We start from the raw sequence: 55,194 nt of genomic DNA on the forward strand, positions 1-55,194 counted from the left end.
TGGCTATATCGGAGTAGTTTTCCAATGAAATACCCTTATAAATAGTGTCCATCTATACTTCAAAAGTATAGTCTAATTTATTGAAGCTTGTAGGGAATGGGGCATCATAAGGAATTGGGGAGCCGTTTGGGGAACATCTGTAACGGTTCCCGTTACAATTAGCACTAGTTATTATTATTATTATTCTTTTTTTTCTACTTTCTTCTCCGGTACTTTTTTGTCCGGGAGTGTTCTCATAGAACCACTCATCCGATTGACATGAAACCTTTTTAGGGTTAATAGGCATGTTGTGTAGGTGTTCGGAACGAAGGTCATTTTGCGCGCACATGCATGCACGTGCGCGCGCGTGCAATGAGTGAAATGACTGATATACTTGATGAAGCCGTAACTTTTGTATTTCTTGATGAATTGCTTTGAAACTCAAAATATAAAGATATATTAGTAGTCTAGATAAGATAACGTGGTCAAATTAGCGTGAACTCACGCGCATGCACGTGCGCTCTTCTCTGATTGGCTGATACAAAAATCTCAATAATTTCCTTGTTTTTTCACAAAATACTTTGAAATTTAGAATATAAGTATATATCAGAAGGTGCTACAACATGTTATATAGGAAATTTCTTGAAAACACGCGCATGCAGGTGTGCTGCAATCTGATTGGTTGAAACTTTAAATGTCTATAACTCCCTTGGTTTTCAACAAAACAGGATGAAATTTACGACATGGATAGGCACATAGAGCTCCTACAATATGATACTATCAAAATTGAATGCAAGGCCATGCATGCGCGTACGCTGATTTCTGATTGGCTAATACTTAAAGGGTTACATCTCTCTTATTTTTCAATGAAATTCTTTAATATTTAACACAAATGTATGTATTGTGAGACACTATAAGAAAATTAATGTGAAAAATGTAGAAAACATGTGCAAGCACATGCGCTGAAATTTGATTGGCTAATACCTATATGGCTATATCGGAGTAGTTTTCCAATGAAATACCCTTAAAAATAAAGTATCCATTTATATTACAAAAGTATTGTCTAATTCATTGAAGCTTGTAGGGAATGGGGCATCATAAGGGATTGGGGAGCCGTTTGGGGAACATCTGTAACGGTTCCCGTTACAATTAGCACTAGTTACTAATACTCTCAGTATGATTAATGTCCCAATATTGTCTGCTTGTTAGTGGCTGCAGGCTTCAGTCTTGATTTAATCGGCAAAGTGCAGAAGTTGTGGTGAAGAATTCGAAAATGTAAAAAGTGAATAAATGACTTGCGTACACGAACGACAGACAACAGCCTTAAAAGAGCCTTTGGCTCAGGTGAGCTAAAAACAAAAAAAAAGTTTCTCTCACGTTTTCATTTGCTTGATATATCAGAAAAACATATGTGTCGAATGACAATCATTTAATCATAGGCCTAGGCTCGTGCAAAAAATGATTGATTATTTACTATATTTATTCTTTTATAAACATTAAGTTTGAAAAAATCTTTCTAACATCTCAGTTTTCATGAGATTTTATCTGAAGTAAAACTCTAGCACGAAGTATACATACAGGAACGGAGGCTATAACATGTTGCGCTGTACTTTGGTAATATTTCATTTAATCTGATGTTTAACGATTTCAAATTAATTTGAAAATTTCTTTAACTAAATTTTGAATTCACTAACTAGTAACATAAACTGTACCAATCATTGTCTCTCATCTATGGTTCACATGTGAACCATTATAAATCGTGAACAAGTCAATGTCAATGTCGCGTGAATGATGGCTACCTGAGGAAAAAAGATAAAAATCTCAATGAATCCTTAAGTTGAAGGCCTGATATGACTGTTACAGGTTTTGATTTGTTTAACCTTGAGGATGGAGGCACAGTTGTGTCGGTCTGGATCTCAGTGTCCAGATTCAGCTCCGTGCTGTAGGAGTTACAGAACTGGTATATCACTTCCACCATCAGAAGGTATATATATATATATATATATATATATATATATATATATATATATATATATATATATATATATATATATATATATATATATTATTTCTACTGTGTAATTAAAGCAATATGAGCTGCAACTTCGATGTTGTAAATTTTTGCTATCACGTGCAAAGTTATATTTTACGACATTGACTTGAGTTACAGAGTGAAACAAATTCAAAGATATAAAATGAAAATGCATAATTTTTATTGAAAACTTTCTCTCCCCCCCCCCCTCCCTTGTATAGAAAGCAGATAAACTGGGTGCTTGGTTATAATGATCAAGGTTGCCTCTTCCAAAATTGTGAAATTTGTGGCCCTAAGGTTCTGCAGGAAGGGGGGGGGGGGGGCTCTATTGATTATAAACAGTTGAACTTCGGTATTTCGAATATCATGGGTATATGTGTTGAAGTGATTTGGAAGTCCAAACAACATATTCCTTTAGTGTTTTACCCTTAATATCTCGAATCCTCAGATATCTCGAATTTTTTCTCGATCCCATGGAGTTTGAGATAACTATTAAATTCTCCAAAATTCTTCTTCTCTGCTCCTGGGCATTAAGCAAACAAACCAAATGCAAAGTTATAATGAAAAAGGGTGCTTCTTCCAAAATTGTGAATTTCATATCCCCTAGGTCAGGGGTTCTGGTGTTAGGGCGGGGCTCTATTAATTTTAAAGTGAAAATGCATTATTTCTATGAAAATTTTCTTGGTATTTAACAGACAAACTAAATGTATGGTTATGATGATCAAGAGTGATTCTTTCAAAATTGTGAAATTTGTGGCCCCAGGGCTAGGCTTTATGCGGGAGGGGGCTCTATTGATTTATACCCATATACGTTTGCTTGAATATTTTTTTTTAAATCTTAATAATGTTATTTTAATTTTCTATGGAAAACTAAAGTGGACCAGATTAGAAGAAAACAAACAAATTACCCAGGATTACAATTGATGTAAATTACTACATTAAGGGTTTAAAAATCATATTGGATCAAAAGACTGTTTAATAGAAGATCAAAAGCAACTTGGATCAAAAGACTTCTTAATGGCCAGGACTCGAAATGGAGATCGTTGGTTCAAGAAGTTTTTTCATAATGAAATTTATACATACTGGCTCAAATATTATTGAATTAATGTTACAAAGAGTAACTATATAATTTTTTGGAAAGATACATAAATCGCCTTCAAAATTGTACAAGACATAATGAAAACAGATTCGTGGGACGATTTCATCTTTCAACAATTAACTTAAAATTTAGATGGAAAGGGAACTTTTCTAAAGATAGATCTTCAAGCAAAATTTAATATTAAAACCAAAGTTTTTACCTATGCCAGTTTACAGAAAGATATAAAAATAGCCATATCCTTCTATAATGCCCTTTCTTCCCCCCTTACACCCCCTCTCTCTATTTCCCCCTCTCTCTATCTCGCCTCTCTCCCGCTCTGTCTCAGTTATCACTATTACAGAATTTTTGTATTGTTTAATATATTCACAAACGATATATTTTTGTGTGACATATTATAAATACTAATATGTGTTTGTTGAAATTGATATCAATTTTAAAAAAAGAGCTACTTTAAGATTTGTTGCCAAGTACTAAATTTATTATTTTCCTGATTCCTAATCTTCCTATTCCTCTTGCTTTTGGTATGGCCTACATGGTTTCGTATATATCAGCTAAATGTGTTTATTTTATACTGCCATAGTTACATTACACTAGGGTAACCGCTTTGGGCGTCTTGTAAAATTTACATGTACTTTCTCAAAAAGCAACATAGCGAAATATTAATATTGATATCACGCATCAAGTTACTGTAAATTAAATTGTTATAACCATGTGTTTCAAGTTTGAAACTATAATAACAGGTCTTTTGTCCTAGTTTTAGGTCACTCAGGTGACCTTTTGCTATCGTCTGTCGTCGTGTCATGCGTTAACATTTTAACATTTTCAGCTTCTCCTCCGGAACTGTTGAACTAATTTCAACCAGTTTAGGCATATTGCATTTATAGGTGCAGGAGAACAAAAATTGTAATTTCATGGTCACCCGTGAGGCCTGAGGGATGGGGCAGAAACCATAAAAACAAATGCAATTTTTAAAAAATCTTCTTTACTCCTGAACATCAAGCAATCAAACTGTTGGCATGATTGCAATATGCATAGAATCCTCTATTCAAATAGTGAAATTCATGGCCCCTTGTAGCTCATTATCTATTTGAAGAGGGATTATTTCTTTTTCATAAGAATAAGTCTTGAAATTATACCTTTGTTGGCTGGTTTTTGATTGAAATCCTAGAAAAATACAATATAATTTAAAATGGTTGCATGTTTTTTATTTCATACACGCTATATGCATAGTGAAAATTCATTAATTCTTTAAAAATAGTCTTCTTTGCATCCGGATTATAAGCAAATAAACTGTGTATGGTTATGATGTTCCTGGGTATTAAGCAAACAAACTAAATACATTATAATGAGCAAGAAGGGTGTCTCCATCAAAATTGTAAAATTTCTGGTCCCTTGTTCAGGGGGTTCTGGTTTTAGGACGGGACTCTATTCATTACATAGTGAAAGTTCATTAATTCTTTGAAAATCTTCTCTGCTCAGGGTTGTATTATACTAGGATGACCGTTAAGATTTTTGGGGCTCGTTTATCGACTTAATTACAGGAATGGACTTGCCCATGGAAGCACAAATTGGGATATGTTCGTCACGTCTGGCAAGAGAAACCGAATCATGTGGTCCCTCTTGTGCATGCGCACCAGGTACAATATGCCAGCTTTATTTTCTATCAAATCAATTCTTAATTCTCTCAGAAACCAGATCATCGCCATATGAGGTCCATGTTCTTTTGAATGATGTAATGCTTTCTAGAGTGACCTCTATTTTGTAGGACTTGAATGCTACAGACTTCGAACAGGGATGTGTTGTGCGCCATTTTCTTGCTACAACGCCACCTGGGTAAAGGAAATGGAGGCATACTGGAGGAGATGTCACAGGGACCCAGCCTGCCGTTTACCAATGTAAACTTACATATTTACGGCTGGATTTGCCAAAAAAAAAAAATTCTGTTTCCAATACAGCTGTACACTTTTCATTTGTTCAGAAGTCACAATCAGAGGTTCTACAAGATATAGAGCTTTTGGCTATAATGAGAGGCTCGTGGGCTACAATGCTCGCTTGAGTTACTTCAGCATTTTTTAAACTTTCCCTCTTTAATTGCATAAAAGTTTTATCTCCCTATTGTGAACCAAAATTTAGTCATAAGGGAACTATGATTTAATCAAAGTTGAATCCACACAACAATGGAAAGCTTCAATATGATTGATATGGTCCTGCTAACTGGAGATTTTTTCCTGTAAACATGCATTGTGTAAATTTTGGATCCCTGATTTAATTCTGCCCAACCCTAACCCCAGGGATCACGATTTTAAAAATGTTTTATTCCACACAAATTAGGTATGTTTTGCTTATCAATGTGATTCAGAGTGGTTTTGCCACTCTTGGAACGATCTCTTCCTACATATACTCCCTTGTAAAACTCTGATCCCATATTGTAGCCTCAATTTATTCCTGAGGGAGAAAAAACTCGAATCTAAACTACCGGGGGGTGCTTGCATATTCAAATGTCTAATAAATGACTTTGCTGTTGATTAAAGGAAGCATTTTTCAGATTTTTCCTACATATTTCTAACTAATTTCTCCTATCATTGCCCCACTATACCTTTAGGGTCATGAATTGAACAAACTTGGATCTAAACTACATGTACTCGAGGATAATTCCAAATAAATATGTCTAGCCATGTCTTTGAGATATTTTTCCTATATATTCCTGTGTAAAACGTGTCCCCACTCTAACCCTGGGGTCATAATTTGAATTTTCACCATCCAAATGACTAGTCTTGGATTTGCTATTCTTGAGAAAAAGATTTTTCCTTAATATTCCCATGTAAAATTTTGATTCCCTTTTGTGGCCCTATCCTACCACCGCGAGGGTTATGTTTTGAACAAACATGAATAGATCTATGCTATATGTTGAAGCTTTCTTATCATCTTTCCTGGCCCAGTTGTTTTAAGTAGATGTTTATACGTTCTATTACATTTTCACTACTACTTTAGATCTCCTCTTGAAAGAGGGTATGGTCCTTCATGTTGATAAAATTGAATTCCTTTGACCCAAGGATGCTTTGTGGTAAGTTTAGTTGACATTGGCTCAGTCGCTCTGGAGAAGAAGTTGAAAATGTGGAAAGTTAACAGAAAACACGCTTCAAACATAAAAAGCTCATATGTGCATTTAGCTTAGTTGAGCTAACAAAGCGTTAAAATCTAATGCTACAAACAAACTTTTTCTTAAAACACCATGTCAATGAATATTAGATCTACCTTTGGAATCAGGATTCTCAGTACAACTCATTCGCAATCTTTGTTAAAAATATACAAGCCATTACGTAAGGGGAAAATCAAATTTCAAGGCACTGCAACGGGTTTGGAATTGGAAATTTTTGATTGAGGATTCGTTGCACATGATAATTCTTATATTCTGCTAAAATACTGCAAAAATTTGCCCCCCCCCCCATCTCCCCCATTTATTAAACAAAAGGCCCAGGGGACTTATCAACGGCCACCCGAGTATAATACAATGCTGTAAAGCATCCGCAAAATAAACTGAAACTCAAAAAGCAAGAGAAATAGGATGATCTGCGATCAATAAAATAGTCTGGGAATCAGCAACAACTCAGAAACTTCTGTGTTTGCCAGCACAGGCACTTGGACCCCCCCCCCTTTTCCATTTTTTTTCTTTTTAAATCTGGGATCGAGTCACCTTTTCCTATTTTTGTATTCTAATATGCACTATATCTTATCGATATTGTAACCCTTTTGTCTCTATAAGATGTTTTTAAATATATTGTTTTCGACTGATACATAAAAAGAGGGTTTTTTGTACTTTCAAATTTTATTTATTTTTTTTTTTTTTGTTCGGAAATCTTATGGGTTTTTTTTTTTTTGCATAAGATACCAGTAATATGATTCCCATGACTAATTACGTCTCGTATCAGTTTGCTTGGAAGGATAAGTCACAAACATCACAAAACATAACAGAATTTCAAGATTTATTTTTATTATTACAAAATCATCTTAAAGATATTTGTGACAACCAATACAGTCTCTCAATATAAATTATGTGTAGTATTAAACCATTGCCAATCACTGATAAAATACATGACACATTCAACACAGTTCACATAAAAAGGAGTAAAATTTATAAGGGTTTTCTGTCTCCTTTTTTTCAATTTTCATTTCACTAATTTTACCATCGATTTACTTTGAAATTTTTTATTTGTAAATGTTTTAAAGTGCAAAATAATCCTCATGTTTTGCTTCCATCACCATGTCAGTCTCAGATCTTAGAAATCAACATGCTCTTCTTTAAACTTCAGTTCAGTAGTCTTGAAAGCCTCTCACATTACTCAATCAATCATATTAATACAATGTTCTCAACTCCTGAACAATTACAACATATCTTGAATTCATTGAACAAATTAATTTTCTGAATATGTCGCTCATCCATATTACACAACATCAAGAATTTCCCAGCACTAGGTCTCAATTCAGTTAAAAAACCACCACGTATAAAAGTATAAATGGCATGCCATCTTTAAAAAATTATCATGAACTCTGAACTTGCCAGTTCCATTTTCCATGTCTGACAAAGTGCCTCTTTAATATCCACAATACTCTCAACAAGTATCTGAAAAACAGCTTACATGTGTTTTTTGCCTGAATGCTTTCTTTTGAATCCATTCTTGTAAAAATTCTGTTGAAATTTTGTTCCCTCATACTATGACATTGCTAAGTATATGTTTACTAATATATTTATGTACATGTATATGATTTTTTTTTATTTATTTATGTTTGATATTTTACTGTTGATAGAATGATTTAGGGTCAATTGCCTCAATAATCCCCATCCCATCACCCATTTTGGCAATACACCTAGAGAATAAGGGCCTCAATAACCCCAACCCAACCCTTAATATTGGCTCTACACCTAAGAGACCTGAGGCCTCAATAACCAGTGTTTGAAAATCACGGTAGAATTAGCTAGACATGCAGGGCTGAGTCCTAGTGAAAGTTGTCATCCCTGCCAAACCTCTACTAGCCTGAGAAAATAAGTCTTTTACAAATTTGTTCTCAGCGATAATTTGAATCGGGAAAGATCTCCATAACTTCCATCCCAAATCTATAGACTGTCGAATTCTACCCCTTTGCTTGTTACACTTAGCTACCGATACTATTAGTTGATTTGAGAGATATTTATCATATATACGAATTTTAATTTATGGCAAAGTTTAATACCTCCAGCCAGGCGTTGACAAGTGCAAATCTGTTTGTCCGTGGCAAACGTTATGCGTCTCCAGCACTCGGGTGCACAATTATTTCAAACACTGTCAATAACCCCAGCCCATCCCCCATTTTGGCTCTACACCTAAGATCTGAGGCCTCAATAACCCCCACCCATCCCCCATTTTGGCCTTACATCTAAGAGATCTGAGGCCTCAATAACCCCCACCCATCCCTATTTGGCCCTATACCTAGAGGTCAGGAGCCTCAATAACCCTCACCCCTTTCCCAATTTTTGGCCCTACACCTAGAGGTCAGGGGCCTCAATAACCCCCACCCCTTCCCCAATTTTGGCCCTACACCTAGAGATCAGGGGCCTCAATAACTCCCACCCCTTCCCCAATTTTGGCCCTACACCTAGAGGTCAGGGGCCTCAATAACCCCCACCCCTTCCCCAATTTTTGGCCCTACACCTAGAGGTCAGGGAAACTGATCTTTACCTTTTCAAAATTACTACACATGGGGAGCTGCATGCTTGACTATTTAATGCATTATTTAACCTAAATTCAAATTCTAAATGGTTATTGGGATAATGTGATTAATCATATATTTCACTTACACAGTACATCATTGCAAAAGAATTAAAGCATTTTATTATATTAATGTCGCCAACCAATGTTGGGGGCCAGAGAGCCCAACAGTAAGGTGTTCTTACTGTGACCTGGGTACATACCAGTTAGGATTCATTATCCACGGTCTGGGTACCAGACTGGGCCCTGTTCTACAGAAAACAAATCAGCCTCATTATAACACTGCCTTTACTCCTCTAATTACAAATTACTTGTTAAAGGTGGAGTAAATAATTTTTTAATGAAATAATGCTACTTTCCTTTAGAATATTTTTTTTCATATGCATTACTTACAGTCTGTCGACTCTGTAAGATTCTACTAGAAATAAAAACATATTTTATCATCACTCAATACACCATGCAGCCAGCTGAAACAAGTATGTCACCAACTTCATGTTGGGGGTGTTAAACCCAACAGCATTGACATGCTGTGACATAAAGCTAAAGTAACATGGATCAAAGTCACCAACATAATGTTGGGGGCCTGAAACCCAACAGCAACACAACTTGCTGTGACTACTCGCCTTCCAAAAACAGCAACAAAAGTCCTAAGCCACAAATTCTGCTGTCGCCAACACATGGTTGGGGGTGTGAAACCCAACAGCAAGACAACTTGCTGTGACCACTTGCCTTTACAAATTGGACACAGTGGATCTAATCCGGCTGTTCCAGAGTCACCAACATAAATGTTGGGGGTGTAAAACCCAACAGCAAAATGTCAAAGGTCATTCTGCTGTGACCACCCACCTTGAATCAGGTGTCTGGAGAATTTTATCAAGAAAAGTTCTACACCAACCTTTACAGCAGTTGTTTTCAAAACTTCCAAATTTGGTATCTTTTGAAATAATTAAAAAGGCATTTACTATATACATATTATTACAATACTGTATTAAAATGTCTAGTACTTGCCTTCTTTTCCTGAAACCATGACAGTCTCATGAGTAACACAATATAAGAAATATTTATTGTGATAAAATATAATGCAGATGACAAGAATGAATGAACATTCAATGAAGAGAATTCCACATTTCCTGTACTAGCTGACTTACCGGCTGAGTATCTTGTTGTTGATACAACACATTTGTCTGATAATTTGATTCTTACCTTGATACTTAATAATAATAAAATTTATGGACATCATTTACATCTACAAAATATAATTAGTTAACACAATAAAACTCATTAAAATAATACCCTTTGGCAGTCCAAGTACTTTACAGTACTTTACACAATATTTTTTACACATGCATACTATTTTAATGTCCACAACATTTTTAAAACCCTTGACTTAGCTGTAGTGAAACACATTTGAGAGACACATTTGATGATCTTTGGATCTATTCTTAGAGGTAATGGTCAGTACTGTCGGCTTGTCATTTGAGGCCTAAAACCACTCTGTCCTTGATAAGACATCCCACTCCCATACATATTGGATCCACCACTACCATTTGCATTGGACATACCCATATTTGATGGCACCCCTCCCATCATTGCTATAAAACAAATACATGGCACTGAAGACTGAAGGACAATATCTTAACTCTATAAATGTCTAACTACATAAGATACTTAATACTGCATCTAAATGTACTAACAGCATTAACCATTAAAAAATGCTCACAAATCGAAATCCAAAACAATCATCTTACTTGATGCTGGTGGTCGACCTGGTCCCTGATTAAGATTTCCCATGCCTCTTCTATATTTAGGCATCATAGCTCTTTTTTCCTCCTAAAATCACATATTGATCTGTTAAATTTCACAATAGCAGAGTTTTACAGCATATTTCAGCAATTATAATTTTATATCATCAAAGTTCTCAACATGGAAATTTTTTTATTTATTTCTCTATCAAGAAAATAAATATTTATAGGTCTGACAACACAGTAACTAAAGAATATGCAAAATACATTTTATCATGTAATAATGTTACCAACCCTTATAGTCGCTTCTTTTGTTGACAAAATCAAGGAACATTCATAAATACTTACCAAAGAAATATCTTCCTCGGGATGAATGAGTTTGGATGTCAAACCTGAACTAGACTCGGGTTTCTTTATCTGGGGGGCTCCTGTGATGGTAGCACTGCTGTTGACGGGGGAGTTTGAGAGTGCTGCAGCAGCAGCAGGGAATGTGGGCTTTACAGGGGCAGCCATTGGCGCAGCTTTAAAGTTAGCTGTGGGAGGAGCTGAAATAGTTGCTGGCGATGACTGAAAGTAAAAGAATGCTTTCAATTAGAAGTTGGGTTTTTTTTTCAATATTAACTATACCACTTTCTTGAAATTCTCTCGGACAATTGAAACTGAATTATGTAATGCAGGTTATTTTCAAGATCATATGATATTTAATAAATCCTTTATTTTTCTCTTAACATTACATAATACATTCTTAAATGAGGTCATTAAAGTATTGCATGTAGACTGAAGCTCAAAAGTAAGTAATGCATAATTCCCACCTGTGCAGAGGGAAACAGTGGTTTGGAGGGCCCACTCTGTGTACTCATAGGGCTGGATCCTGGCATTGTGGCTGGGGGTCCATTCGGCATAAAGTTAGGGCGTGGTGGCATTCCAGGCATAGGGGGCATACTGCAAAGATATTATAAAGGATTCTCGTTCTTTATTCTACTCTCTAACTAATTATATACAAATATATCATAAATAGGTGAGTAACCTTGGATTTTAAGTATAAAGTATTCCTTACCCCATAGGTCCCATTGGTCCTGCAAAAAGGAAAAATATAAAAGTAAATTATGGTTTTGCAAAATTATTTAAAGATACATTTACCCTGGAATATAGAAAAAATAGTATTTTGTAAATAATCTTACACAACTCTAGCTGATTTTAAATCATATTGTTACTTTGTGACTTAACAATATTTCTGATTGACAAAAGCTTTTTGGTCTTTCAACTCATTTTAAATTTTGACTCAGAGAAAATTCCAAAACACTATCCTAAGTGTTAACTTACCCATTGGAGGCATAGGGCCCATTGGTCCCATAGGACCCATTGGTCCCATCATGGGACCTGGACCCATAGGTCCAGGGGGGCCCATAGGGGGCATAGGAGGCATGCCATACGGCATATTTCCAGGAGGCATAGGCATTCTATTCATGCCGTATGGTGGGGGAACCTGGTTGTTTTGACTGCCTGAGGGACCAGGCATTCCATCATTACTATCTGTATCTTCCTTCAACTTCTTGCTGGGAGGCTCTAAACCAAATAGAAAACAAGACTTCCAATCCCAGCAAAGTTACTGTGATCTTCATATCAATTTAGAAAATCATTCCTCTAATAAAATTGAGCAATTTTGTACCACATTATGTCTACTGAAACATAAAAAGATCCAGTATCAACTATTTACTTACTTCTGTAATACTAATCCCTTCGTTGAATTTTAAGTAGCTTTTCCATGACGTATACAGAAGTCATTAAACTATGAAATACGGAAGTTTATAATACTTCTATTCAAAAAACTTTTGGGGGGATATTTTAGCTTACCTCCCTCACTCCCCTGCTTCTGTTTTTCATGTGCTTTTATGTCCTCCTCTGGAATTCCCTCCATTCCATAAATTTCTATTTCACAATTATTTCTTCCTGGCAGTGAATTTGGCACTTTATCAATTTTTTCTTTGTGAACCTATATTGAAGAAATTGTCAAGCTCAAATCTAAATTCTCTGTTTTTGATATCTATAATTATCAAGACATTGTGTAAGACATTCAACAAATATATAGTGTACTTTTTTTAGTAAATTCAAAAGGAAGAATACATGTAGGTCAGAGGCTATTTAGCTAGCCTCATGAATTACCCTAGTGTTTTATGTATTTCCATGTATTACATTATTTCAATACATAAAATCTAAGTTTTCTAGTATTAAAAACATATCTAATCAAAGATTACAGAGCTCACCTCAATGAATGTTATCTTTAAGTTAGGCAAAGTCCCACACTATACTAATAATCTAGTAGTGTGCAACCCTGCATCCCTAGATGCAACATTTATGCAAGGCAGGTAAGCCTTATAGTTTCTTGGTAACGAACCTGCTCCAATAAATTTAACCTTGTCACTTATCTGAAGCAAGTCTGGTACTGTGCATCCTTAGATGTATCATTCATGCAAGTTTAATCAACATAAAGCTTATAGTTAAATGCACTTGGAAAAAAGACCTGCTCCAAAAACTTTAAACTTGATCATTCTGTGGCTGAAAATGCGCAGCAGCATCTGAAACCTGACTGGTACAATGAAACATACCAGAAGTATCAAATATGATTCTCTGATCAATATAGGGCATAAAAGAACTTGAGAAAAAATCTGTCCAAAAACTTTAAACTGGGATGCCAAGACTGAGGGTCTTACATAAGCTCCCCAAACCTAATTGAAGTGAGCTAAAAATTAGGACACTTAGGATTGCATTAAAAATAAGTACACATACAATAGCTACATATATAAAACAGTTTTGGAATTCTTTCTATTATAATTAACTATTCCTGAACCTTATGACTACCTCAATTTAAACTCCCCTGACCATTCTGAAGTTAATGTTACCAGTAATATTCTAAGGATTACCTGCATGCAGTGAATGGACAGTCCTGGTCCTGTGTAGAGCTTTTTGTGACATATATGGCATTTAAAATGCTTGGCTTTTTGATGCTGGATAAGAATTTTTTCATCATCAAATTCTCTGTTACAATACCTAATTGAACATTAAGGAATATGTGAACGGCAAAATGATAAACCCAAAACCTAGAACAATTTTTCTCAGGAAAAACGATGACCTATGTGCAGTATGAATTATAGTTAAATTGCAGATATCAGTGTTTGACAATGTCAATATACATTCAAATCTCGGTTGTTCTAATGTTGAAATTTATTGGGAAAAGAATTTACATTTATATTTATCAATTGCAAAAGGTATAATTTTAGTAATCTTGACAACTGGTGATTTGTTGAGGGAAATGGGCATCTTCAAAATCAAGGTTCGACACTAATTACTATCGGATGAAAAAAACATAGTTTAAATGTAAATGTAGTTGATGTATAGACAGAATATATATTCAACATAGATATGTACAAATAACGTTATAAAATACTCTTCAATACTGTTCTATTTTTTTCACACAGAGTTTTCAAAAAAAGCCTAAAAGGTTAGAAAAATAGTTTTTGCTCCATGTGGGACTGACTTTCACATTGTAGCAATATGATCTCACAGAATTCGAGTGGTTTCATCCATGTGATTTCACTTAAGTGTAAAGTGTAATTGATGTTTATGTTAAGTAACAGCGGTCAGAAAGTTGTTTGATCAGTGCAGCCAGTGTTCAGATTAAAGAGCACTTTCATTAAAAATAAATGGCAGATAAATACCAAATTATTTCGGACTTTAATGGAAACCTATCCTTACAGTTAAACAATGGAGTTTTGCTGCTGTTCATAAAACTTATAGTCGATTCCTATAAATAGGTTCAAATGTATGTTTTGAATATGTTGAGACTAATCACCCAAATGGGATATAATAGCCTGTTTGGGATATAATATCCCAAATGGGATATAAATTTACAGTGCAAAAAAAATTTCATTTAACTATAACTATTATAAGTCTGCATCAAAATACTTAAAGGCAATAACATTTGGTTAATAACATGTTTTTCTGTATCCCCATTGTTTAGGAAATTGATCCCTCAGAAGATCCTGAACTTCTTGAGGATCAATTTCACACAGTAGGGCTATAGAAAAACTGTTGGCAAATAAAAACAGTAGGGCTATAGAAAAACTGTTGGCAAATAAAAAAAACTTCTGGCTCGGTTTTTATTTGCTAACAAAATCTCTTGACTATGGGGTATATTCTCCAAAAATTCCTCTGATGCAGGAATTATTTTTTTAATTATATCATTTCTATTTGTTATTTGTCAATAAAATATAAGTAATCAAAACCAGAGATACGAATAACATCTTAACTCATCAAAAATATTCCCCACTGCATCATGTGTAGTGTACACATATACCCAGACATTGTTAGCAATTTGTCAAAGTTAACAAACCAATCAATTAATGTCATAATTTGTTTTTCTGTATCCCCATTGTTTAGGAAATTGATCCCTCAGAAGATCCTGAACTTCTTGAGGATCAATTTCACACAGTAGGGCTATAGAAAAACTGTTGGCAAATAAAAACAGTAGGGCTATAGAAAAACTGTTGGCAAATAAAAAAAAAACTTCTGGCTCGGTTTTTATTTGCTAACAAAATCTCTTGACTATGGGGTATATTCTCCAAAAATTCCTCTGATGCAGGAATTATTTTTTTAATTATATCATTTCTATTTGTTATTTGTCAATAAAATATAAGTAATCAAAACCAGAGATACGAATAACATCTTAACTCATCAAAAATATTCCCCACTGCATCATGTGTAGTGTACACATATACCCAGACATTGTTAGCAATTTGTCAAAGTTAACAAACCAATCAATTAATGTCATAATTTGTTTTTCTGTATCCCCATTGTTTAGGAAATTGATCCCTCAGAAGATCCTGAACTTCTTGAGGATCAATTTCACACAGTAGGGCTATAGAAAAACTGTTGGCAAATAAAAACAGTAGGGCTATAGAAAAACTGTTGGCAAATAAAAAAAAAACTTCTGGCTCGGTTTTTATTTGCTAACAAAATCTCTTGACTATGGGGTATATTCTCCAAAAATTCCTCTGATGCAGGAATTATTTTTTTAATTATATCATTTCTATTTGTTATTTGTCAATAAAATATAAGTAATCAAAACCAGAGATACGAATAACATCTTAACTCATCAAAAATATTCCCCACTGCATCATGTGTAGTGTACACATATACCCAGACATTGTTAGCAATTTGTCAAAGTTAACAAACCAATCAATTAATGTCATAATTTGACACCCAATGAGTACTGTTGTAAGAGGAGTTCACCACAGGTATAATTTGAGTGAAGCCACTTTGGGCTAAACCACTCGGAGCGAGCGTAATCAGGGCGAACCTTCTAATCTCACAAAACTTTTGACAGGGCCAAACATGGTTCCTTTCAACTGAGTTTTTTAAATTGTAAGAAATTTTATGAAAAGGATACCAGCACCAAGGCTTCAATTGCTTCTTCTTCTTTCTTCCCATTTTATTTTTCTTCCAATATGTTCTGAACTGAAATTCCCCAATATGGCGTAGGTTAATTCGAGTCCGGAAGTTGACGAGTACTAATGAAACCCATCTTGATTTCTAAATCCGGATTAATCTTGATTGAAACAATATTCATGCGTAAAAAAAAAAAAAAAAAAAAAAAAAAAAAAAAAAAAACAACAATACTACACATACACTATTCTAATAAACAGCGATATTTGTCTTTGTTGATTTTTACTTTCTGTCAGACATAAATGACAAATCTCTGATGCTTTTGAATTAGCAGCAGGCCCGTAGGAAGCAATTTCACTTCGAGGGGACACAACTAAACATTTTCAGTTGGGGGAGGGGGGGGGGCATCAACTACCAAAATTCCTTGACAAGCAAAGAAAAAAAGGGTCATCAGACGTTATTAATGTAGGGGCACAAGCATATAGTAGCTATATTTTCTATAGTATTCTATATATCGGCAGAATCCCACCTTCCGGGTTCCTACTGCAATGAGCAGGTTCATAGGAGTAAAATGGGAGTTAGAAGAATATCTCAGATTAGAGCGCCCCAAATACCTATTCCGAGCACCCATGTAAAGACAAGTTTAATCAATAATGGAAATGCATAGTTATTTGTAAATAAACTGATGTATTTTTTTTTAATTTGTTGCTCCAGTCAGAGACGTATATATACTTAGATCTTAGTGTTAATATACATTAACTATGATACAATAATTGATCAAAATGGACAAAGTTCCGGAGTACTCAGGATCTCCGGAATAGATAAATTATACTGTACGGAAAGAACATATACATACCCCATTATTGAAGTGGAAGAGAAAACTTAATTAGTATATTGATTTCAACACAAAATTTTATACATCGTATTCTCATATAATTTATTTAAAATGTTTTTTGCTAAAGGTCGTTAAACATCCAGTTATATTAAGTGTTTAATCAGTTATTAAGTATTTCATAAAGAAAACCGATGAATATATTAGATAAAGCACTCAGTTTTCTTGTGTGTCGACATTAATTGATATTAAAGCTAGTCTGAGTTACATTTGCTATTTTCAAGAAAGCCTTGCTAGCTTACGTACATTTTAAAAGTGACTTCGGCCACGTTCTCTTGGAAGCTCCACAGGAAACTTCATTTTGTTCTCACAAGTCGTTATACAGCCCTCTGGCGCCCTCAGCAGTTGGTTTATATAGGAGTCCCCTTTTCCCCCATCTGTCGCTGATGGAACAGTTTCACGATCAGCCTCGCTATATAGAGGATTGGCCTGATTAAGACAAATATATCAGTGGTTGAGTCTTCTATATGCCACCTCTATTCTAGATCTCGTATGTAAAATTTCTGTAGACATTTCAGGAAGGGATTGGGAACACACGGCGTTTCTGTTAATATAAGAGAGGTGTGAAATAAGGCGTTCGTCGTTACCAATGTGGTCTCTATTAACTTACTGAAATCCGTCCCGGCTACACATTGGACACTGCAAAGACAGCTAGAATACTCCTATAACAGCATTGTGCATAAAATGTGGAAATAACGAACAGTAATCAAGCTCAAAAATCCATTTAAACATTACAAATCAGGAGCAGAGCAAACAGATTTTAAAGTTCGTACCAAAGTGCTTTAGAGACCCACGTATCCCTTATCTTCCTGTAGCTGAAAAATGAAATATGGCTGATATTCTTCATTTATTTTTAGATTGCATGTAATGCAAAATCACATTTAGAATTCCAAAAATTTAGTTATGAAAAGGAAAATACCAATATCTTTTTCTTCAATTTAATCCATTGAATCTGTGTCCTTCAGCTGGTAGTTATCCAAACTGCTTCAGTCAACTAAAATGGAACTCGTAGATTTACATACCTTGTCATTGGTCACCTGCAAAATTATTTTGTTTAAAACGGGGCAAGCTATTGACAAAAAAAGTTGATGAAACAAGGATAGTCTCGTTTTTAAAAGTCATCGTTTCGCAAGTTCTATATGGTTGATACAATGACTTTGTTAGCAAATACAACGAGTTGACTCAGGACCCCTGACCGACGTATATACGTCCCTGTCCTGACGTTTTGAGGATATTGCCTGCTACAAGTATATATTGGGCATTGATTTCACTTTCTGAACACACAAAATGAGGATGGGGGCCGGGCATATCCTTCAATTCTTACTGCAAATGTAAAAGGGGGGGGGGCATTGGTCCCACTGACCCTCTTGATAAATATTGCCTGGTCCCTTTGAAAATAATGACAACTCCCTGTTGCACTTAACAGCGATGACCGAAATTTACTGGCAATGTAATTTTCCTTACAGACTTTGAAAAATCCTGTCATATGTATTTTTTCCAAGTTGTATTCATGTATCCAGTCTGGCTCAGTGCATTTGGAAATAATTATAGGCCTATTATCCTGGCATCATTATTTGCTCGAATAATAAATTATTTTAAAATCATTAAAATCAATCTTTTATATATGTCTGCTCATTAATCTGACAGAGGAAGGGAAAACATAAAGGCAATGTTATGTGATTCTCGCAAAATTATAGTGCCATAGTAAAGTGTAAGGGCGATAACTGGTTGTAATATTCTATGCCACCGGAAGTTTACTGTTATGCATGTTTTTGTTTGATATTTGTCTTTAACTGCAATTGATATATATTGTTGGGCATTTCCAGACGAGGTATGCATTTATTTACAATCAAAGTTTTGCAGGTGAAAGAAAGAGAGTAAATATATTATCATATATTTGTAAAATTAGAAGTCCGGTTTACAGTAAAAGGCGCGGTAAAAATGTGTAAGCATGGTACGTAAAAAACGCAATTTAAACATTGTTGCTTCTGAATTTGTTGAGTTTTTGTGTTATGTTTTGCTAGGTTTAGTTTGCTTTACTAGAAAAACTTATTTTTCTTTTCCTAACGGCATCAATTTTTGTGCAATTTAACCGCGAGTTACCCACAATCCAACACGCCATTCAATATGGCTGCGTCCTGAACAGTATAGCGTGGGTATTTAACAAGTAACCTACAGGTGCATTTAAATAGTGTCATTTTTCAAAGTGTATTATCTTTTTACCAGTTAACTGTAAAGTAGGGTTTAAACTGCTGGAAAAAAGTCAATATTCTGTTTAAGATCAAGACTAATTCATCAAAAATCTACCTTGAGCATACAGTCAGGGGTGAGACTGAAATCCGTCTGTCTGTATGTGTATGAATACTGGAAATAAGCTCACAGTTGAGCAGAGTTATCCAGAATGAGTGAGTGTTTACAAATAAACAGTAACTTTTGGGCAAAATGCAACCTTGAACTGTAGTTGAACTGTAGTTTTACAATTAACATGGTTAATTATCCTAGAGTACCCATAAATCGTCCCCTTACGACATTCAACGTCATACTAACGGCGAGCGCGTGCAAATTGAAACACAAACTTCAGTGTGAGCTATAGAACGGAAATGCTGATTAAATGTTAAAATTCATTTTTTTAATATCACTCTTGACAAGATTTTTAGAGCTCTTCTACAAAATCAAACTTTTACACTTAAAATTGTCACCCATACCCTATTTTCGTCCTTCAGATATAAAAACGGACGCAAGCGATTGGTCCATTTGTTTTTCGTGATTTGTGATAAAAAAAAAAGGTGGAAAATCATTAAAATAAAAATTGTAAATAAAGTTCTTCTGTGCAAAAGGTATTTTTTTTAAAAATATTCTTATCAATTTAAGAACATTCAATTGCTTTAGCTATTACCGACTCCGTTTTTTTTTTTTTAAGAAATAAGAATGTGCTTTCAGATTTACATTGTCAACGATGTCATTACAATACATGCTCATCAAATTACCTGATATGCGAATTATACAATGTTACATGTATATTTCAGATTTTCCCAAATTCATTTGCCTTACTGGCAAAAACCGATAGATAAGAAAATCAATATATTCGAACAGTGCAAGTCTGACCGACACAATCTGGAAAAATCAGAAAATTTTAATTTAATGGTTGGGGTTACGACGTAGACTTGAAATTGATCACCTAATTATAATATGTAAAATATTCACGTTACAAGAAAAAAAAACTTTTTAACTACTGTGTAGTAGATGAGAAATTAATTAAAGATTGGCAGTAAAGATCTTGTTTTACTAGATTATCAATATGTCGTGAATTTCATACCCCAGTAAAGACGATCTCTGGATTAGTTATGCATCAATGCACATAGCACCTGTGAAACTGGTAAAAATTGTGACAAAAATACACCTTCTTTGGTCGACAAAATAAAACTACTGTTTAATAAAATAAATTTTTGGTATATAAAAATGAAATATTCTCTTCTTAATCACTTGACTACTTTTAGACTTTTTTGTGAAGGGGGGGGGGGGGGTATTGAACAGGACTGGCGACTGAGCAAGTGAGCTAGGTCAAAAGTAGATCTATTTAAACATTGTGATCATCATTGCTTGGGTATGTTGAAAGATTGATTTTTTTAAGGGTGGAGGTGGGGGGTTATATTAAATTCTTACGTACGATAAATATTGATTTTATTTATTTGTCATTTTAATAACATATTCCTGGAGGAAAAAAATCTCGATTATATACAACTCAGTTATAAAAAACAAAAACAAACAAACAAACAAAACACACACACACACACAAAACACACTCACACACACACACACACACACAAATGAAAGAAAAAAGAAAAACACCAGCATGATATAAAATGTTTAATTTTTGTAAGACCAACAGAAATTCTATTGTTGGAAGCATTCACAGTTATTAGTAAAAGTTTCTCATAAAATCTTTGATTTTTGGAGACTCTATAATTTGCAGTGATGACTTAGATTTTTTTCTGAAATAATTTGTAATACCGCATAGTACGTCAACCAAACACGGGTAACGTCAATTTCTAGGTGGAAAGTGTATAAGATCCTTATGATTGGGGAGCATTAAATTTTTGTTTTCAAATTCTTAAATTAAAAGCCCATGCACGTAATTCAATACATTGAGAGGTATAAAATAATAAAATGAAGGTAAATTTGATCTGGAAGTGATTTTGGGAACGTAACTGCCGTGTACACTTTCAATAAAAAATGGACCTAAGGAAAAACAGATAGTTTAAGGATTTTTATTTTTCTTTAATTTTACCACGAGTTTAAACTGCATATTCTAAAAAATAATTGCTAACACATTTGCATCATTGTGTTTACCAGTCATAACAATTAAAAGTGACGTCATCGATACATAGTTCGAAACGTGCGGGCTGCGTCAAGTTTGAGGACGATTTTAGGGTACGGACGAATTTAGGGTATACGACGATATATAGAATGGTAGATTATTCCAGCCTATTATAGTAGCTGGCACATTCTGAAAATCATCTTCGCAAGCCAGGGGTCCTGAGTCAACATGTTGCCGTTGGACCCCTGGCATATTTCATTCAATATTCGTGGGCTTGCTTCTCTCATTGAGAAGCACCAATCAAATTAAAGCTTTTATAATTAGTTAGATAAGGATTCAGTTGACACCTCAAATGCACGTGTTACAAGTTGTTTATCATAGAATGGCTTAATGTGATTGGTTGAGAGATAAGAAAAACAATCAAGATTTGTAATTTTCTGAAAGACGCCGCTACAGTCATCCCACAAATATTGAATGAAATATGCCAGGGGTCCAACGGCAACATGTTGACTCAGAACCCATGGCTTGCGAGGATGTCTGAAAATTGTAAATTTAAGTTTGTTCAACTCATGTCCCCTGGGATAAGGCCTGAGCTACAATGGGGGACTAAAGTTTTACATAGGAATATATATAGGAAGAAATCTTTTAAAATCTTTTTTTTTCAAGAACAGCAAAACCATGATTAGTCATGATTATTTATGTTAATATGGAAGCATCCTCAGCCTGGTAATGTACATTCAAGTTTGTTCAAATCATGACCCTCGGGAATAGGGTATGGCCACAATGGGGCATCAAAGTTTTACATAGGAGTAGGTTGGGGCCACATCATTAAAAATCTTCTCAAGAACAGCAAAGCCATGATTAGTCATATGAATATGGAACGTCCTCAGATGTGTAGATTCTAGGGCTGTGTGAATATATCGAATATTCAATACGTATCGATATTCAGGAATGTATCGTATCGAAAAAATAACTTCCAATACATATCGGACAGGCAGTTTTCCTTATAATTCTGTAAAAAAGTTGGGAATTTCAGTTACCAAAGATTATTTTTAACTGTTTTGAATTAAAACTGGTCAATAATGAAATAAACATCAAGGAGATAGCACATCTTAAATAACTATTACAAAATACATAGACAACTATATTTTAACATGTTATGTTAGACTCACCCAGTTTTTATCAAATTTTAGCTGCAATAATGTAGCCCTCTCCAATTTTTTTTAATCTGATATTTTCAGGAGAGGGCTACAATTCCACTGCATCTCCGTAATGGTGCAAATATATTTTTTAGATACGGGCGACTGCAGGCAAAATAAATTGTTTTTACATACAACTTACTTCCAATAAGACGGAATTTTTATTCACTATCAACATCATAGCCCTTTATACGCGAAAACCAAGTAAAATAAATCTGCGTCTTTACCAGCCGTTCTCTTCCGCAGCCATGACAGTTCTCGCGTGACGTACTGAGACTTGCGCTTGAATTTTAGAATCACTTGATAACGTAAATGTCGGTGTTGATAAATGATTGTGTTATAAGGTATCACTAAACTTCGATAAATAAAAGCATTCCATGTGGAATTTTTTTCATAAACAGTAATATTTATGCTTAAAATAAGGGAATTCCTAAAAGATCCGCTCCCCTTGATCCCGAATTCTCATTGGTTGTCCCAAAATAAAATCGATCAAGGTCAGTAAACATGGCGGATAAATTCAAGTTGTGATGTTGACATACATGAAAAATAACCGATATACGGATTATTTTGTATATTTTTGGATCAATTCATGTCTTGCATAACTACATTTTATGAGTTCAGGTAAGATATGTTAATAAAATACCCACTTACTGATAATTTGGGCCGAAATCTGTGCGGTAGTGAATCACTCCCGCACTTGCACCATTACGGAGATCCTAAGGAGTTGTAGCCCTCTCCCCCCCCCCCCAAAAAAAAAAAAATTGGAGAGGGCTACATTATTGCAGCTAATCAAATTTATGCAATCCATTAAATGTCATTTACAAGACATTTTTGAAAGACTTAATAAATAATCCAATATATCGCATATCCCTTTATAAAATATCATATCGTATCGTATTGAAATATAGGGATGCGCGATTTTATCGGTATACCGGTATATCGCGATTTTTTATTGCGTGATACGTATCGTGATACGGAGACTAAAATACCGGTATTTGGTACATAACTATAAATTCCGGAAATTATTCATTTATTTGTTCAAACTATTGAATGACAATTACAGGAAGTGTAAAAAATGTTGAAAACAGTTAAACAATGGTATAAAAACATGCTTTATATTAAATAAATGAAAATTTAAAAAGTAAAGTTATGTTTTTATAGCCATATTTTCAAGAAATATTACAGAAATTCATTTGAAATTGTAGTAAAAACTGCGTGTAAAAATATCACGATTTATCGTGATATTTTGGGGAAAAAAATCGTGATATATCACGATACGAAATTTTTGCCGATACCCATCCCTATTGAAATATTTTGCTCAATACACAGCCCTAGTAGATTCAAGTTTGTTCAATTCTTGACACTTGGGGGGGGGGGGGGGGAGGAGGGAGCATTGTGGCCTATGGACCTCTTATGGTTTAAGCTATTGTCGAGATATTTCTTTACACATATATATATCCTATAAAATAAAAGCTTTCACCTTCCATGTTGATCTTCTAATGCACATAGTCCTAAGTGACCTGGATGAAATAAAACTTGCATAAACACTCTTCTTTCAGCTCTAATTTCAAAACTCACTTATATCTGACAGGGGTAGAAGAATTCAGTTAAAAAATAAAAATATGATGATGGTAAGTCATATTGACAAAAATGATGAAAATACATAGTAAATGTGATGATTCAGAATGGTGGATTTCAGTCTCACCCCTGACAGGTAGAGATCACATGGGCTAGGCTCTTGCTGTTCTCTTTAGAGAAGTGGAGAAGCTTTTGCCTACATCAACATGATCAACTTCTCTTTGCAAGCCTTTATGTTTTGATTCTGGAAAATATGAATGTGGAACCGGTGACAATCTACACTTTAACAGACATTTTGATTCAAATATTATTTGAATCAAAATGTCTGTTAAAGTGTAGATATTATATGCCTTAATTTATGCATCAGACATTACTACTAAAACTTTCACATACTAGTAAATTATACATATTTGTCACAAGAAAATCAACACCCAATAGTTGTTAATCCATTTTCACAAGTTCTTCGTCTCAGCTTTGAAGTAATGTTTATTGCCTACTGCAGCTTAATATTTAGAAAAAAAAATGAAAATTCTAGGTCAGGTAATTTCGGGACATTCTACTTTTGATTAAACATTAAACATATATTTCTAAGTTCATATTTTTAATAAAATTTATTATTATACCCATGGCATGAAAAGCAGGGGATGTATAGTGATGGGGATGTCTGTCCGTTACACTTGAAGGTACCCATCTCTTATCCCAGACTCCTCCTATACCACTGAATAAAATTTTATGAGACTTTCACAGAATCTTTATTACACAGTGCTGTTGTGTACTTCCTATGAGATCAGACAGATATTTAAGGTTTTCACTATGCCATTCTTTCTATGATATTGAGAGCACCCATCTCTTATCTGCAACTATTCCTATGTCACTGAATAAAATTTAATGAGACTTTGACAGAATCTTTTTTACATAGTGCAATTGTGCACCTATTTTACATTTTGATAAGACAGATTTTGGGGTTTCCCAAAAGCAAAACATAGACTTCGCCATTATACTCGATAAAGGGAAACCCATTTTGTTAATGCAATTTCTCCTAAACCCCAGATTAAATTTCAATGGAAATTTTACAGAATCTTATTTACATAATGTCAAAAATGCACTTTTCAAGAAATGCAGTTTTTGGGATGGGGGGGGGGGGGGGTATCATTTTGTGAGCTCAGTGCTCACAGTACCTCTAGTTTAAATCTAGGATGGAGGACTTATAAAATTGATTAAAATGAGTAAGTGTTGATTTTCATGTGACTGTTGTATGCATTTATAAATGATAAAGTTCTTCCAGAATCAAAACATGAAAGCTTGCAAAGAGAAGTGGATGTAGGTGAAAGCCTGTCCACTTCTTTAAAGAGAATAGGGGCTTGCTCCTGATGTGTTATAAAATTTTTAAAAAATTGTATACTAAATACTGAAAACAATTCAAGGGAGGATGCCATCTTGGACTCCTTCTTGCTTTAAACTCTGCTTTCACCTTTTTCCCCATATACAGTACCCTAATGTACTATTCTACTGGTGACCGGTAAGGCCCTTGGGCCTCTTGTTCTTTCAGTCCTCGACATTGGTCCTAAAGAGACTTAAATATTCCAAACATATTGAATAATATGCAAAAAGATTTTAATTGAATTTCTATATTCATTATTGTAAATATATATATATATACTTTATATTAAGCAGATTTAATTAAATAAATGCTTTTTTGATTAAACAGATTTCTGTATATCCTATTTTCATTTCTGTATACAGGTATATTTCCGCCCCTGTTTTTTTTTCACCCCTTTCACCCTACTCACAAGTGGGCGAGTTTAAAACAGGGCAAATTCAAAGAACACAGTTTAATTTCTTAAACAGAACTATGACGGGGCAAAATTGTAAATGTGAAAGGGCGAATATAACATGGGTCGAAAATAACCTTTTATACAGTACTTCATTTCATCTATAGTAAATAATTGGTAGAAGAACAAAAAATCGACTGCAAATAGTGATAAAGAGAAAACTTATTGAATAAAACTCTCTTGATTGTAGATTGTTTATTAGTGTGAAACCATGGCATCTGGTTATGAAGATCATGCTTCCAAACGTATGCGGATGGACAAATCGAGTGAGGACCCGATCAAACCGTCACCTTCACCAGTTGTCCATGTGAGAGGTCTCTATGACAACATTATGGAGAGGGATTTGACCAGAGCTGTGCAGCAGTTTGGAACAGTCAACTATGTTGTGCTCATGCCAAAGAAACATCAAGCTTTGATTGAATTTGAAGAAATTAAAGGTGCCACAGACTGCGTGAATTTCTCAAATGAAAGCCAGATATTTGTTGCTGGGCAGCCGGCTTATTTTAACTATTCTACCAGCCAGCGCATCCAAAGACCAGGTCCTAAAGATGATAACAAACCAACAAATCACATTTTGTTGGTTACGGTCTTAAATCCACAGTACCCAGTCACCGTGGACATCATGCACACCATATGCAGTCCCTATGGCCAAGTAGTGCGTATTGTCATCTTTAGGAAGAGTGGTTTGCAGTGCATGGTAGAATTTGATAATGTAGATTCAGCTAAACGAGCTAAGCAAGCTTTAAATGGTGCCGATATCTACTCTGACTGTAATACCCTTAAGATAGAGTATGCCAAAACAGATAAACTAAATGTTTTTAAAAATGATCAGAACAGCTGGGATTACACTAACCCAAACTTGAACAGTGAGGCAGCACCAGCCAGAAACATGCCCCTTCTACCAGAGCCTGGAGGTGGAAATGCTCCCTACAATAGGAGACCAGGGCCTGGGGGTCAGGGCGGATTCGGTGGGTATGGAAGAGACGGAGCTCCAAATCAAGGTTACCAGGGCTACCAAGGAGGGGGCTTTGGCGGGGGGATGTATGACCAAGGTGATGGTTTCAATCAGGGATATGGAGGAATGCCACAGAGGCAGGGAGGATATGGACAGGAAGGATTTGGGAGGAAACCTGGACCACCCCCACCAATGCATGATGAGAGTGGTTATGGAAGACCAATGCCCCCACATGGATATCAAGACCAGGGTGGACCACCTCCCGGGGCCATGATACAGGGAGCAGTACTCATGGTGTATGGTTTGAATCCAGAGTATGTTAACTGTGACAGATTATTTAATATTTTCTGTCTGTATGGAAATGTTGCAAGAGTGAAGTTTCTTAAGAGCAAGGAAGGGTCTGCTATGGTGCAGATGGGAGACTCCCTTGCTGTGGAACGAAGCATACAGAATCTCAGTCACATCACATTGTTTGGAAATAAGTTGTCACTTGCAGTTTCTAAACAGGCATTTTTACAAGATGTTCCAAATCCTTACGAGTTACCTGATGGTACTCCATCTTTTAAAGACTTTATGGGCAGCAGAAACAATCGATACGCAAATCCTGAACAAGCTAGCAAAAACAGAATCATGGCACCAACAAAAGTTCTACATTACTTTAATGTTCCTCCAGAATTATCAGAGAAAGTTTTGGAGGAAGTATTCACTAATATGGGAGCAGAGTGTCCAGAGAAAATTAAACAATTTCCCAACACTAGTGCCCGAAGTTCATCAGGATTAGTCCAATTCAAAGATGTAGAAGAAGCAGTAAATGCTCTAGCATTAGCAAATCATGCATCGATACCAAACCCATCGGGTAAAAGTCCTTATGTAATGAAGCTCTGTTTTTCAGGCAGCCCTATTGGTGGTCGATAAACCAAAGTAGGAAAACACTCGTCATAATACAAGATAGGCTACATTTGTAGTTGTATAAATGTGTACGACTTTGGAAATGGACATTAGACTAGTCTGCATAATCAAAACACATTTTGGGCATGTATTCTTGAGAATAACTGAAATAATGAAATTTAAGTTTAAAAAGGTTGAGATCTATTGAATACTTGACTGGGCATACATGATCATTTTTTAAGATTGTATAGAAAAAGGAGGGTAATTTATATGCATCGCTATGTTTTATAAATGTTTTTTCGGAACAGTATGTGAAAGTCAAAAAGATTTTATAAAAATACAATATGTATAAAATTTGAAATTATGAAGGACTTTGACATTTAATGTTGCTTTTCTCCCCTCCAAAAATTTGATTTTTTAATTAAGTTTTACATGTTATTTTATATGAAAGAAATTGGAATAAAATTTGTAATTGTGTGATGTTTTTTTTTTTTTTTTTTTTTTCTTCAGAAATCTTTTATAAACTTTAAGCCCTGCCAGTACCAAGTTTGTATGATGATGCATATTACAAGACTTGCTTCCGCACTGACTTACCATGCATTTTTAGCTCCATTGAATCACTCAGGTGACCCACCGGTATCTGACAGTTGTTTTTTGTTTGTAGACTTGTGTACATTGGAATGGCTGAACTGATTTTAACTGATTTTGGTACATGTATACTGTTACAGCATCTGGGTAAAGGGGAACAAAAACTGTGAATTTCATAGCATCTGCCCTGGCGAGGTCAGAGGATTGTGGGTTTTATATCGATATTTTAGTCTTTGACCATAACGCTACAGATTTGGTAATGCAAATATTGTGCAATTTACTGTGCAAGATTTTCTGGGCACTGTTGGGGAGAATTTCTCCCTTTTTCCAGCATTGGTCAATCAAGTACCTTTCACTCCCTAATTCTAGAGATATTTTTTAACCAACCTGTATATTTTAACCACCTAACCCTTTATAGTTATCTCTACAGACCAATAAACTCGCTTGTTTTGAATTTTCTGCCATCCGACAAAAAGTCAAAACAAGCGAGTTAAGTGGTCTGTAGAGACAACTATGAAGGGTTAGGAGGTTGATAAAATATACAGGTTAGTTTAAAAATATGTCTAGAATTAGAGAGTGAAAAGTAGTTGATTGACCAATGCTGGAAAGTGGAGAAATTCTCCCCAAACATGCACAGAAAATCTCGCGCCGTAAATTGCACTATATCTGCATTACGGGATCTGTAGCGTTATAGTCAAAGACTAAAATAGAAAACCATAACACTACAGTTCTGCAGCTAATAAGCACTGAGCCCTCTACCAAAAAACTGAAATTGTAAAATTCCAGCAATTGAAAGTAAAGCATTCAGGCCTTAGGGATGGGGCTAAGTTGGTCATACATATTGAGAGTATATAACATTATTGACAATCTCGAGAACATCTAGTAGAATTTTTTTACATGATTATAATAAACACTTAGCCATCTACCAAAAATATCATGGACCTCTGGTCCATTGTGCAGGTCTCAGGTTGTGGTTAAGTTGGTCCTATATTGAATTTATCACACAATGTGCCTAATCATCTTTACTCCTAAACTTTAAGGAGACAAGTGCATGACTATATGTATGATAATGATTTTTAGAGTCCTCACCCAACTAAAATTTTGCTCGCATGAGTCAAGACTCCTAGTTCCATGTGGGTCCAAAGAGAGAAACTCATGATGCTCAGGTAATCGGTGAGGCTCATGCATGCATTGCATGGACCTCTTCTCATTTGAGCAACCAATTTAAAGTTTTTAGAGCAGATCCATTCACGGGCAACTATGAGTGCCACCTGCTCATGTTGGTTTGCACGGTCATTGGTAGACCAAGTGTTGTCTGATCAAAATCTTCAGAACCTTTTATCCGATTGACATCATTGTACACTGCTTCCCCCTTAGGAATAGATGACCCCTATTGATTTTGAGGTCATAAGATTGAAGGTCAAAATACTCGAGACATAGGAAGAGATCATCCACTCTATATCTTCAGAATCTTTTGCTTAATTGACATCAAACTTGACACTTCGTTTTACTTTAAGGAGTAGATGACACCCATTGATTAAGAGGTCATTAGGTCAAAGATCAGTTTCAAACTGGGCATGGGAAGATTTTGACTACTCAATATCTTGAGAACCCTTTGCCTGACAGACATTAATCTTGGTACACTGGTTTCCCCCTAAGTAGTAGTCTGTGGATCCTTTGAATTTTGAGGTCACAAGGTCAAAGTTCAAGGGTCAACCTGGACATAGGAAGATATTGAACAGTCAGTACCTTACCCTTTGCTTGACCAGTGTTTGAGACTCACTGAAAATTGGCTAGACATGCTGACTGGTAGTAAGTCAGCTCTGCCAAAGATTTACCATGAAAATGATGTTTTTCTTAAAATCTAAAGTTATTTTTAATGATTATGTGACTAGGAACCAGTAACCATAACTTTGATGTTACACATCGCTACTAGTAGTGTGACTAGTCATTTGAGATAGATTTATCAACCTAAATTGGCAGAAATTTTAACAAATCCAATGGATGTCCATACAAGCATACAACAGCCTGACACACTTCAAAATTGATACACTGGTTCCCCTAAGGAGTAGATGACACCAACTGATTTTGAGGTCACACTTATCAAGAAATAGGAAGATATTTTCCACTCGGTATATTAAGAACCCTTTTGTTGTCTGAATCAAACTATGCACAGTGGTTCCCCTTAATGTAGATGACCCTAATGAATTTGAGGTCACAGGTCAATTTCTTAAGAAGTAGATACCCTTAATCATGACCCCTTATGATATTGTGGCCTGATGGAGCAAACTTCAAATTATCTTTACCTTTGATTCATAGATAACCCTTTTTTCAGTATCATTACAGACATTCTAAAGTTGATCCTTTTTAATACAAGTATAGTCACATGGGAGGCATTTTTTGAACATTTTTTTCTTTTTCATCAAAATACAGTTGACCTTGGGTATCTTAAACACTAACTTTATACATTTTATAATGAATCTGGTGGTTTTTCACTCATCTAGGTTCATTAATGAATCAGTTCAACTACACTTACACCCATTTGAGGCTATGTATAACCATTTTATATTGACATAACCTTCAGCTGACCTACTATACTGACCAACAAATCATTTACTCATCATGGAGGGTGTGTATATTCATTTATTGACATAATCTGCATCTGACCTAAAAATCACATACACATTACAGAGTGTTTGTATTGTACTATTTATTGAGATACATGTTCCAGGGGATAAAGAAACACTTAAAAATACATGAACATCATCATATACCTGTAGTTTAACAAATGAACACATATTCAGTAGACCATTAAAAAATTGTCTCTATGACATGATGGATGAAATAATCACAATGTACATTTCCCAGAAGTCCACATCTGACACTGGAGTTACCTCCCCCTAAATCCCCCTCGACCCCTTCCTCCTCCCCCACGACCTCTGAACCCTCCCCCTCCACCGCGACCCCGGAAACCACCACCACCTCCTCGCCCACCTGTAAAAATAGATATAAAAACAAGTTAATTTTCATTTCAATATATTACAGGATGGAATTCCAAAAGTATGCACACAAACAATTATCGATATATAAATGTATAATTTGCATATCAAGCTTGTGACACTCCTCTGGTCACAGGCTACCTTAGTATGAGCTATTGAAGTTTCTCTGTTTCAAAGTTATCTGACAAAAATTAGTAAGTTAACCAAACTACATGTGCTTGACAGTTCAGGAGTCATTAAAGATTTTTAAAATAGTCCTCACCTCCTCGTCCTCTGCCCCCACCACGCCCCCCTCCTCCTCTTCCTCCCCCTCTACCTCGCCCTCCTCCTGACCCCGGGGGCTTAGGAAGGAATCTCTGTAGTGGTAACAACTTGTAGGGATCTATAAATAACTGTCAATGAATATATAAATTAGAATTAAACGCTTATAATCTAAATCTACAGAAAAAGCTACTTTACAATGGTTAGAGTTATCTTTTTTTTTTTAATAAAACGTCACTACTACTTAAAATCTGCATACTGTAAACCCCCCCCCTCCCCAAATCATTTAAGCTTAATGATAAAAACTCCTCAGAAGTTATTATTCAGTCTTTTTATACTGATTCAGACAATACTGGAACTTTCTGGCTGTGCAAAAATGTCAATTATTTACCTATACATGTAATAGGAGTACTTTACCTACATGTAATACATGTAGTACTTTACCTACAAATAATAGGAGTACTTTACCTACAAATAATAGGAGTACTTTACCTACATATAATAGGAGTACTTTACCTACATGTAATAGTACTTTACCTACATATAATAGGAGTACTTTACCTACATATAATAGGAGTACTTTACCTACATGTGTTAGGAGTACTTACCTTTGTGCTCTTGGAAAAAGATTTTGCTTTCATATTTTCTGATAATTTTACAGAGAAGTACTGCAAAAAGGTTAAGGGAAAAGTCACGGAAAGAAAAATATAACAGAATTATTATCTATTGCCAGAAACATACATCACTATAAATCCAAAACAATAAACTTTAATTCATACTTGAAACAGAAATCTCAAAAAAGGATACAAAATTTCTGATAGAACCAAAGATCTCATCCACTTTACCAATTTGTTGTTTGTTTTCTAGAAAAATAGGAGCATTGAAATGTGGAACATCCTCTATAGTGCTGATACAGACCAGATCATCTTCACAAGGGTGGACATACTCCCCAAGCTCTGAAAATCAGTGTTCATACATCATGTGTATCATGTAAGATTACTGGAGATGATATCTGAATATCTACTTTCTCTTTTTTTAAGATATCATAAAGTCAAATTTAATCATTTTCTAGGCTGTGTATATGAATAGGTATTCATATTTTAACAGCTAGGTTCTGAGCAAATTATGAGATCCATTTTTGAATAATATTGACTAAAATTAGCTGAAGTTTAAAGTTATAGGAAACTTATAGGTAGACATGTAGACTGTAAAAGGAATTCTACTCTCTGTTTTTACCATGTTAATTACCTTTAACTGTTTCTGGAGGGCCTTGGTCATATTTGTTTCCAAATCCTCCTCTCCCCCCACCTCTTCCTCCTACAAGTATTGTTATTGTATTATTCACAAGGCCAAAGATGGTGATCATGTTTTTATATTCATAATACAGAGGTTAAGCATTTGACTGTGTGCGTATACATGTATGTGTTAACCTAGAAGTGTTTTTACAAGTACGCATAACTAACATCGTGTTCTGTTTAAAAAACTGTATGTGTACTGTTACGTGTAAAACGTCATTTCGATCAGTCACTTTACAATCCATTTTTATCAAATAATCTATGACTTTGATTGAAAAAAGATACATAGATGTATGTAATAAACTCTCAACATAACAACGAACACCACCTGAAAAATATATATTCTATGATTTGAGTTTAAGAAGCTACACGTTCTTACCTCTGTGTACTTATAAATCTACAGGTTGTGTAAAACTTGTAGAATTACAAGGTATGCAAAACTGATGAAGTAAATCGCAGTAAATAAGGGGATTTCCCTAGCTACACGTACGCGTACACATACACGGTCATCTGCTTAACCTCTCTATTATTCTAAGATAACATACATATTCTGAAAAGTTCCAGATCTAAAACTCTTAGTATTAAAACAAGATAAACTGCTAACTACCTGTAACTATAACTATGCTACTAGCTGATATGAAATTTATATGTCAAAAAGGCTACTAACCTCCACCGCCCCGGAATCCTCCTCCTCTTCCTCCTCCCCTAAAACCCCCGCCTCCTCTTCCACCCCCTCCATAATTACTCTTGAATCCTCCTCTGGACATTCTTCACACTAAAAGGTAAATTATACTGAATACATTAGTATTTCAACATGCCATTATTATGAAGAAGCAGTAATCACACAAAAACAACAACAACAACAAAATAATTGTCCATGTGCAAGTATAAATCAATTCAGAAATCAGAGGACATTCTAAGATTTCCTGCCAAAACATATACGATAATATTAAATGGCACAAACAATTAACCCAACCCCCCCTCCTCTAAATCTAGTAAAAAATCCATACAGACCTGTAATGAAATATTTTTTTTGACATACCAATTGTAACATTTGCACATTTAAATTAGTGTGTTTGTATACAACGATAACAAAGGCAGAACTTCTGGAATATTATACCTGTGAGTTTTTCAGTTCACATTCAGTGTTTACCACATGGTACTTCCGGTTCTGATTTGTAAATAAAATCAGATCCCTTGTGCGTTTTACTCCATGAAAATTCATGCAGGGTTTAAAAGCTGTATTTTACATGTACTAACGTACTTACCCTGTCGGAGAAGATGCCAAGAGAAGGAAGGTTTGTGAATACGTTGATATTCTTTCCTTAAGCATTTTTTGAAAGAATTATAGATTTCAAACGATGCAACTAATAATGAGAACGAAACATCTTTGTTTGGTTCAGAGTCTGGGTGCGTTTAAGATCGTTGCCCCAACGTAGTGCTTTGATCGGGTCCGGCACAATCTTCTGATTAAGCAGCAATAAGCTATATAGCTTGATTTAGCTATATAGCTTTATTAAGCTATTTAGAATTGCTTTATTAAGCTATTTAGAATAGCTTGATAAAGTATTTATATGCAGTTTTTCACAAAAATGGGGGGTTTTTTGGTAAGAAGTAGTCAAAAAGTCACAAATATTATGAAAACTGTTGATATATATATGACAATTTACACCTATAATGCCTTGGCTGATCTAATTGCTATCTTGTTTGATGAGTTCCTTTCATGAGAAATATTGTGTAGCAGTAATTGACTGTTCCAACATATACACTAGTTAGAATAATCTAACTGTGTCTTGGGACAAGCCCTCACCACAGTTAGAATATGTCCCATATACTTGCAATGTAGCAAGTCGGAGCTGATCCGCTCCGAAATAATTTTGAAGTATACAAAAGGAATTGCATTGAAAATAACTACCAAATTAATCATAACAAACCTTTTTGAGATTGTATATGCCTTTTAACCAAAAAAATAATTGAAATAAAGACGAAAATTCAACTCATTTTCTCAACGTTTTTTCTCGCTTCAAATCTACATGCCATGTTCACATTCGGAACTCTCTGGATTGATCATAGTAAATGCACTGAGTTCAAGTTATCGCCCATGTTTATTTTGCTACATTGCCAATACACGGAATGAATTCTATCGTTAAACCGGGTCTGTAGGACAAGATCATTTTAACGATAGAATGTTCTATCTACATATGCACATATAATTATGTAAAATACATGTAGATACTTCTGGGGTGTTGATTCATAATTACACTCTCAAATATTGATTCCCACAAAAATGTATTCTGGCTGGTAAAGTATCCAGATTATTAGTATCTAGATTATCAAGACACTATGTTTCTATTTATCCTTATCAATTCTTAAGGTATGTCACTCGTGAAATTTGTTATATCAAGGATTTTTTGAGAAGTATATTTTGGATAAGTACTCACACAGTATGACTCAAAATCGTAGAGAAAATGGGGGGTCAGTGTGCATCTAACTGCGGTACAATTAAGTTGACCTTTTTGCACTTGAATTGTAACTTTTGGTTAATCACTTTAACGTTATCATATTTTATAAGATGTAACCATGGCAAAAAACATAATCTTATTTTACGTAAAATAGTTTGAATAATATTTATCATTGAACAAATCATGCAAATTAATGCGCAGAAATTATTGTGTGACCTTTTTGCACTAAAAAAAGTCTCATGTGGGGTATTAAAAATCTAAATAGGCAGTAGAATATATTCTTGTATCAAACTTTTTACGACTTAAGTGCTGATCGGTCAAAAGTATTGAGTAGTTTAAAATAATGAAAGAAAAAGTTGGGGTCAGTGATGTAAATTTTGAAATATTGGTCAAAATATGCGATTTTCAGGCAAAAAACTGTGTAAATTTTATCTCGACTTCCTTAATATATCTTCATTTCTTGGCAATGTTTGTTGAGCGAAGGTGTAAATTTTGTTATAAAAATATAAATTGAGACCTATATTGAATATTCCAGGCATATCATAACGGAAAATATTCTCTGAGTAAAAGTATGTGAGGCTAAAGTTCCAAGATATTAAATTTAATAAATGTGTAGATTTGCAGAATTTTCTGCTAAATATCCTTCCGCCACAAGAAATAGTCCCTTATAAATCTTGCTTCTTTGTGAATTTTTGAGCAGTTTTTTAATTGAAAGTTGAACATTTTACATTGTTTAATTTAAATATGTTATAAAGATTGAATTGTAATAAATAGTTTTTAAGTAAGAGGTTCTGACTGAAATTTTCTAAAAGTCTGACGAGTGACATACCTTAAATCATTAGGTCATACAGACGAAGATCACGCTCTCGGAGTGTTTCACGTGAACGGGAGAGAAAGAGACGTAGTCGATCAAGGAGTCGTCCCAGAAGATCAAGATCTCGTGAAAGGTCTCGAAGATCCAGATCTCGAGAGAGGAAAAGATCTCGATCTCGTGAAAGAAGGAGGTCAAGATCAAGGGATAGAAGAAGGTCACGATCCAGGGATAGACGTAGGTCAAAGAGGTCAAGGTCTAGAGACAGAAAGTAAGGAACTTTTCAAAATAAGTTTTTAGAATCTGTGACTTTCTATGTTATCCTCTGAATTTGCTGAGAACATTCAATAAAATTGTAATTTTTTACTTCTTTGATAAAGGGAGCATAGGATTGAAATGTTTACTATAAAAAATGATTTTTTGATACATTTTCTATTAATCAAGTAGAAAGTCCAGATCCAAAACCCCAGATAAGAAGAAGCGCAGTACATCTCCGGAGGCAACAAGGAAACTCACTCATCGAGAGGGGGAGATCAGTGTGAAGGATGAACCATTGGATAAGGTAGGTAATCTACCATAAAGGGGACCAATGTCAAAGACTGGCCACCATAGAAGTGAGGACAGATGAACTGGTAACACAAACAAGTAATCATTAATATTAATGTGCCCAGTTTTACATTGGACCTTACAGTAACGTGTATGTAGAATCTTTTTCTCCACTTAATGTTAATCTTTCTGTTAATTTAAGGGGTTTTTTTTAAACCAAAGGGTTTTAATCTAATTTGTAAGTGCTTCTGGTGAAAACCAGCTGGACTTATTACCAGTAATCATCCATTTGTCTGTTCAAGTATACAATATATGGTATCTAAGTCCAAATTCATGTTTCACTGTGTGTTTTCAAACTCTGACATTAGAACCCATATTATAATCTTACTTTGAAATTAGAATGAGCAAGCAAATCAGTTAACATCAGACAAGTTTTATTCAAGCACTACCAAATTAAAACATTCAGCACAAATTTATGCAGCTATTAGACACTATTTACAATTTTTAGCACTGTTTTGAACAGTGTACAACAGCTTCATACAAAAATTTTGTTTAATTAAAGACATTTAAAGTAGGTAACTTAAAGTAATCACATCAATAGCAGTTACATTAAAATTTCAAAAATATCTCGAGGTAGATTCTGGATTCCTCACTCGACTTTTTCTATCACAGCGGTAAATTTAGCTGCTTTGACTGAAATTACACTGGGCAACCATGATTGATGTAATATTTAGATGCTCCACTTAGTAGTATTGTATTGAGTAGTATTGAGCCACTTTCATCATTCTGACAAATATGACGACCACCATTATTTCTGTTTGATAATTAACTGTTCCAACAAACGTTACTGGACCACTGTCATTTTCTGTTCCATATTTAATTGTTCCAGTAAGTGTTACTGGGCCACCCTCAATTTTGATGTTTAACTGTTCCGACTAAAGTTACACTGGGCCACCATCATTGTTGATGTTTAACTGTTCCGACTAAAGTTACACTGGGCCACCATCATTGTCTGTGCATATTTTTCCACCTGAATTTCCTCCACTCCTTCCTGGTTGTCATGGGGGCGATGAGGGAGGGGAAGGTTGGGGTTGATTGTACTGGCCACACTGAGAGCAAGCCTCCGAGCTTGAGTCCACTTGAGTTGTCGATACTGACGGTACATGTGTTTGATTCCGTCTGCCACACATCGGTGTTTCAGCAGCTGGAGTGCTTTCCCCTTGTTTCCAGTCTTCATGGCAGTAATGGCTTGTTTTGTCAGTTGGGTAGTATACTCATCTACAAAGAATTATTGTGTCATTAAAACATTTGCCAAGTGAATAAAAGGTAAAAACATATACAATAAGATTTCTATTAGTTTGAATGATTATCTGTCCCTTTCACAGCATGAGTATACTGTGTAATTCCCTTGTTAAGGATAAGAATTAAAGAATTAAATCAATGTTGTTAGACAATCTTTAGAGATCTGTCTGGCATCACAGAGGTAATGCATGTCTGTGTAATGTCAGCTTAGTTTCATGTACAAAGTGTAAAAGCAGTGTGGTCCCCTGTAATGTTATAAAAGTATTAACTTTTTTATGCTTTGTATCCTAGATTAAAATGCTTGATACACTCTAAACAAAAGATTCTCCCAGACTTACTGATATGGATTATTTCTAGAACAGCCTTGTCATGTAATGCCAGCAGATGCTGGATCAAAGTTATCTCCCTTGAAGAAGAGGGTTGTACAAAAGTTTCTGTCATGTCTAGTTGTATTAAGTCTTGTAAGCAGTTATAAAAAGGGAAGGCCAGGAAATTATGTCCTAGTGATATAGTATAAACCTCTCATCATTATTAAATATCTAATCTTATTATTATTAGTTGTTTGAGCATACAAAATTGCATTTTGAGTACCTCTGTAATTACTTAAAAAGAGATCAATTAATTAGAATCTCTATGGTTTCTTTCTTATTGTCCTCTAAATAGGTTGTTTGTGTAAAATTATACTAATGAGCTATAATTTAACAGTTACTTAAAATCATTATCCACTGGATTTTATATATAGATGTAGATGTTAAAATGTCATTATTGGGTATAATTAAAATAATAAATACGAGTAGGTTTTTAAAGTTTCAATTGTGAATATTCATTATTTATGTGTAGAAATTTAAAATATACATGTAATTGAATTTGTAAGATATGCATATTAATGCACAAAACAGTTTATTAACCATAAAATAATAAATACAAATGTAGGTACATACAAAATTTTAAAAGCATGACACATTAAATAATGAATAACAGAAATGCTAAAAAAAAATCAATTTCTTTCATATATTGAGATTATTGACTTAAAAATATGCAGAATACATTACTTGATTAACTAACTTACCAAGACAGTGAATTTGTTGCCCAGCTTTGCTGTAGTTCTTAAGGAAATCTGTTAAAACATTAGAACTGGCCAGTAAGAGTTTCTTCTTCTGAATCTTTGTCATCATCTTAAATTTCACCTCTCTGACTTATATTCAAAGTACAACAGTAATTTCTAGTAGAGAGGCTAGTCTCACAGTCTATTAATTTAGAATCCCAAGTATTTTTATAGGTGGATTAACCTTCTATGTCTAACCCCTCTATACCTTTCAAAGTGAGATAGCAATGATGGTCAAAATCTCTGTAAAGTCATATAAATACCTGCTCTGATGAATTATCTCAGCAGGGTGCTGACACAACATTGCTTATTGGGGTGGGAAGTTTACTGTTAATTCACCTGACAGGTGGACATGGCCCAGTGAGCACAGCCAGGTATACAGGGGACAGGTGTGGCTACCTGGGGGATTGTTGTCACACCTGGCACACCTGCAATATTTAAACTTGTGTATATTTTGACAGGTGACCAGTCATAAAGATATATACAACATACCCTATATTAGTTTTATGTCATAATTTATTTGAAAGATTGAACAGAGTTATCTTGTAAACTTGTACATACAAGTTAATGAAAACCTGCAGACTAATTAATTATGATATATTTTAAAAATAAGATTATTTTCTAATACTTTTAATAAGCCCATTTATACATTATACATGTAATTCAATATAAGTTATATTTATGTTATATAGTTTTATTAAATAATAGTTTAAGAGCACATTAAAAATAAAGGATGACTGCATCTAACACCAGTAGCACTTTTCACAAAAAATCTTACGACATATTTTTATCTTAAGTCAAAACTTACGATAAAAATCATTTTCACATAAATTCTTAAGAAAGTCGTAAGTGCAAAATCTGTCGTAACTTTACGAGAGCCCCAACCCTCTCTTAAGTATTTTAAAACCAATTTTATTGTAAAAATATAACCGCAAAAACCAAAATACACGTTAAATTGAACTTTTTGAAGCAACTTCCAATAATATATTTTTTTCACAATCCTTGTCGAAAAATTAAATGAAATCACTACAAAATATTTACGATGTAAGTTTCACTTAAGATTTTCGTATGACCTACTTTTACGTCAGACTGGTGATTGTGACGTCAGATTTCAAACTTCCTTGCTTCACAAACGATTGCATTCGATATTTGTTGTTAATAATGTTTGTTCTGCTGAAAATGTTGAAAACTAAGTTTTATTTTTATTTTCACCCACTTAGTTAAGGATTATAAAACATGTTTAAGTCGTTGCTAGGGATGAAGTCTGTCGTAAGTAAAATCTTAAGTTGAATCTGCTACGAATGCGTTCGTGAAACGCACCTAAGATTTGTCGTAAGAGATTCTTAAGTTAAAATCTTACACAAAAACTTAAGATTTTTTGTGAAAAGGGCTACAGGTTTGGGACCCTGTCAGTCACTTCTGTTGCTTTTACATCTTAACTTATTTCACTTTTGTATATTTATTAAAATTCTTGTCAATATGGAACCAAATTTAAATGCTGAAATAATTTTAGAAGTGATACTATAAAATAATTTTATGTTTTTCATCCTTACTGTTTTCCAAATATAGATAGTTTTCGATAGACACAATTCTAGCAAGAGTTATTTCCCGTTGGTCGCCATATTGGAGGTATACAAGCCCAATTTATGAAGATAACATAATTTTTCTTACAAATTTATGGGAACACAAGCTTCCTTTAATTCGTAACTTTATTATTTTAAAGATTTCTGCCCTAATATTTCTGCTATAAAAGTTTAAAATTGGTTGCTCTAAGAGGAAAATTCGCTCGTTGGACCTCCAATATGGCACCAATGGGAAATAACTCTTGCTAAATTCAGGCCTATCGAAAACTATCTATAGAGAGTTTACACTTAACTGCCCTTGATTGAATACATGTATTAGGCATGAGAGGTGGAGCTAACATTGTAAGAATCACCATGGGTCTGTAATTAGACTAGCTTTGTATGAAAAAAAAAAATGCATGATGACTTTTTCCTCACCAACCTCTCTATTCTGTATGGCACAAGACTAGACCACAAGTACACTTTTTACAAAGGTTTTAAAATGAAAATAACAATAAGGGCATGTCCATGTAAGTACAGAAGATTTCAAGTCAATACCTGACAATTTAAAGTATTCGAAAACAATGTCAAAGTTAGCACATTACATGCTACTTTACATGTCACATGACAAAATTTACCGTAGTATTCACAAAGTTACATGAGGTAAGAAATCACACAGTGAATAATTCAACATGTCACAGCCCTTGGTTACAACAGAGAGAGCAAATATAAGCATGAAGAGAGAGATTTTTTTTCTTTTAAACCATGAACCCATGTTTTTGTATTATCTCCTTTTGACAAAACTTCATAAATGCAAATATACAACTTCTTTTAAACTGAGAACAATAGACAAACATGTGCTGACTTTGTATAAAGTTAGTAAATGAGTGGGCATCCTCATTATCGTATGGAGAAATCATGATGACCCTTGCTTATGAAAACAGATTCATACTTTGTAAATACATACTTTTATTTAATGTAATTATGATTCAATTCTGATCATTCCTCCAATTAAAAGAAAAATTCTCGTTTTGAAAGTTTATTTTGTTGCAAATTTTGCATGTTCTTAAGTGGCAGTCATCCTTTATCATAATATAAGGTATGAGTCGGTATTAATGTTATTCATGTACTCTGGCAATATATTAGAAAGAAAAAATCATGTAAATTAGAACAAAATTATTTTTGTTCATTTTATTTGCAATCATGTACTATAAAAACATTTTGTAATAATAAAAGGAAAAAGTCAGTTGATTTAGGTAGTAATGTTAATACTGCTCATTAATCAGGAATTAATAAATAAAAGCAATTAATAATCACAGAAAGAGGATCAATTCACAGCACTGCTTATTAACTCCATCTCAGAATATTATGCATTTTATTTTTGTTTGCTGGATTTTTGTAACGTAATTCTATGTACCAGTAATTATTTTAAGGAAGAAGAACAGAAAAGATTGGAGATGGAGATGCAGAAACGCCGGGAGAGAATTGAACAGTGGCGGGCTGAAAGGAAGAAGAAACAGGAACTAATCCCGATCAATATAGCTCCAGTCAGCAAAAAGTGGTCATTAGAGGACGAGGATGACGACGACGAGGACGAGGTAGAGGAGAAAAACATGGAAGAGGGAGACGAAGTGGACCCACTGGACGCATATATGCAGGTCTCTATATAATACATGTTACATACAGGTCTCTATATAACACTATACATACAGGTCTGTAATATAACACATTTGTATTGTATACCCATATATGCAAGTCTCTCTTAATATGTTACATGCAGGTATGTTATATAACACATGATACATATAGGTCTGTGTATAACACATGATACATGCAGGTCTGTATATAACATGATATATGCAGGTCTGTTTATAACTCATCTGTATTGTGTATATGGTTGAGTCTATGTGCTGGTCTGTTTATAACACATTACATGAAGGTCTGTATATATATATATATATATATATATATATATATATATATATATATATATATATATATATATATATATATATATATATATATTTATATATAAAACATACAATACATGCACATCTCTATATAACACATGATATATGCACATCTATATATAACATGATACAAGTAAGTCTGTTTATAACTGATCTGTATTGTATATATGGTGTATATATGGCTGATTCTACATGCATGTCTGTTTCAAATGTGTATGTATATAAGCCATTTGTATTATATCCCAAGGTTTATGCATATCTGCAAGTCTGTAAAAATACCAAAGCATTATATAATAAGACTGTCAAATAACTTTATATTTGGATATACATGTATTAAGTTTTTCGTTGTTTTTTTTTTTTTTTAGGACATCATGACAGAAGTTAAACCAAAGGAAAAAGAAAAACCAAATGTAAGTATACATACATAAATGTTGTGTTTGGAGAAGAAAGGAATGTAGTCTTTTATTGATATCATGTCTTAATTCTTAATTAATAATTAATTAACCCATAATTCAAGACACAACTGAATAGGATGCAGTAAATTTGTGAAGTTTTTAAGGAATTTACAATTACATGTATTGGTAGGGTGATGGAGTACAGAGTACGGGAAAAGTCACCATTATTACAGCAGTGGCCAAGAAAAAAGTCCAACCCGAGAAAGAGAAAGGGGAACTGATGGAGAATAATGTTGATCTGATGGAGGTAAGGCATCTTGTACAGGCTCTATAGTCAGACAGAAATATATAAAGAGGGCAGCCTTGTATGCCTTGTCTTGGTGGACAGTGTAAATTTATAAAGTTTGGGTGTTAGCTTGATTGTAAAGTTACCAAGAAAAATGGTACTTTTGGTGTCTGATTGTAAATTTAATAAGAAATCAAGAAAGTTTTGTACATTTATCAGAGAACTCAGTTTGTGTTGTTTATTATACCCCGCAAACGAAGTTTGGGAGAGTATATAGGAATCACTTTGTCTGTCTGTCTGTCTATCTGTCCATGTAATCTTGTTCGGATTATAACTTTGTAATGAAAATCTTTGGAAGCTCGTACTTCGTACACAGATTGTTTATGACCAAAAAGTTATCCCAGCAAGTTCAAGATCACTGAAAGAGAAAAAGTGTATAAAAAAAAAAAAGTGTAAAATTCATGTCTGGGCTATAATTTGTAATGGAGAATCAGTGGAAGCTCATACTTGGTACAGAGATTGTTTATAACCCGAGGGTGTGTCATGACCTTGAACCAAGGTCATTCTAGCAAGTTCAAAGTAACTGGCAGAAAAAGTATAAAATTCATGACAGGTCTACAATTTACTAAAGGAGAAACATAGGATGTCCATATTTCACTAAAGGATTCTTTATGACCAGAGGATGTGTCATTTTTTTTAAACTAAGGTCTTTTTGGCAAGTTCAAAGTCACATTTACAAAATTTGAATGGGCACTTTAAAAAATTGCAGCAGGGGTATTATTTTGCGAGTTTGCTCACAGTACCTCTAGTTCTGCATTGTTTATTTTGTTTTGTTTACTTTGTAGTATTCGTCTGAAGAGGAGGAGGAAGATTTGGAATCGACTTTTGCGAATATGAACAAGAAGAAAAAGGTACCAATGTACTACAAGTATTGTTTTAGTTCCATAAAATGGCAATGATACTGTATATTGTATCAATATGACATGAGGAAGTATCATTTAAATTAATTAATGTATATGCATGAACAAAAAAAGCCATATTGATTTCTCATTTATCCAAGTGAGTATACATGTACCACATGGCACATTTTACCATTCCTTATATACATGTACCACATAGCACATTTTACCATTCCTTATATACATGTACCACATGGCACATTTTACCATTCCTTAATATACATGTACCACATAGCACATTTTACCATTCCTTATATACATGCACCACATGGCACATTTTACCATTCCTTATATACATGTAGCACATGGCACATTTTACCATTCCTTATATACATGTATCACATGGCACATTTTACAATTCCTTATATACATGTACCACATGGCACATTTTACCATTCCTTATATACATGTACCACATGGCACATTTTACCATTCTAGAAGGAAAATATATTTCTTTCATTTGTAAATGTGTGAAGTACATGTATTTTTTACAAAATAAAACTCGATAAATAAAGCCTTGAATTATGAAAAGATTCTTTTCAAATACACTGTAAATGCCATCCAACACAGTCATTACTCAAAACATTACATACACATGTGAGGATATATATGAACATTGTACATTGAGAAGTAAAGGTTAATCACTATAAATTGCTATTAAGTTGACTCTAATACATGTTAAAAAAAATGATTTTATAAAAGATTGAGATCATACACTGTCACCATCTTATCTTTTTTTTTTTTTTGGTAGGATGCCATTGTGGTTAATCATGACAAGATTTATTATGCTCCGTTCAGGAAGAACTTTTACGTAGAGGTTCCAGAGATTGCCAACATGACACCTGAAGGTAAGTTACTCTGTAATTACTGCCAACATGACCCCTGAAGGTGAGTTACTCTGTAACTACTGCCAAAATGACCCCTGAAGGTGAGTTACTCTGTAACTACTGCCAAAATGACCCCTGAAGGTAAGTTACTCTGTAACTACTGCCAACATGACCCCTGAAGGTAACTTGCTCTGTAACTACTGCCAACATGACCCCTGAAGGTAAGTTAATCTGTAACTACTGCCAAAATGACCCCTGAAGGTGAGTTACTCTGTAACTACTGCCAAAATGACCCCTGAAGGTGAGTTACTCTGTAACTACTGCCAACATGACCCCTGAAGGTAAGATACTCTTTAACTACTGCCAACATGACCCCTGAAAGTGAGTTACTCTGTAACTACTGCCAAAATGACCCCTGAAGGTAAATTACTCTGTAACTACTGCCAACATGACCCCTGAAGGTAACTTGCTCTGTAACTACTGCCAACATGACCCCTGAAGGTAAGTTACTCTGTAACTACTGCCAAAATGACCCCTGAAGGTGAGTTACTCTGTAACTACTGCCAAAATGACCCCTGAAGGTGAGTTACTCTGTAACTACTGCCAACATGACCCCTGAAGGTAAGATACTCTTTAACTACTGCCAACATGACCCCTGAAGGTGAGTTACTCTGTAACTACTGCCAAAATGACCCCTGAAGGTAAGTTACTCTGTAACTACTGCCAACATGACCCCTGAAGGTAACTTGCTCTGTAACTACTGCCAACATGACCCCTGAAGGTAAGTTACTCTGTAACTACTGCCAACATGACCCCTGAAGGTAACTTGCTCTGTAACTACTGCCAACATGACCCCTGAAGGTGAGTTACTTTGTAACTACTGCCAAAATGACCCCTGAAGGTAAGTCACTCTTATGAAATGTTCTGGGGATCAAAATGTAGTGGAGGAATTGCAGTTTCTATTGCATTTCAAGGCTGTTTTTCCTCTCATCACAGACATATTAATTGCTGTAAACATACTTATTTTTAATAGCAGTAATCATATTTTAGTGCCTTTTGCACTGCCTCAAGTATATGCTTATACATGATGGAAACAAATACATTTAGAGACTTGGGTTCAAATGTGCTAATTCATGATTACGCTAATCATTTGATAAGGAAAACTGTGCTAAATTTTGAGTGCCCTAAGGAGTATTCTACTTAAGTATAGTAGTGTGGTCCCTTTTTACACCCTTGGTTTACCAGTTAAATATTAGCATTAGGTATTTTGTTTGTTTTCATTGTGTATAACAAAGTATTTCTAATTAAAGCATTGTGTATTTATAATGAATAATTAAACGTATCAAAAACCACAAGCCAATTTTTTAAAACTATCGCACTAAAAAATGCCGGAACATTTTCCCCCGACCAGACTACGGTTTCTCTATTACATGGAAATGGGCGGAGGCATTTAGATTAGATACTATAAAAAGAATATGTTTATATGATATTTTTCTTTCAAAGACGAATTATATGTTCAAGATTCACAATCAACTACAAATACAATTTTCTATTTACAAATTTTTGACAATAAAACTCTATAACAAGATGAACCAAACAAGTGCTTGCTGACAGATATAGAACTGAGTACATTTCAACTGAGAGCTAACACGTTTACTGGGGGCAATTACCTGTAACGATACAAATCCACGTGGCTTGTTATGATTCTAAACAGGTCATATAGAGGTTAATCGCATGTAAATGAAGTCAGCAAAGAGATTCAAAATCACAATGCTTTTTAATTAGAAAACATAGAGCACAAGGTTGTTCAACAAAGATATTTTCAGTCAACCTTTACACATACAATATACACATTATATTTCAAACTCGACCCTGAACAAACCTGTGCTCGGTGTTTACAAAAGCTTTGAAGTGTGTACATGTCACCGATTTCTTTTGATATTCATGAAAATCAAAGGCCCCTTTCTTCAACACGCAGCTTCGTATGCTGCCTATATCTATTGTTTGACATTTTTAGATGATGATTCAAATAATAAAGACATTAATTAACAATAAAATTTAATTTTTAAATCTTTAAATAAATGTTCGAAATTTGACGAGTAACCGGGGACCACAGATAAGCCTTTTTGAGACTTGTTCTTTATGTACATTTATAGTATTTAGACAAATGATTGACTAACAAATCATTTATTGTTTGTGATCATTGCACACTCTTTTTGTGATAAGAAGAGGTTTAATCTAGAATCTGGGTTTTTTTTTTACGACAGAGGTGGATGCGTACAGGTCAGAACTGGAGGGAATCAAAGTGCGAGGAAAAAATTGTCCCAAACCAATCAAATCCTGGGCCCAATGTGGCTGTAGCAAGAAAATCATGGAAGTCTTTAGAAAGTCAGTATTTTTCAAAGCAAATAAATACTCTGTGTCAAGATAATTTATGACTTAAAGAGAGAGAGAGAGAGAGAGAGAGAGAGGAATCCATTATAATTCATGACACAATTGGGTGTTGATAAAAATTTCCTATTTTAATACTATGATAACATTTTGTAGAAACAATTTTGAGAAGCCCACCCCAATTCAGTGCCAAGCAATTCCGGCCATCATGTCAGGAAGGGACCTGATTGGAATCGCCAAGACAGGAAGTGGGAAGACTCTAGCCTTCCTGGTCCCGCTGTTCCGACACATTTTGGATCAGCCTCCACTGGATGAAAATGACGGACCAATAGGTAATTACTTGCACAAATCTGTACTGATAAAGCATTTTTTAAAAAAAAAAAAGGGAAATTTCTTTAAAGAGGACTTATTAGGGGTGCAATGATACACACCTCACGATACGATATGTATCACGGTATTCAGTTCACGATACGATACGTATCAGGATACATGACAAGGTTAAAAAGTCTTTCAAGTTTGTCATCATATTTTTTTTTAAACTTGACAGGGTTATACAAAATGTTCGTATATTTTAATAATAATTAAAATAACATTTTGTTAACTTGAATTGGATTGTTAGATAGATCTTTTGAGTTGTGACAACATTCTAAACCAATGATGAACATTTACAGGGAACTACGGGGACCTTTCCTAATAATCTCCCTTTTAAAATGGAATGAAAAAGGAAGACATTCATTCTTTTATTCCTTTTATTAACGTAAAATACCAATTGTCATATTTCTCGTGTTAATACGTTTTAGTCAACAAGACAGCGAATTTTCATCAAAATACACACGTGATGGAATATCGTGTATTTCCAGAAAATACGTTTAGATCTAAAGGGTTTATCATTTGTCTTAACATCTTTAACTTATAATCACATTAAGTCCTTCTCCGTGTTAAATCTGAGGTCTGTAAGATGCTGGAGATAAGTTTAACTGGCGTAAATGCGTTATCGGCAACCTCATGTTTTGGGCAGAAGCCATTTTGAAAAAGAAGGAAATAAAATGGACAAAACGGATAATTCTGGACCAATTGAACCGAACCGCGATATCAGTTTAGCGTATCGTAAATTGAACCGTGGAAAAATATACCGCGATATACCGTCAAACGGTTTATCGTTGCACCCTTAGGACTTATTTTTTATAGATTTTTTACTTTATCACAAACAAATAACATCTACAAACACTAAAAATACTTTCAAACTAATACAACTATACTGGAAATCGTAACAGTTATTTGTAAATTGACAGGTGTTTTTATGTTGACTAAAATGACATATACCTATGTTTTAATATTTCAGCCATCATCATGACTCCAACAAGAGAGCTGGCCATGCAGATAACCTCAGAGTGCAAAAAGTTCACCAAACCCCTGGGGCTGAAGGCTGTGTGTGTGTATGGTGGTACAGGAATATCAGAGCAAATCGCAGAGTTAAAGCGAGGCTGCGAGATCATCGTGTGTACACCAGGACGGATGATCGACATGTTGTCAGCAAATAATGGTCAGTGTTGTAATAACCTAGTTATAAGTCCTTTATACAGTGTTGTTTTATCTTGAATTTGGTAGGTAATTATACAGGACATACACTGCAGATTAATAAGCTCTGAAAAATAATGCAGTTTAGAAGTTAGTAAAACTTCAACTGGAAAGAGAAATACTGAATAAGAAATGTATATACCATGATTCTGAGCACACTGGATAAGAAATGTATATACCTTGATTCTGGGTGCATCTAATGGTTGTTTTGGATGATGAGAAGGTGGGGGCTAGTGTTCCACACATACAGTGTAATACCTTTATTTCTTTTGACCAGGATAGGACAACTCTTGTAACAGTTTATTTCAGACTACAAATGACCTTCACCTCTACAATGGATCAGTTGCCATGGAGATCAATGTTACTATGGTGAGATACAGGAGAAGAGGACACAAATCTTGCAATGATGCATGCATACATTTACTGTAAAATCAGTCAAATTTAGTCGACTGCTCACCTTATATTTATTGCTGAAATTTTCAGTTTATTCAGTATTGATAATTTTTTATGACATATTAAAGATACATTGTTTTTACAGTGCATAATGCATGAAATTATTTTGATCCAAATATCATAATTATGTGTTGTTTAACATAAGAAAAATTACAGGGATCCCAGAATCACCAGGCATATCTTATTTTAAAGTCCAGCTTTACTGATAGACCTATCAAAATATCATGAAGTGCTCCAAAAAAAGATGCCAGATTATAACATTTTACCTGTTGAAGTAACAACAGATTTATTTTAAATGAAGAGCATAAGCAAGATTAGAAGAAGTGTGGAGATTTTTTTTCCACAGAGACCTTTTTTACGTAAACCAACTGAAGTTAAGATTTTGTTTCAAGAAACCTTGCACTAATCCCCCCAGTCTGATGTTTGTTTCTTTGCAGGTCGTGTGACCAACTTAAGAAGATGCACATATGTTGTGCTGGATGAGGCAGACAGAATGTTTGACATGGGGTTTGAACCTCAGGTGGGTGAATCATAATTAAGCAACCAAATAATATGGTTCTTCCCAGAAAAAGAATAATTTTCTGCTTTATGTAAGGTACAGGAACTACACATTCAGAAGTGCACATTCTTCCAGGTTTCTTTGTAGGAGTGAAAAACATTGATCTACTTCTTGTGGTGTATAATAATGTATTGATTCCTGTTCTACACACAGGTGACAAAAATAGTGGACAGTATACGGCCAGACAGACAGACTGTGATGTTCTCTGCCACCTTCCCACGTCAGATGGAGGCTCTCGCGAGGAAGATTCTGCAGAAGCCAATTGAAGTCCAGGTCGGGGGTCGCAGTGTCGTTTGTAAAGATGTGGACCAGAATGTGGTGAGTGTCCAATCAAACCAAACACTTCAAAAATGTGTCCAAACACACCATTCTAGAAAAACAAAATGTTTTGCTCCATGCTTCAGATATCTTCATCAATATTTAAGGTACATATATTTCAATGTTTAATATATTTTTATTTATCCAAACTTAAGCTTGCATTGCATATACATGTAGATGTAACTGAAATATTTTCATGTTTGGAAAAATACTTTCAAAATTCATATTTAAGCTCTTTCAATGTTGTGTTAACAAATAAAAATTTTAGATTTTGTTGCCATAAAGTCTTTGCAACCTGTGTTTGGTTGATTTTCTATTGAAATATTACATATCTATCCTGTCATGTGACCTTTATTTTGTAGATTGTTATAGATGAGGATAAGAAGTTTCTGAAGCTGTTAGAGTTACTGGGTATTTACCAGGAGAGAGGCAGTGTCCTGGTCTTCGTTGACAAACAGGAGCATGCTGACGAGTTGATGAAGGAACTGATGACCCACTCCTACCCCTGTATGTCTCTCCACGGGGGGATAGACCAGTATGACCGCGACAGTACTATTGTTGATTTTAAAAATGGAAACATTAAACTTCTAGTGGCTACCTCTGTAGCTGCCCGCGGCCTTGATGTTAAACACCTGATTCTGGTGGTCAATTACGACTGTCCTAATCACTATGAAGACTACGTACACAGATGTGGGTATGTCACTAATACACATCTAGAAAACTTCTATCTAGACTTCAAATGTATTTGTTATATTTTAATTAATTACAATCATTACATATACATGTACGTATACATGTATGATTAAAACTATATAGCTTTCTGCATTATAAAATGGTATTCCTTTCATACTGTATTGAAAAATTATGTATCAAAGTTACTGTATCTTTATGATCCCCACACTTAATTGTGTGTACTAATACACATGCATGTACATATACATGTAAACGTACTCTTGTTCCTCGCACAGAAACTACAGTATGTGAATTGTTTTAAAATTTCATTTCATTTTCATTTCATGTTTTAAAATTTCATTTCTGATTTCAGTCGTACAGGAAGAGCAGGAAACAAGGGCTATGCCTTCACTTTTATAACTCCTGAACAGGAGAGGTATGCAGGGGACATAATCAAGGCTCTAGAATTGTCTGGAGCAGCAGTAAACTCGGATCTGGAGAAACTGTGGAATGACTACAAGGAAAGAGCAAAGGCTGTAAGTTATACTGTATATAGGAAGGCATTTTGAAAAACTATTTACAGATTCCATTCAGTAAAACAGTAGACAGCAGCAAGATAAGATACACAATTCTCTATATTTATTGTTATTTTCCTAAAATATTGCTCAACATAGAAATAAGAGAAGAATTATATGTTAAATGCTTTTCAAAATGCTATTCTTCATACACTGTTGATCCAATTTTGATAAAACTTGGTGTATAGAATATGCAAAGCTGCATAATTTTTTATTTTGACTTTCAATTTCAGTGAATTTTTGTTTCAATAAACTAGATATTAATTCTTTCAAAGAGCAACTCCTTTAACAGTTTTGGTCTTGATTGCCTAAAACATGGTTTGCAAAGTTTGAAAAAATATCAATTGTAAAACTCAGATATAAAATTTCATAAGTTCCAAAACTGGTGTCAAATGATATACGAATCTTTTCCCTTGTAATTCTAGCTAAGTTTATTTATGTGTAGTTATCAAAGTGATTGTGGATGATGTCATGCGAGATAAGCATTAATCATTACAGTAAGATACCTCTCACTAATGTGTATTGTTTAACACAGGAGGGTAAGACAGTGAAGAGTTCTAGTGGTTTCCTTGGGAAGGGATTTAAATTTGATGAGACCGAGGCACAGCTTGCTAATGAGAGGAAAAAACTACAAAAGGCTGCACTCGGACTTCAGGACTCGGATGATGAGGACACAGGTGTTGATGTAAGCATGATCATTATACTCTAAGTCTTACCAATGTTACTGAGGTTTTTATAAGAAGCTACTTTTTAGGCCCCCTGAACCACTCATGTGACCTTTTGCTATTTTTTAGTTTTATTTTAGGTCTACTTGTTTTGATGTCAATAACACTACACAGTTAGACTACAAAAAGATACACAGTTCTTTGTTTCCATGAGTAATGTTGCCAGAGTTACAAAATATTGAATATAATTTGTGAATTTCTTTCAAAATGCTACTTCTCTTTCAGTTTTGGTTTAATTTCAATAGAACGTAATACATTAAATGAGTGTTGAGGCCTTGTTTACTGACAGTTAATGTTTTTATGACTTTAGATTGATCAGCAGATTGAGGATATGTTTGCCAGTGTAAAGAGAGTGACCGACATAGCCAAGCCACAGGTCATCTCAAACCCTGCCACAGGGGCTGGTGCTCTACCCACAGGGCAGTCAAACCAACAAAAACTGGCTCTAGCTAAACAGCTTGCTGCTAAAATCAACATGGCCAAGAAAATCGGTCCTGACGCAAGGGACATCACTCAGCAGGCGGCTAAGTTCATCTTATCTGATGAAGGTTTTGCTCCAAAAGTTGCAGTAAGTCTTAGATTTATATTTCATTTGATGTAGATATGACATGCAATCCTTAATTTTTTCCTTCAACTTAAGTGGTTAAATATTTGTTTATCTATGTCAATTTAGAAGTAACAAGTGAAAATTGTATCTTGGAGTTGGATTTCACAAAGCATCAACACAGATTTAAGAAATATTCACTTTCTTTGACACCAAACATTCTGAACAACTTTATTTTACAGTCAAAGACAATAGCAGAGCAAACTGCAGAGAAAATAAATGCCAAGTTGGGATATCGGCCTCCCTCAGAGGACGAAGACGGTGAAAACAGTAACGCAGAGACATTTAAACGCTACGAAGAGGAGCTGGAAATTAATGACTTCCCACAAACAGCCAGATGGAAGGTCACATCTAAGGTAGGCACAGATCTGTTAAAAGAGTTTTATAACAATTATTCATATACTATATATAGTTTTTTCAGTCACCTTAGTGACTTACTATTGGTTTTCATCCTGCATTCTGATCAGATCATTGTTCGTTGTTGTGAACTACTGAACACTATCAGCATTTTATCTGAAATTATTACCAATTTCAACCAATTTGGCATGTAGCATTTATAGAAATTGTCAAAAAGAACAAGAAATGTGAATTTCAATGTGTGGCCAACCATCAGAATTTATAGGATTGTCAAAAATCTTCCTCTCTACTCCTGGACATGTAGCATGGAAATTGTTTACTCAATAGGAATGAGTACTTAGCCTTCCAACAAAATTGCAAACTTCATGCCCCAATATGTATAAATAAATTCATACACATATCTATATATCATTTTGGAGTATGCAAGTCTGTTTGTTGAAATAATGGTTGTTGATTTCTGATGTATAGGAGGCCTTGGCTCAGATCTGCGAGTACTCAGAGGCAGGTATCACGGTCAGGGGGACATATTTCCCCCCAAATAAAGAACCCAAGGAGGGAGAGAGGAAGCTTTACCTGGCTATTGAAGCCACCAGTGACATGGCCATACAGAAAGCCAAGAAAGAAATCACACGACTCATCAAGGATGAGCTTATACGACTGGTAAGTCTAAATATATCACTTGACTCATCAAGGACAAATTTATACGACTGGTAAGTCTTAATATTTCACTTGACTCATCAAGGTCGAACTTGTACGACTGGTAAGTCTTAATATCAAGGTCGAACTTAAATGACCGGTAAATCTTAATATATCACTCGACTCATCAAGGTCAAACTTGTATGACTAGTAAGTCTTAATATCAAGTTAATATCGGAGTTTTTTTAAGAAATCAATAAAAATACTCTTCAATATAATATTGTACAAGCAGAACACAATATATGTGTAGGATGATAAAATAATTTTGACATTACAATAATTTTTTTTTAATTATATTGGGTCATATTATGATGAATCTGACAAGTGGTATTTATTTATGTTGAGTAAAACCTTTAAATCAGTTCTTTTATGCTCTAATCACTTGACTTTTTTATTACAGCAAAATTCATACCAACCTATCAACAAAGGAAGATACAAAGTGTTGTGAGAGAAAACAGAGGGGTGGATCAACAAACAGAGGGGTGGATCAATAAAGGAAGATACAAAGTGTTGTGAGAGAAAACAACGGGGTGGATCAACAAACAGAGGGTCCAGATTTCATTCACATTCAGTGATAAACATTTTTCTTTTTAAAATGTATTATGCTGTTCATTTTGCTTACTGAATAATCTTTTTACCAATGAAATTTTCTTATGTTTGTGATGGATAGGAAAGCAAATATCAAACACATGTTGATGTATGACAGTGAGTTATATTTAATCATTTTGTTGAGTGAGTAAATAAGTAATAAATACTGACATTGTCATTTTTTACTGGTACATTTATTAAGAATTGTGCAACATAGAGTGAGTTTTATCCAAGTGAAGTGTCATCCCAACTGAGCACAGGATAGTTATAATTTATGTTTGATGAGAGATAAAATAGGAACATTATTCCCAATTCAAAATATAGTACTGTGTATCATACACTGTGTATGCATATCTTTGCTCTTGATCTATTTTCTAATGAACTCAAAGTCATCCTAGGCAAGCATTTCATCAGACTTTCCTTTGGTGCAAGTATGAAAATTAATAGTTCAATAGCTTTTTTAGCTCACCTCAAAGAAATTGGAGGACATTATTTAATACCCTTGGCATCAGTGTCATATCAGCATCCCAGATTGATTTTTTGAACGTTTTTCTTGTTAAGTTTTTTATGCCCTCTATTGATCCAGATTGCATGAATGGTGCATCCAGTA

General features: G+C 34.5%; 6 protein-coding genes across 6 annotated transcripts; 3 read left to right on the forward strand and 3 right to left on the reverse strand.

Moving 5' to 3' along the window:
- The first annotated feature begins 1,866 nt into the window (after window positions 1-1,866).
- LOC133174950 (uncharacterized) lies at window positions 1,867-5,021 on the forward strand. The gene is made up of 3 exons (XM_061310042.1): window positions 1,867-1,963; window positions 4,652-4,747; window positions 4,876-5,021. The coding sequence occupies exons 1-3, from the start codon at window positions 1,867-1,869 to the stop codon at window positions 5,007-5,009; spliced, it is 327 nt and encodes a 108-aa protein (XP_061166026.1). The 3' UTR covers window positions 5,010-5,021.
- Window positions 5,022-9,890: 4,869 nt separating this feature from the next.
- Window positions 9,891-16,119, reverse strand: LOC133174855 (BUB3-interacting and GLEBS motif-containing protein ZNF207-like). Its single transcript, XM_061309960.1, has 9 exons — window positions 16,043-16,119; window positions 13,518-13,644; window positions 12,451-12,589; window positions 11,920-12,162; window positions 11,654-11,672; window positions 11,409-11,538; window positions 10,945-11,163; window positions 10,603-10,684; window positions 9,891-10,446 (listed from the first exon to the last, which is right to left on the reverse strand). Exons 1-9 carry the CDS (start codon window positions 16,081-16,083, stop codon window positions 10,310-10,312), a joined length of 1,137 nt encoding a protein of 378 aa, XP_061165944.1. The 5' UTR covers window positions 16,084-16,119; the 3' UTR covers window positions 9,891-10,309.
- A 2,556-nt stretch (window positions 16,120-18,675) lies between these two features.
- On the forward strand, window positions 18,676-28,177 carry LOC133174844 (heterogeneous nuclear ribonucleoprotein L-like). Its single transcript, XM_061309944.1, has 2 exons — window positions 18,676-18,761; window positions 26,048-28,177. Exon 2 carries the CDS (start codon window positions 26,069-26,071, stop codon window positions 27,725-27,727), a length of 1,659 nt encoding a protein of 552 aa, XP_061165928.1. The 5' UTR covers window positions 18,676-18,761; window positions 26,048-26,068; the 3' UTR covers window positions 27,728-28,177.
- A 2,750-nt stretch (window positions 28,178-30,927) lies between these two features.
- On the reverse strand, window positions 30,928-33,618 carry LOC133174951 (H/ACA ribonucleoprotein complex subunit 1-like). Its single transcript, XM_061310043.1, has 7 exons — window positions 33,511-33,618; window positions 32,797-32,862; window positions 32,356-32,504; window positions 32,157-32,216; window positions 31,550-31,679; window positions 31,183-31,282; window positions 30,928-30,955 (listed from the first exon to the last, which is right to left on the reverse strand). Exons 1-7 carry the CDS (start codon window positions 33,608-33,610, stop codon window positions 30,928-30,930), a joined length of 633 nt encoding a protein of 210 aa, XP_061166027.1. The 5' UTR covers window positions 33,611-33,618.
- Window positions 33,619-34,124: 506 nt separating this feature from the next.
- LOC133174952 (probable ATP-dependent RNA helicase DDX46) lies at window positions 34,125-54,762 on the forward strand. Its single transcript, XM_061310044.1, has 20 exons — window positions 34,125-34,141; window positions 36,148-36,387; window positions 36,561-36,678; window positions 42,065-42,289; window positions 42,967-43,011; window positions 43,187-43,303; window positions 44,128-44,193; window positions 44,993-45,089; window positions 47,336-47,456; window positions 47,616-47,791; window positions 48,802-49,002; window positions 49,928-50,010; window positions 50,203-50,367; window positions 50,730-51,061; window positions 51,413-51,575; window positions 52,150-52,299; window positions 52,650-52,907; window positions 53,126-53,299; window positions 53,769-53,960; window positions 54,397-54,762. Exons 1-20 carry the CDS (start codon window positions 34,125-34,127, stop codon window positions 54,442-54,444), a joined length of 2,988 nt encoding a protein of 995 aa, XP_061166028.1. The 3' UTR covers window positions 54,445-54,762.
- Window positions 37,500-39,139, reverse strand: LOC133175095 (uncharacterized). Its single transcript, XM_061310218.1, has 2 exons — window positions 39,034-39,139; window positions 37,500-37,940 (listed from the first exon to the last, which is right to left on the reverse strand). Exons 1-2 carry the CDS (start codon window positions 39,137-39,139, stop codon window positions 37,633-37,635), a joined length of 414 nt encoding a protein of 137 aa, XP_061166202.1. The 3' UTR covers window positions 37,500-37,632.
- Window positions 54,763-55,194: the final 432 nt, after the last annotated feature.

The sequence above is a fragment of the Saccostrea echinata genome, unplaced genomic scaffold (assembly GCF_033153115.1).
Source record: "Saccostrea echinata isolate AGI-Se365-2 ecotype Australia unplaced genomic scaffold, CSIRO_AGI_Sech_v1 ptg000060l, whole genome shotgun sequence".
Classification (NCBI taxonomy): Eukaryota; Metazoa; Mollusca; class Bivalvia; order Ostreida; family Ostreidae; genus Saccostrea; species Saccostrea echinata.

Coding starts and splice junctions, on each gene's coding strand:
- LOC133174950 (XM_061310042.1), top strand. CDS start 1,867: ATGGAGGCACAGTTGTGTCGGTCTGGATCTCAGTGTCCAGATTCAGCT. Junction 1,964..4,651: donor ATCACTTCCACCATCAGAAG/GTATATATATAT, acceptor ACTTAATTACAG/GAATGGACTTGCCCATGGAA. Junction 4,748..4,875: donor CTCTTGTGCATGCGCACCAG/GTACAATATGCC, acceptor TCTATTTTGTAG/GACTTGAATGCTACAGACTT.
- LOC133174952 (XM_061310044.1), top strand. Junction 45,090..47,335: donor TGCCAACATGACACCTGAAG/GTAAGTTACTCT, acceptor TTTTTACGACAG/AGGTGGATGCGTACAGGTCA. Junction 50,011..50,202: donor ACATGGGGTTTGAACCTCAG/GTGGGTGAATCA, acceptor TTCTACACACAG/GTGACAAAAATAGTGGACAG.
- LOC133175095 (XM_061310218.1), bottom strand. CDS start 39,139: ATGATGACAAAGATTCAGAAGAAGAAACTCTTACTGGCCAGTTCTAAT. Junction 37,941..39,033: donor GCAACAAATTCACTGTCTTG/GTAAGTTAGTTA, acceptor AATTCTTTGTAG/ATGAGTATACTACCCAACTG.
- LOC133174855 (XM_061309960.1), bottom strand. CDS start 16,083: ATGGGAAGAAAGAAGAAGAAGCAATTGAAGCCTTGGTGCTG. Junction 10,685..10,944: donor CCGAGGAAGATATTTCTTTG/GTAAGTATTTAT, acceptor ATGTGATTTTAG/GAGGAAAAAAGAGCTATGAT. Junction 10,447..10,602: donor AGGTCGACCACCAGCATCAA/GTAAGATGATTG, acceptor TTTGTTTTATAG/CAATGATGGGAGGGGTGCCA.
- LOC133174844 (XM_061309944.1), top strand. CDS start 26,069: ATGGCATCTGGTTATGAAGATCATGCTTCCAAACGTATGCGGATGGAC.
- LOC133174951 (XM_061310043.1), bottom strand. CDS start 33,610: ATGTCCAGAGGAGGATTCAAGAGTAATTATGGAGGGGGTGGAAGAGGA. Junction 32,217..32,355: donor TTGGTTCTATCAGAAATTTT/GTATCCTTTTTT, acceptor ACCTTTTTGCAG/TACTTCTCTGTAAAATTATC. Junction 30,956..31,182: donor CGAGGGGGATTTAGGGGGAG/GTAACTCCAGTG, acceptor TGTGATTTTTAG/GTCAGATGCAGATTATGTCA.